The following is a 72,089-nucleotide window of genomic DNA, read 5'->3' as shown; positions in this document are numbered from 1 at the left end:
AGCTTTAAGATCCTAGAAGAAGAAGAAGGAAACAAAGAAACAAACCAGGAAATGGAGAACATTATCACTGAGAAGGAAAGGGATGACAGCATGGAAGATATCATAGATAACAGCCAACAAAAGGAGGATTTGCCAAGCAGTATGGAGATAAATAGGGACCATGAGATGACTCCAAGTGAGGTAGGAACGAAGGACCACGAACTGCAGGAGATTCTAGATAGGGAAAATCTAGATCTAGAGAAATTTCTGGAATAAGGGACGACCAAAGGAGTGAACTCCCTGCCAAAAGAGGAATATGATAGGGTTCAACAGCTCTTCTTATGGAGATCACAATCGAAGGGATCTGAAGTCAAAAGAAATCATGAAATCCAGGAGCATAGAGGGGTCAAGATGATGGAGGATACACAGGCACAATCTCCAAAGAACCCAGGCAGGAAAAGAGGAAGAAAAAGACAGAATGAATTACTGAACGAATGTGGGAAACTATTGATTAACTCAGGTAAGATGAAAGATCTCACCAATTATTCCTTTACAAACCATTCTTAACGAAGCTCACAACCTAGAATATTAGAGGCATAGGAAATAAGAGGAAACAAAGAAATCCCAGTAATAGAATAAAAGAAGAGAAACCAGATATGATTTTTATCCAGGAGACAAAATGTTCAATGGATAAGATTAGAGAAATTCATAATAAATGGCTAATCAAGTATGAGTATCTAGAGGTTAAAGCAAAAAACTCAACGGGGGGGATTCTCACTCTATGGGATCCTTAAAAATTTGGAATCCTAGATGTTGAGGCATCTAGGAACTATCTTTCTTTGGTATGTCAACTTTTAGGTGATAAGGAGATATACATGATCAAAAATGTCTATGGGCCTCAAAAGCAAGAAGACAAACTCAAGCTTCTCACCTCCCTTGAGGAACTGAGAGCAAGACACCCTAATAAGCCTTGGATAGTTGCAGGAGATTTCAATATGATAAGGTCTCTTACAGAGAAAAAAGGCATTATTAGATAGTTAAGCAGTGACTCCATGGCCTTCCAGAACTTCATAATGAGCATGGGGTTAGTGGACACTGAAACAATAAATGGAACCTTTACCGGGAACAATAAGAGGGGAGGGGCTTCACAAGTTACCTCTAAACTAGATAGATTTATTATTTCAGACGACCTATTTCTCTCAGGTCCTGCCTTGACAGCTTCTATTCTTCACTTTGGAGGTTCAGACCATTGGCCTATACAGCTGGAAGCCCTTTTATGGGTACACCAAGAAACAGACCTTTCAGGTTTGAAAATGCCTGGCTCTCTCACCCTGAATTCACCACTAATATTGACAAATGGTGGAGAGAGGATCTGAACATTAAAGGCACTAGAATGTTCTTGCTCCAACCGAAACTTAAACATATCAAATCTAGGCTTAAAGATTGGAACAAAATGGAATTTGGAAATATCTTCAAAGCCAAAAGAGAAGCTGAGAAAAAACTCCATGAGATCAATTAGATCAACATCAAAGAGGGCTTTACCGAGGAGCAGAAAAAGCTAGCTGATTCTTTGCAGGAAGAATGGGAAGATAGATGCTTGCAAGAGGAGATTTTCTAGAGACAGAAATCTAGGATATAGTGGATTAGAGAGGGAGAAAGAAACATGAAGTTCTTTCATAAATCCACCATGGATCACAGGGCACATAATAGAATCACAAAGCTCAGAGATTCTCAAGGGAGAGAACTCGTCTCTCACAAAGACATCGAAGATGTCCTGGTAAAACATTTCCTCAGTATAGTAGAGGAGCCTCTGGAGGATAGATCCAGGTTCATCAACCATTTCACTTAGTATATCCCTCAGTTGGTCACCAGAGAGGACAACCATAATCTTAATAGGCCAGTGTCAGAAGAGCAGGCCAGTGAGTAATTAATGAAATGAAAAATGGAAAATCTCCAGGCCTGGATGGTTTCAATGTAGATTTCTTCAAATCCTACTGGAAAACATTCAAACATGATATCCTTGAGGTGGTGGAAGACTCAAGAAGATCCAAAAAGGTTCTGAAGGCTTTTAATGCTTCCTTCATAGCTTTGATCCCAAAATAGGAAAAAGCCATGACTCCAGATGGTTTCAGACCCATAGCTTTATGCAATGTGGTGTATAAAATTATTTCCAAGGTGATCACCAATAGACTAAAGCCCCTCTTACCAGCTCTCATCTCAGAGGAGCAAACGGGCTATGTGGAAGGAAGACAAATCCTCAATAACATCATCCAAGCGCATGAGGTGGTACACTCTCTCAAAAGCAACAAGCAAGCTGGTATGATCATTCAGTTGGACCTAGCAAAAGCTTACGACAAGCTAAGTTGGTCTTATATAAGGGTAGTTCTAAGAGCCTATGGCTTCGACCACAAGTGGATAAGTTGGGTTATGGCACTAGTTACCACAACCAGTTTTTCCATCCTGCTTAATGGCGCTCCTTCAATACTCTTCACACCCTCCAAAGGTCTCAGACAAGGGGATCCTCTCTCACCCTTCCTCTTTGTTCTCATGATGGAAGGGTTGGGCAAAGCGATTAAAATGGAAAATCTTGAAGGAAAAATCCAGGGTATCAAACCCACCTTGGTTGGAGTGGCAAACACTCATCAACAATTTGTGGATGACACAATGTTGTACGGCATACCCACAGTCAGGGAAGCTAGAATGATCAAACATATTTTGAATGAATTTTTTATGGCAACTGGCACAGAGGTCAGTCTCAACGAATCAAAAGTTTTTTTCTTTAACACTGACATTGCTATTCAAAGAAACATTACCAAAATGCTTGGGTTTCAAAGGGACCAGCTACCTTCCAAGTATCTGGGCATACCTCTCATAGATAAACCTCTAAGCAAGGAAGTGTGGGAGCCAATAATAAATAAACTTTAGGACAAGATCATAAAATGGACATGCAGGTATTTAAATTTGGTGGGGTGCCTTGTGCTCACACAGGCTGTCATGCAAGCAATTCCCATGTTCATGCTCTCAACTCTTCCTGCTCCTAAAGGAATTAAGCAACAAATCAGGAGCATACAAAGGGATTTTCTATGGGGCAGAGGAGAAGAGAAAAAGAAGTGGGCTTTAGTAGCCTGGGACAAGATCTTCAAACCTAAGAGCCATGGTAGATTGGGGCTTCATGATCCTAAAACCCTCAGCAGAGTTTCAGGAGCCAAACTCTAGTGGAGGTGGATCAAGGAATCGGCAACTCCCTGGGCTAAGATTTGGAAACAAAAATATGCCAAGAATTGGCAGGAGAAAGATCACATTAGAATGTCAGGGCACATTAAGGGCTCCCACATTTGGAAACTTGCCTAGGAAAATAAAGGCATTGTTCAACAACATAGCTTCTGGGAGATTCAAGCTGGGAACCTAGCACGATTTTGGGAGGATAACTGGCAACAGGAACCCAACTTGTACAAGGAGGAATTAGCAGCTCTCAAAAATGACACAGACAACAAAGGTCTAGTCATGGTAAATGACTTTTGGGACCAGGTAAGGAACAATGGAAAATGGAGGATTTGGAAGGATCTAGGCCATAGTGAGGAGAGTCCTCTGAAGACCTAGGTAGACTCTCTTGCTCAGGATCTAGAGCATAGGAGGATTTTGGTATCCTTGTTGCCTGATCAACTAAGATGGGGAAAGAACACTGAAGGAAAGTTTAACCTCAAAGAACCTAAACAGGTAGTAACAGGATTTAACCACCTAAACCCTGATCAAGTTTGGAAGAATCTTTGGCAAAGCCCCCACTGGATGAAAATAAAGTTATTTATTTGGCTAGTTCATCAAAGGAAAATTTTAACTTGGGAGAACCTCCTGAAAAAAGGCTTCACTGGACCTTCCAAATGTTACCTTTGTGGCTCACAAGAGGAGACGATGGATCACCTTCTCAACCTCTGCCCTTTCACCTCTACCGTGTGGGATTGGGTGGCCTCAATCTTTAGGCACACTGATAGGGATAGGATCAGCATCTCCAACACTTTGAAGAATTGGAGGAAAAACTTCTAAGGGAATGAAATCTTTAATAAATTCTGTACTCTGGTTCTAGGATTTGTCATCTGGGATGTTTGGAAAGAACGCAATAATCAGATCTTCAAGAACAAAGCAAGCAAGCCCCAGCATATAATTGACCAAATTTTAAGGTAGATCAAAGACACAGTCAGTAGCTTGTTAAGGAAACTTTCTAAGGACCCTCCCCTACCCCAAGATGCATGTATTCTACTGCATTTGGGTCTCCAGTCTATAGGCCCACAGGGCATAATCAAAGGTGTGAGCCAAACAAATGCAGATATAAATATTTGGAAGCCTCCTCCACATGGCTTCTTAAAGGTCAACATAGATGGAGCTTCTAAGGGCAATCCAGGGTTAGCTGGTTTTGGGGGTGTTATAAGAGATGAACAGGGACAAATAAAGGAGATCTTTCATGGCCACTTGGGGAAGGCCACTAATAACATGGCAGAACTCATGGCCTTAGAGCAATTCTTGGAAATCTTGGTGGATTCAAATTCACACAATGTCATCATTGAAGCAGATTCAGAATTGATTATTAGAGCGGCCAAGAAAATATGCAATGGTACTTCATCGGATAAAGTGTTGAAACATTGGAGGCTATCGCAGGTCTTTCATCGTATCTACACTCACCTGCAAACCCTAAGAACTGTAAGCTTTGTCCATGTGAAAAGAAAAGCTAACATGTTAGCTGATCGTTTGGCAAATGAAGGAGTGATTAATAAGGAAAGGGACACTCAGCATGTTACCACCAAGCAAACTGTCAGAGGATTGTCTCTGTCAAGCTGCTAAAGATAGGGATCGATGGATCGATAGGATGGATCGAGGAGGCTCAGGAGATAGGCGGGAGGATAGGGAAGCCTAAACTGTTTGCCTGTTGTGTGGTAACAGTCCGCAGTTTGTATTGGCATGAGGATCGATTCTAGAAATTTTGCAGGTTTGATCGGCCATCGATCACTGTAAGGATTGATGGCAATCCTTTGTTTAACAAAATTTTGTTATATATGAGTGTCTGTGTGTTAAACGGAGTTGGGCAGAGAAAATAGGGTTTAAGAGTAAATCCATTGTCTAGTAGAAAATCAGCAGCGTAGGTAGAAAGAAACAAGAACCGTCCGATGGGATAGATCGACAGTCTTTGCATGACGGAAAAGCACGAAAGTTAATTCGTGAGGGAAGTGGTTTCTTGAACCACAAGTGGTATTTCAGGCGGGGTCTAAGTGGTAACTGGTTTTTCATGGAAGGCCTCTGATTCCACTCATCAAGCGACATGTAGCAGCGAGGAGGAGAGAGGAAACCTCTTTTTCAGGCAGTTAATCCTCGTGCTACTTGTCCACCCAAAATCATCGTGGACCATTGGATCCACGAAGTGTAGATCAATGGTGGAGGATACGTTGCACAAGTTGGTTAATCAGCAATCGGGGGAAGGAGAAGGAGTTGGTTTGTGATTCGCCAATTTGTGATTAGGAGATAAGTCGATAGCCATTGGATCGATGAAAGAGATGGATGGCAAGGATTAGGCCAATTGGAGATTGGTGTTCGAAGAGTGTAGGGGAAAGGCGTTGGACCGAAAGTGTGGACCTAACGTTATTTATGGTTGCGGATGTAAAATGTTTGAAGTGCGACCTTAAGTTCTGCAGGTCGGGTTTCTACGTATTTCCTGTGTATTCCATTTATTTCGATAGAGTGAATGTTTCTGTGTTTAAGGGTTAAAGCCATTTACAATTCAGATAGGTTTTGTGGTCCATTACCCATAGGCCTCTGGTTCGCGTTTTGGTAAATGCAAGGGTTTTGGCTTACCCTGTAACATATGTAATGTACTAGTTTGGTTACTAAAATGCTCCATTCTTACTTGGCCAAAAAAAAAAATTTAATTATGAGAAGTTAGTTTGTTTTGATTTCTAAACTAAATAGGAATAAAATGGCAAATCGGTTCTCCCTGCATTGAGATCAAGCCAAGTATATAGATCTTTTAATTAAAATAGGAGTTGGATTCTTAAAATAGTAGATTCCTTCATTATTGGGAGGAAGATTGTTAGTGTGGGATATATTATGTTTTCATTCATTTTGTAAAGAGAGTTCGAAAATATATTTCAAGAGAGAGCGAGAGCAGAGAGAGCCCATTGAATGTATTATTAATCTATTAAGGGTCGGAAGCAAGAAACCTCTATTTTCAACATTTTTTATTCATCTTATGTAGAACAATATTTATGTGTTCTATTTGAGTGTTCTATGTATTTCATTTAAATAGCCTCTATTCGCTTCTGCTCAAGCATTTTATATGTTTATATGCCTGTAGTTTTAGAAGAAATCGTGTGGAAAACCTCGGGACATTCGAATCCTTAAATAAATTCCTTAAGGAAATTGCAGGTCGGGTGGAACTTGGATTCGAAGGCGAAATAAGGATTTTTAAAGGAAAATAATGAATTACTTGAGCCATCTTAGGCGATGTAGAAATAGCACCCTTTTTGCTGTTTAATAGCTTTTGTTGTTCTATTGAGAAGTGTTGTTCAATCACACCCTTTTGCTGTTCAATAGCTTTTGGTGTTCAAACGTGTTTTTAGTTGTTCAATTATGATCAAAGAGATGGATGAACGGTGTTGGAAATTTCTAAACAACATTCCAAGTGATTTCGAATCAAGTTCTGCATCATTTTGGTATCAGAGCAAAGAAATTGAGTTTTGTTCTCAAGAATTGCAGAAAATATGCCACCTAGGAGAGGAGCTGGTATAGGTCAGGGAAGGCCAGTAGCCAATGCAGTTTTGTTGGATGAGATTCGACATCTTAGTACAAGGATGGAGACAATGGAAGCTGCTCAGAGGAGAGCACCTGATTAAGGGGATGTTAGCATTGCCGATGAATCTTCTAAGGAAGAAGAAGAGGAAGAAAGCGAAGTAGCTAAAGCTTTCAAGATAATGGGAAAAGTAAGCAGGAGACCGAAGGTAGAAGTACCTTTGTATAAAGGAAATCTTAATGTGGAAGAGCTTATGGATTGGATCAGTTCATTAGATAAATACTTCGACTATGAGGAGGTCGAAGATAAGAAGAAAGCGAAATTTGCAGCTACCATATTGAAGGGCCATGCAACCATCTGGTGGGATGAGTTACAATTATCCAGAGAAAGAAAGGGAAAATCAAAGATAAAGCAGTGAAATAAAATGTTGAGAAAATTAAAAAGTAAATTCATGCCAAAGGAGTATCAGTTAAACCTTTTTAGACAGTTGCAAAACTTGAGGCAAAAAGGAATGACTGTCAAGGAGTAGACTAAGGAGTTTTATAAGCTGAGCATAAGAGCTGGACATGCTGAAGATAATATGGAAAAGCTATCTAGATACATCAATGGCTTGAGATATGACATACAAGATGAAATCAGTTTGTTGATTCTAAAGACAATTGAAGATTCCTATCAAGCAGCTTTGAAGGCAGAGGAGAAGATGTTGAGGAAGCAAAATTAGAGGAATAGAGGTAAAAGTCCAGCAAGAGGTAGAGGAACTACCAAACCAAGATTTCAACATTCACAAAATGAAGTAGGAGGTTTAAGTACCAAACCACCACATAGAGGAGACTTCAATAGAGGACGAGGAAGAGAAATTTGATGTTATGTATGTGGAAAACTAGGACATGGATCATGGGATTGTCCTCACAACAAAGAAACAACCCAGAGGAATGTGAATATAGTAGAGACATAGGAAGAAAACCTGCAGGTTACAGGTAAAGAAGAGGCACTTGAGGCAGGATAATCTTTACTGTTGAAGAGAGTGTTGCTTAAGGCAGAGAAAGCAGTGAATGAACCAGCACAGAGGAAGAGTTTATTCAGCACTGCTGCGTGCAAGTGTAAAGGGAAATGCTGCAAGGTTGTGATTGACAGTGGGAGCACTGACAATCTTGTTTCCACAGAGATGGTTGAGAAATTGGGATTAACCAATACAACACATCCTACTCCTTACAAAGTTTCATGGCTACAAAAAGGACATCAACTCTTAGTGACAGAAGAGTGCAGAGTGGAGATACAGATTGGGACATATAAAGATGTTATATTGTGTGATGTGATGCCCATGGACGTGTGCCATGTATTGTTGGGAAGACTAAGGAAATTTGATAGAAAGGCCAGACATGATGGTAGGAGGAATACATATGCCTTGGAGAAGGACAAGAATAAGCACATATTGTTGCCTTTGAAGGACAAAGCAGACAAAGGAATAGTTGGAGATAGTGTTTTGTTAATTAGTGGAAAGGAGTTGTTGCAAGAAATTAAGAAGGAGAAAGAAATGTGTTTTTATGTTGTGGGAAAACCCAAGGTAATTCTGACTTCTACGAATTTGGACAATTTACTGTTAGAAATTAAATATCTGTTAGACAATTATGTTGATATTATTGTTGATGAGTTTCCAAGTTCATTGTCAGCAATCAGAAGTATCGACCACCATATTGATTTGATACCTGGTGCAATTTTTCCGAACAAAGAAGCATATAGAATGACTCTACGGGAGAATGAAGAAGTCAGGAGACAGTTATAGGAATTGTTGGATAAAGGGATGATTAGAGAAAGTTTAAGTCCGTGCACAGTACCAACAGTACTCAATCCGAAGAAAACTAGTGAATAGTGCATGTGTACAACCTCAAAAGTAATAAACAAGATCACTATCAGGTATAGATTTCCCTTACCACATATGGATGATTTAATGGATTTTCTGAGTGGGTCAAATTATTTTTCTAAGATAGATTTTAAAAGTGGATATCATCAAATAAGGATTAGAGAAGGCGATCAATGGAAGATTGTGCTCAAGACAAACAATGGATTGTATGAATGGTTAGTAATGCCATTTGGGCTTACTAATGCACTAAGTAAATTCATGAGATTGATGAATGAGGTCTTGAAGGAGTATGCTGGAAAATTTGTAATAGTTTATCTTGATGACATTCTGATTTTCAGCTAGACTAAAGAAGAACATTTGGAGCATCTCAAGTTGGTTTTAAATACTTTGCAGAAGGAGAAATAGCTGATAAATTTGAAGAAGTGCAGTTTTATGCAGAAGGAGCTTGTTTACCTGGGACTTGTAGTCTCAGAAGAAGGTTTGAAGATGGACCTAGAAAAGATCCAAGTGATTCTGAATTGGCCAACTCCCAGAAGTATATTTGAGGTAAGAAGTTTTCATGGTCTTGCAAGTTTTTACAGGAAATTTATAAGAAGCTTTAGTCAGATTTGTGCACTGATAGTTGAAACGCTAAAGGAGAGAAACCAACCGTTTAAATGGACAGAGGTAGCAGATCGGAACTTCAAGTTGTTGAAGAAAAATATTACAGAGAAACCTGTGCTAGCCTTGCTGAATTTTGATAAAACTTTCCAAGTGGAAACCAATGCAAGTGGGGTAGCAATTGGAGCTGTTTTAAGTCAGGAGCAGAGACTGATAGCATATTTCAGTGAAAAGTTAAATGAGGCCAAGCAGAAGTATTCATCATATGATAACAAATTTTACGCTATTGTGCAAGCTTTGAAGAAATGGAGGCATTATTTGTTACCCAAGGAGTTTTCTTTATATTCAGATAACCATGCACTACAGTTTATAAACAATCATCCAAAGTTGAGCCAAAAGCATGCCAAGTGGGTGGAGTTCCTGCAAAGTTTCACTTTTGTAATCAAGCACACAATTGGTAAGTCTAATAAAGTCATTGATGTGTTGAGTAGAGTAAATCTGATTGAACAGGAACTGAATATTGGTGTTTTGGGATTTGAAGAAATGATTGATATGTACAAAGAAGACATGGATTTTAGGAAGATATATGCAGTTTTTCAGAATCTAGTTATTCATAATAGAAGCCAATGGTTAGATTACCTTATTCAAGGAGGATGGTTGTTCAAGAATAACAAACTGTGTATCCCTAAATGTTCCATGAGGGAAAATCTTATTAAGGAAAAGCATAGTGGAGGATTGTCCGGGCACTTTAGGCAGGACAAGACATTTGCTCAAGTATGTGCTTTTTATTATTGGCCTAAAATGCAAAATGATATCAAGAATTTTGTTGATAAATGCAAGATTTGTCAGCATGGCAAGGGAAGGAGCTAGAATATTGGATTATATCATCCATTACCCATACCTAATAGACCTTGGGATGCGGTCAACATGGATTTTATTTTGGGTTTGCCAAAAACTCAAAGAGGGCATGATTCTATTTATGTTGTTGTAGATAGATTTTCCAAAATGGCTTATTTCATTACTTGTAATAAAACTAGCGATGCAACTCATATTGAAAATTTGTTTTCCTCATAAATTGTAAGATTCCATGGTTTGCCTGTAAGAATTGTTTCATATATAGACACTAAGTTCGTGGGACATTTCTGGCGAACCTTATGGAAGAACGTAGGGACAAACCTCAGTTTTAGCTCAGCCTACCATCCTTAGAGGGATAGGAAAATAGAAGTGGTGAACAAGAGCTTGGGAAACATCTTAAGAAGCTTGGTTTATAAAAATCCAAGACAGTGGGCTTTAGCACTTGCTCAAGCTGAATTTTCTTATAACGATACTCCTAACCAGAGTACTGGTATGAGTCAATTTCATATTGTTTTTGGAATGCATCCAAGAGGAGTATATGAGCTTAGATATTTGGGTCAGCAAGAGACAAGGAGTGAAAAGGATAAATCTTTTACAGAACAAATGCATAAATTGTAGGAAGATGTTAAGCAAAGATTACAAGAAAGCATTAAGAAATATAAGCAAAGGGATGATGAGAAGAGGACAAAAAATGAGTTTCAAGTAGGTGATTCGGTTATGGTCTACTTGAGGAAGGAAATATTTACTGTCAAGACATATAACAAGCTTAAAATGAAGAAGATAGAGCCATGTATAATTCTGAGGAAATTTTCCTCTAATGCTTATGAGATTGAGCTACCAAAGGGAATTGGAATATCTCCTATTTTTGACATTGTAGATTTGTACCCATACAAGGAAGGAGAGACAAAAACACAAGATGAACTGACAGAAGAGAGCTGAGACTCCAAACTGGGAGGAGTAGATGCCAAAGTCAACAAAGAAGGAAGTGGAAGCCATTCTAGATAGAATAGTAGTAAAGAAGACAAGGGGCCAAACATATTATCAGTATTTAGTCAAATGGAAGGGGCAGCCAGATGAAGATGCCAGTTGGATGACAACAGCAGAGTTACACAAATTTCAAGTCGATCGAGAAGACATCATGGAACAATATTTTTCTTCCTTGGGAGTCTAATGCAGGATCATCCATATTTAGCCATCAATGTGATTGTGCATTCACATGTTGTGGCTAAAAAGGGTGAAAAACAAATTGATTATTAATATTTTATTAAGCTTTAATTGTGAGAAGTTAGTTTGTTTTGATTTCTAAACTAAATACGAATAAAATGGCAAATTGGTTCTCCCTGCATGGAGATCAAGCCAAGTGGATAGATATTAAAATAGGAGTTGGATTCTTAAAATAGTAGATTCCTTCATTATTGGGAGGAAGATTGTTAGTGTGGGATATATTATTTTTCCATTCATTTTGCAAAGAGAGTTCAAAAAAACATTTCAAGAGAGAGCATGAGCAGAGAGCACAAGAGCAGAGAGAGCCCATTGACTGTATTATCAAGCCATTGAGGGTCGGAAGCAAGAAACCTCTGTTTTCATCTTTTTTTATTCATTTTATGCAGAACAATATTGTTGTGTGCTTTATTTGAGTGTTATTTGTATTTCATTTAAATAGCCTTGATTCACTTCCGCTAAAGAATTTTGTATGTTTATATGCCTATATTTTTAGAAGAAATCATGTGGAAAACCTCAGGACATTCGAATCCTTAAACAAATTCATTAAGGAAATTGCAGGTTGGGTAGAACTTGGATTCGAAGGCGAAATAAGGATTTTGAATGGAAAATAACGAATTACTTGAGCTGTCTTGGGCGATGTACAGATCGTGCCCTTTTTTCTATTCAATAGCTTTTGTTGTTCTGTTGAGAAGTGTTGTTCAATTGCACACTTTTGTTGTTCAATAGCTTTTGTTGTTCGAACATGTTTTTAGTTGTTCAATTGTGGTCAAAGAGATGGATTAACGCTGTTGGACATTTCAGAACAACATTCCAAGTGATTTTGAATCAGGTTCTACATCATAAATGATCAACCACATAACAAAGAAAAAAAATACCAAAAGTTAACAAGTATTCATCGAAACGACAGCAAAGCGACACTTACCTCGAAGTGCAACACTTAAGGTGTACCTTTACGACACTTAAGGTGTACCTTTTCTATCACTTTTTCGAAGGATACATAACATCTACTAGTGCCAAAGAGCATGCTAGAGATTCCTCTAGAAAGTGTGCGAAGGTGCTCTTAGGATGTTTGAAAACAAGTGAAAGTGACACATGAAAACACAAATAAAACACAAGTGATGCGTGTATGAATGAAAGAAGGAAAAGGTGATACTTGAGAGAGTAGTAATAATTGAAAATGAAACTTGTAAAAGCTAAATAAATCAAAAGAAACACATTCTAAAGAAAAATAAAACAAGAGGAACACCTGTAAAAGTGAAAGTGAGCAAAAATGAGAGTCACGGAACTAAAAACAACACATGAAAACAAAAGCGTGCAAAAGAGATAGTTGAGAAACCTCACCCAAGTGATATTATAGTTGGAACTGATTATGAGATAATGCTCCTTATGTTCTAAAGTGCACAAAGCTCAAAATAAAAATAAAAATTATGAGAAGTGCTCTGAATTAGACTCTTCATACAAGGAGAGAAAATAGGGGTAAGGTGGATGCCACTAAGAGGTGTGACAACACTGACATGCAGAATTACATTCTCAACGTCAACTATAAGTGCACACTGAATATCAGCAAAGGTTGAACAAGAACTGTCTTTATGAACTACATATTCACTACCATAAATGATTGTGCATTCACTAGCATAGAGAGTTGTATAGATACTACCACTAGGCACTACACAGTCACTATATATAGGGACTACAAAAAGATATCTTTAAATATTGCTAAGCACTAAATTAAAAGTTTATGGAAGGCTTGTTTTCAAGGAAAACATTAATTGTTAGGCTCGCTAGTAAGGGGTGCACTTATGAATGCATCAAAATCAAATAATGTGTAAGAAAGTGGTTTCAACCTTTAGAATCTTTAGAAGAAGACTCGAACACTTAGGGAAAGATTAGTTGATCATGAAGAGTCTATCAATAACTTGATATGATAGATCATAAGATCACAAGGAGGCTCCAAAATTCAAGTGAGGGAAAAATTTAAACGGTGTTTATCATAGCAACGAGATGAACCAAACATATCAACACAAAGCATCAATTGATTCGACATCATGTAGAGGCCAAGACTATTCATGTATGACATTACTAAAAAATGTGCGAATTGAAAAAAACTTCACCAAAGCACTTAGAAGCAAAAAATTTAAAAGATTTAGAATAATGCTTGGACTCACAAAAACCATTCTGATTAAGGGGGGAAATGTTAGAGACCTAATCCTCACGGATTAGGAAAAATATGTAAATATGGAAATAGAGTAATTTGAATACTGTTAGAAAAGACCTTGGAATTGGAATCCCAATGGTCACCATTGTGATGCATATAATGATGTTTGGATTAATGGAAATACACATTAGGAAGTCTAATTTGTGATTCCTTGGCCTGAAACTAAGAAACACCCACGTGAAGGGCACCCTTAACCATGACTCTCACTAAGAAACCAATAATAGAATGAACATAATGAAACTCGAATGGCATAAAAGAAAATGTACTATGTCATTGGGTGAAGGTTCGCAATGGGTTTAATAATTGTGGCTAAAATATCCCATCGAATCATGGAGGAATAATACTATAGTGAGGTCTTCAAAACATGTAGAACTAGCATTGCAAGAGGCAAGTTTCCTTCTATTGAGAAACCATTAGTAATAGGTCAGATATAAATGAAACCCATGACATTACTATTTTCATGTTGCGAAATAAAGAAGGAGCAACCTTTTTCCTCCTTGATCCACTAGAGGCAAGGGAGCAATTGGTTGGCATGACAAGGCGTGGATCACATCCCTACAACCCCATCCATGGTATTAATACAATATTTTTAATTAGAATATATATGCATGAGAGAAATATTTGATATGTATATTTAACAATATAACTATATAGAAAGATAAAAAGAGATATGTAGATTTACCTGTAAATAAAAATACTATATATGATATTTAAGTAAAAATGTTATTACAATAAAAGTTTAAAGATTTTATAATAATTAAAATCATATTTTTGAATATTTACACTTACATAATTTTTTAGTTGATAAGTTAAATGTGACTACAAGTTGTTAAATTCTTGTTGAATTCTTCTTAAATGATAACAAATTACATTTCTAAGAGATATAATTAAAAAAAAAAGCTATTTGAGAATTAGTAAATCAAATTAAAAACTTCTCTCAATTTAGCTACCATTTTCTTTTTTTTTCCACTTAGTGGTCATGATTGACCATAAAATACATGCTTTCCATTGCAAAGAGGTAAATTATATAGAAAGGGAAATTATATAACACAAATATCAAAGATTGTCATGGTTTTCTAAAATTATTCTCAAGAATAAATAGCATATCATATAGAATCGAGGAAATACAAAATCCTATGAGGTATTGAAGACCTTTAAAATGCATAGATTACCTGGCCGAGGGGATACAAAATCCTCCAAAGTATTCAAGAGATTGAGAAATGCATAGATTATGTGGTTGCAACTTAAAGTGGTAGAGCTACTCATGTAACGATTACAAACGTATACCTAATGTTCTAACAAGGTAGTCATAAATATCCCAAAACAATCATTATACAATTCCATGTCAATTAGACATAGTGAATGCATGTCCCACGCATTGGTATTAGTTTAGAACCTATGATCTAATTACATTCAATGTTTTGAACTAGACGTTTTTCTATCTGTACTAGGATCATAGAGAAGAGGAATATAATAAGGACTAGAAAACATAGAAAGATTGAGATTCTTGGTTAATGGGTTTATCACTAGAATCATAAGAGTATTTGAAGAATATGCGAAAGAAATAAAATTATGCCATTAAGAAGGGGCCAACTACTTGCGATCAAACAAGGGATAGTGCTTCTACTTTGTCAAGGAAACCTATGTGCTTAAGGAAAGACATTAGAATCTAGGAAAAAGAAATATATGCATTAAATTTAGAACCCTTACATGTTTTCAAACATAGCTATATTTGTATATATACTAGCAAAGAAAACAGACATTTCATGTAATAAATTCACAATGGGAAGCCTTGAAGGACTACAAGTATCTTAGCTATGCATGCAGAGGGAGAAATCAAGATTACACTTTTTTAACCTACTCGATAATGTTGTTTCTATGGGATAAGGAATCAAAATAATTCAATAAAAGAGAAAATAATTTTATAGCATTGCTAAAGGAGTAGATATCTAGACATAGTTGGCAATCCAATTCTAAACAAAACCTTAAAGTTATTCCAAGATTTTTTCCTATTAATGTTTTAGAAATATGAAAGTAGAATCTTTAAAAACCAAGTGCAGATGAAGGATACGCTTTGGATAGGCATCTATTGACATCCGAGAAAAGATACAAATCAAAACTGGATAGATAAATATAATAAAGATAGAAAATATAATAGCTTAATTAAGAGAATTATAAGTGGAAAAATATCAATGGGCTACAAGATAGACTAACTAAGGAATAGTAAAGACCATCCAAACATATTACAAACTCAAGTGCAATGTTTCCTCCAAGGGTAATCAAAAGTGTAGAATATTTTCAGAGTCTATCTTGGATCCAAAGATTCGGATAATAGCAATGTTGTTGAACACTTTTCTTTCAGATAACCCACTCAAGGGTGTACATAAAGCTATAGGTAGAATGGGGGATTTTAGATCATAATAAATTTACTCACAAATATTCAATTAGATTCAAGGTAGCAAAATTTACTTGAGAAATTGGCATGTTTTAGTAGCTATTGAAAATGTAGAAACTTATAAGCATCATTATTTCCCATGTCCAGTGCAAAGTGAATGGGTTGGATGATAGAATATCCAATGACCAATTTCAAAGGAATGAATATGATCCCATGGTTTAATAAGAGAATATGGAAATAAGATGATTAAAGAAAAATTTATCTTCATCCATAATAATGATGAAAACTCGTTAGATGGCGTACTACGGATACCCTATAAATAAAGCATGAAACATATAGATGGCCAAGACATGTGGAGGTAAGAAAAGGGAGAGGAAATACTCAAGTCATAATAGCTTGATCTTTCTCCCACTCTCTCATAATCAAGTTTAATATTGATTCGATGTGTGTTAAATGACCAAGACATAAATATGAATTCGACCAACACTCTTTCAAGTTATTGTTTCTATATATGTTCCATTTAGTTATTTTTTTTTACCCATGTTGATAAAATATATAAATCATTCTACCTTTTAACAAAGGGGAATGTGAAGGTGCAGGGGATAGGGTGAAGGGGGAATATGGATGGAATGTGGGAGTGTGGGGCCATGAGAGAGAGCGGAGCTAGGAAAATTTTGAGAATCATCCCCACTAAAACATTTTTTTCTATAATTTTTTTTCCTTTATTTATTTGATTTTTCTAGATTTTTATTTTCTTTTCCAATCTTGTTTTAATGTGTGTGTGTCTATGTTTAAACACACAAACTCTCTCTCATATAGATACATAATTTCTCTTAGTGTTCCCTCCATTCCCATGTTCATGGAGCTTAGTAACATGAAAGAAACAGGTAACACCATCCTCCCACATTTACCCAAGTTAATCGGTCCGTTGGGGTAAACATGTGATGAGAGACTACTATGATTTGATTCAACTCCCCATGTATAGTTAAGGAAGTGGAACTGACAAAAGAAAACCAATCTGACCTTCTATACATGTTATAAGAACCTTCAAGAGCCAACCAACCCTTCTAGGTGACCAACCCCGAAGGTAATTTGACATTTTACTGACCTAGAGACTTAGTCGCTCCCATGACATGGGCATGAATACAACTCAAACCCTCTAGTCACTCCCATATAAAGGGAATGTCAGTGACCTCAAATTTTGTGCCACTTTTTCAGAGCTAGGTCTCAAACCACTACCCAGAACTTCATGAAACTTCCAAAAATGAAAAATAACATCGAAAAAATGATACTAATGGAAATACTTGAATAAAGACTTGATCTAACCCCTACTAGCCATGACAAACATTTCGTCAAACATTTTATAAATATGCATTCTACCGGTCATAACAACAGATATGAGCATAAAGGTCTCAGACTTATCTAAAAATCATTAAGAAGCATTGATTCCTTATCACATTAGCTGCATTATCATCTATCAGGTCATATATTCATTGTTCATTCATGTATAAGTCAAAACATGATGAGAGACATACATCATCACTACCATAAAACATACTCATAACTAGCATATAAACAATAGAAATAACAATGACACAACAACCTTAAATGCCAATATGAACCTTTAGAGTTTCTCATAAAATACCAAGAAAAGAACTCTCATTAATGAATGCAAAAGCCAGTGAGGTTTGGGACTTCCGCATACAACCTGACCATAGATTATATGAACCAAATATTTCTTCCAACCAATAACCCCCATGCCATATTCCAACCATGAATGTGGGACTCATAACCAAAAATCAACAAAGGCTTCTCGAGGCTAAACCACCTCACCCTCATCAATAGATCCAGGCTTTACCGTAATCCCCACTTGATTTTTAGGCCTTAAACAAGCATGGATGCCACCATATTTCTCCACCTACACTATGAGGAATTTTCTTATCTTCTAGTCTCTAGGATTTACTGTACATCCTAACATACCATGGTCAAGGATCCTTAGGCCTAATCAAGACTCCACCCTCCAGACTTTACCGTATATCCTGGCATTCACTGTCCAAGGATTCCTAGGCCTAATCAAGGGCACCCAGATCTAGGCTTTACTTGATATCCCACCCTTCACTGGTGGAGGATTCCTAGGCCCACCGAGGTAACACAAAATTTGGCTTTACCATAACCCACAATACAGTTCAAGTGTTATTAGGTCAAGCCTTTACCGTAATCCATAGTCTGATTAAGGGATTACTAGGCCATGTGTCTTTTTTCAAAGACCACCTCACTCAGTTTCGATTCCATCCGGCAAACCAACTCAACCAAAACATGAGAACCCCATCACACCATGACTATCCGAAAATGGCAAGGCAATTCTAAAGAACATTGTCACACCTGGAAAAACCCATGACAATGACATCAAGAGAACCAAATACACACATGCATGTCTCATGCATGCCAAATCTAGCAAGGAAATCACACATTCAATTCGATACCTGCAAATAATCTCGTTGTAGATGCTTGATGTTGTTCTTTCTTGCTTGATCTTTGCTTCCTATTGCCTTCTTTGCTTTTCTTGATCCAATGTTGAAGTGCTCTAATAAAAATTTGTGTCCAAGAGTGTATGAGAGCGAGAATAAAGAGAGATATCCAAAACTGAACTGAAAAAAGGTTACAAACTGATCCTCATAATCATTTTTATTAATGAGGCCTCTACTTTCTTCATTTTCCATTATTTTCCTTCATTTTCCTCCTCACATGTAAGTTGTGACCTTTCATCTTCCTTTTCTCTTAATTTCGATTATTTTCATAAATAAAATTTTAATTAATGTGTCATTCCTTTCCAAATCCTTTTCCATCTCCTTTTCCAATTTCCTTAGCCATAATAAACCAAATGAACACCCACACCAAGATGTTTTGCCTAAAATTAAACTTGGAACAAGCTTCCATGGCCGTGGTTATTATTTTTCCTTTATTAACTTTATCTACATGGAATTTTCCCTAGGAATGTTACAAAACTCTCCCCCTTAGGGGAACGCCATCCTTGGTGATTAATGACACCTACAACCAACAAGACTTTTGAAAGAAAAACATACTGCCCATGGAGCTTTATAACTTAGCTCGATGCAGTATTTACAATGATCAACTTTTTGAGAAGAAAACCAACATGAAAACAATAAAAACATGAAAATCATGACGACATGACACCCATACTACTTATTGGATATTTATAACACAAATCATTGCAGTATTTACATCCATATACATATGTACATGTACCAACACATCACACCAAAACATATACCAAAAAATCCACTCAACCATCGAGTAGAGAAGGATATATAACCCAAATATGATCCATCGTCTCCCATGTAGCTTCATCAGGCCCAAATTACTTCCACTGCACTCCAACCTTCTTGATTGCTCGGTTCCAGAGCATGAGTATCTTTCTCTGCAATATACACTAAGGTTCCGGCTAGAATTCTCCATCTAGCTCCACCTGCAATATAGACCAGTCAATCACATGATCAACATATTTAACATACCTTTTAAGAAACAACACATGGAAAACATCATGGACTTTCACTATTTAAGGCAGTGCAAGTCAATAAGTTACTGTTTTAATCCTTTCAATAATCTTGAAGGATCAACAAAACCAAGGTGTCATCTTGGCACACAGACCAATCCTCAAGGAGCTCTTCTTTGGCTTGATGAAGAAGTACACTTATTCCCCAACCTCAAACTCATTAAATAACCTGTTCTAATTTGCATAACTTTTCTGCTTGTCCTATGTTTCCTTTATATTCTTCTTAATAACCTGCATTTCCTTTTCCATCTTAGCCAACATTTTCGGTCCAATCATGACCTTGTTCACTAGATCTCTCCAATTGATGCGAGCATTAGAACTCCGCACATACAATGACTCTAATAGACTCATCCTCAAAGATTTCGGGTACCCATTGTTGTAAGAAAACTAAACCAATGGAAGGTACTCCTTTCATCTCCTCTGTCGATGCGTTACATACATCATCAACATGTCCTTCAATATCTTGTTGACCCTCTTTGTCTATCCATCTGTTTGTGGATGATAAGTTGTGCTAAAGGCCAACTTCATCCCCAAACCTGCAAACAACTCCTTCCAAAACTTGGAAGTGAACTTAGCATCCCTATATGACACAATATTCCTTGGGACACCATGCATCCTGACTACATCTTTGATGATTACTTCTGCCAAGTTACTAGTTGAATACATGGATTTCATTGGAATGAAGTGTGCTACCTTAGTTAATTTGTCAACCACAACCGTCATGGAATCATGTTGCCTAGATGTCATCGACAAACCTATGATGAAATCCATGGAAATAACCTGCCACTTCCACTCTGGAATCAGAATCAACTGTAGTAGTCCATCTGGATGCTTACATTGTACTTTTACCTATTGATAGTTCAAACACCTACTCACAAACTTTGCCACATACTTCTTTAGATTTGGCCAACGATATTTAAATAATTCACTATTGTGAATGTCTTTTGGTATCCTGGGTAAGCTCAATATGGTTTTTCATGAAATTATCACAAGATATTCTCCTTATATCATTTTCATTCGACACATATATCCTATCCATAAACTTGACTAAACCATCTGTGGTAAGATGATAGTCCACATCCTAACCACCTGTACCCTATTGTAACCTATGCATAAGCTCCATGTACCTGCCATCCTACTGTACTTCCCATAAGATTCGATCCTATCAATCTATCCCATAAGAACTAATAGTTGATATTTGATTCACCTGTACTTTCTTGTTAAAAGTGCCTGCAACCCTATTCTCCTTACTTTGATGTACCCGATTTCAAAGTCGAAATTACTAATTGTGGGAAACCATCTAGATTTTCTAGAATTCAGATTCAGTTGGTCAAATAGGTACCTCAATCCACTGTGATCAGTCAATAATACAAACCTCCTTCCAATAAGATAGTTCCTTCACATATTCAACCCATGAATAATTGTTGCCAACTCAAGTTCATGTGTCCCGTAATTCTGCTTATGCTCATTCAATTTATGTGATTCATAGCATACTACGTGTCCCTCTTGCAGAAGGACTCCACCAAGTCCTCCCTTGCAAGCATCTATACATACCAGAAACTCTTTGTCCGGGTCTGCAATCTTTAACACTGGAGTATTTCTCAACAATTTCTTCAATTGTTCAAAACTTATTCCACATTCCTATGTCCATTCAAATTTCTTACCTTTCCTCTGTAGTGACATAATAGGATATGCAATGCGAGAGGAGTTCCTAATGATGCTCCTATAATAACCTGTTAGCCCCATAAATGATCTTACCTCGTCCACATTTCTAGGAGCTACCCACTCCATGATAGCCCTTATCTTCTCTAGATCCATGACTATCCCTTAATTCGAGACCACATGCCCTAAGTAATGTACCTTTGTCTGGAAAAAAATTGTATTATTGAGCTTAGCATACAGCTAATGCTCTCTTAGAAATCTCAATGTTGCTGCTAAATGTTCGACATGCTCTTCCTAATTCTTAGAATATGAAGATGTAATCAATGAATATAATAACAAACTTTTCCATATGAGGACTCAATGCACTATTCATCAAGCACATAAAAGTAGTTGTAGCATTATTCAAACCAAATGGAACTAGAACAAACTCATAATTCCCATACATGGTTTAGAAATAAATCGTGTAAATTTCCTCTTCTTGATGCGTACCTGATGATATCTAGATCTCAAATCGATGTTTAAGAACATTGCTGCTCCCTTCAACTAATCAAACAAGTCATCAATCCTAGACAATGGATACTTATTCTTAATGGTCACCTTTTTTAGGTACCTTTAATCAATGCATAACCTGAGAATATGATCCTTATTCTCCATAAACAACACTGGTGCACCCAAAGGTAACAGACATGGCCTAATGTATACCTTTTCAATAATCTCCTTAAACTGCAACTTCAACTCCACCAACTCTGGTGTGCTCATCATGTAAGTTTCCTTCAATGTTGATTTTTCCCTTGGTACCAACACAATGGAGAAGCCCACTTCCCTGTGAGGCGAGAACTCTTAAATATCTATTGGAAACGCATCCTGAAACTGTTGCAATATCGATACTTGCTTAGTACCTCCACATCTTCAACATTGTTACCTTTATTGCTAGAAATGTGCACTGCAAATAACACACACCCTTTTTCTGTGATCGTGCTTTGCCTACATAGTTGTAACCATTCTGACTGATGTTGCCTTCTTCTTACCTTGTAATATTATTTGTTCTCCATTGTCATCCAAGAACTTAATGGATTTTTCATAACAATCCAACTTGGTCCTATTTGTTTATAGCCAATCCATAATGAATAACATACTATATGATCCCAACATCAACAAATTCGAATTATTTTGAGGTAGGCATACCATTCAACTCGAATGCACAAGCTCTTACCTAGTGATACACTCTCTTCTTTGTACTTGTATCCAACTACACTAACAAATATTTTGCATGGACTTCTTTATTCAAACCACACTTATCCACCAAGTGAGTGTTAACAAAATTATAATTATATCTATGGTCAATCAAAATGGAAACAACTTGATCACAAAGGTTACCACCCTTCTCGATAATAGATGATTGGTGATCTTCTTGCCTGTTATCCAATGTGGCATAGATACAACGAATGCTCTTCCCAACATCCCCATCATTCGGCACCTCCTGTGCACTGTAGATATGAGGCCTACCACCTTGATTCTGTGGAAACTATCTCTTAATATGTTCCGTACCACATGTCCAACACTCCAACCATCTTGTACCATCACCTCTATTATATTGTTGTGACCCATGTCCCTCTCTAGCTACATTGAAATTCTTATATGGTTCAACATTGTCTTTCTCTTTTGTATTATGAGGCCTTGTTCTTTTCGGCTATCAATTACCTTTACCTTTATCTTTCCCTTACCATCCTTGTTGAGATTCATCTTACGCTTTGACCACTTGTAACAACGTTTCAATTTCCCAATAACTTCTTCAAGTGACCGAGGTTCAGCATACTCAATCCAATCTCTAAAAGCTAATTGAAATCCACTAAAAAATATCTAAATTTTGTCCTTTTCATCCTTAAGATATAGTACATAATTCAATAGCTCTAAGAACTTGGTCATATACTCCTCATTTATCACTGATGTGATTTTAAACTCATAAAATTCTTTGTCTTTTATATCATAGTACCTTTCTGAAAAGTATTTCTTTCTAAATAGTCCCTTGAATTCATGCCAACTCATGTATTTTGTCCTGATGTCTCTAAACCGTTTTACATCTTCCCACCATATGTATGATTTCTCTTTGAGGTTGAAGATATTTATTCTAGCATTCATATTCGTTGTGTACTCATGAAGTTCAAAGAACTTCTTCATCTCAACTAACCAAGCCTCTACATCCTCCAAATTCTTCAAATATCCATCCAGGGTAGGTGGGTTAGCTTTCTTAAACTCATCCATAAAATATCCCTTGTCACTCCTCCCATAAGGACAATAGCGATGATGATCATAGTGCTTGTCAGAACGAGAACAAGAATATAACCTGTGGCCATCATCTCTCCTATCCAAAGTTTCCAAGAACCTGCCATCTTTGATTGTGTCATCCCTATTTGACCTATGCCCACCATGAGATCTATTATCATATGCCATATTATTCTTATCCTCCTGTGCATGGTTGATCTGAAGTGGTCCCTGTCTCTGAAATTATGAAAAATTCTGAGGGATTACTGCATTGAATTATGCTTGTTTCTCTTGTGGTTGCATGATTATGTCATTGTCTGCTTTACAGCTTCTTATTTATGCCTTCAAAGTTCTCAATGTATCTACTAAGTCATAAGAGTTCCCAACACCACACTTCTCATCTGATCCATAAGGAGAATCTCATGAACGACAATTTACTATATTGCTATTCATCTTGATCTCTTTCCTACAAAGCATACCATGTCAACTAAACCAAAATGTAAACATAATCAACATACTTCAGTATATTTCAGGGGAGGATATCTTGTCTGCACGATCAACCAGATTAGCATGATACATTTATACACAAAATCATAACAATACATAAACATCATTTCAACCATTATCAATGCATGACCATATTGACCACATACCATGACCTCATTCATGACAACTATCACCATGTCAATGTATGCATAATCAACATATGTATGACATGTATGCATATAAAATACATAGAAACATTGACATGCATAAATAGTGCATAACCGATTTATACTCATGATAAACACATCCATCGTCAACACCATAAACTTTCACATGGCGACACCAATACAACCATGGCCACCACCATGCATACACAACACGTACATAGACCACAAGCATAGAGAAAACATATGCAACTGACATGAATGCATCACCAACACACCACCCATCTAGTCCAAGGGGTGAATCATGCTCTGATACCACTCTGTAACACCCTCCTACCACATTTACCCAAGTTAACCGGTCCGTTCGGGTAAACATGTGATGAGAGGCTACTATGATTTGGTTCAAATCCCCATGTATAGTTAAGGAAGTGGAATCGACAAAACACAACCAACCAAGCCTTCTACACATGTTACAAAACCTTCCATATCCAACTAACCCTTCTAGGTGACCAACCCCTAAGGAAAATTGACATTTTACTGACCTAGAGCCTCAGTCGCTCCCATGACATGGGCATGCATGTGACTAGGACCCTGTAGTTTTTACCACAACAAGGGAATGCCAATGAGTGCAGATTTTTTAGCTTGTTCTGAGCCAACAACCCCATATTTTGTGCCACTTTTTCAAATATAGGTCTCAAGCCACTTCCCACAACTTCATGAAACTTCCAGAAATGGAAAATAACATCGAAACAATGATACTAATGCAAATAATTGAACAAATAATTGATCTGACACCTATTATCCATGACCGTAATTTCGTTAAAATGTCACAAATATGCATTCTACATGTCATAACAACATATATGAGCTTAGGGGTATCATAGTTATCTGAGAATCACTGATAAGCATTGATGCCTTATCACATTAGCTACATTATCATCTATTAGGTCATATATTCATTGTTCATTCATTTACAAGTCAAAACATGATGTGAGCCATACATCATCATCGTCATAGAACATACTCATAACCAACATATAACCAACCGAAATAACAAGGATACAACAACCTTAAATGCCACATATGAAACAATAAATTTTCTCATAAAATACCAAGGAAAGGAACTCTCATTAATGAATGTAAAATTAAATCATGTTTGGGACTTCCATGTACCACCCGACCATAGATTGGTTCAACCAAATATTTCTTTCAGCCAATCACCCCCATTCCATATTCCAAGAGTGAGTGTGGAACTCATAACCAGAAATCAACCTGGGCTTCACAAGACTAAACCACATCACCGTCATCAATAGAACCAGACTTTACTGTAATCCCCACTAAATCAATAAGCCCTAAACAAGCACAGATGCCACTGGATTTCTCCACCTACACTATGAGGAATTTTCCTATCTCCTAGTCTCTAGGCTTTAGCATACATCCCACAATACCATGATCATGGATCCCTAGGCCTAATCAAGACTCCACCCTCCTGGATTTACCGTATATCCTTCCATTCATTGGCCAAGGATTTCTAGGACTGGTTGAGGGCACCTACCTCTAAGCTTTACCGTATATACCTTCATTCATCGGTCGAGGATTCCTAGTCCTAGCGAGGTAACATAAATATGGATTTACCGCAATCCACAGTCTGGTTCAAGGGTTACTAGGACAAAGCTTTATCGCAATCCACTATCTGATTCAAGGATCACCAGGCCATGTTTTCTTTCTTTCAAAGACGGCACCTCACTCAATTTTGAATCCAATTAGCAATCCAACTCAACGAAAACATGACGACCCCATCACACCATAGCTATCTGAAAATGGAAAGGAAAGGTTAAAGAACACAGTCACACATAGAAAAACCCTTGCCAGTGACAACAAGAGAACCAAATACACACATGCACGTACCATGCATGCCAAATCTAGCAAGGAAATCACACATGCATTTTGATGCCTGCAAATAATCTCATTGTAGCCACTTGATCCTACTCTTTTTTACTTGATATTTGCTTCCTCTTGCCTTCATTTTTTTCTTGATCCAATGCTGAAGTGCTCCAAGAAAAAACTATGTGCCCAAGAGTGAGAGAGAGAGCTCGAAAAATGAACTGACAAAAGGTTACAAAATGATCCACAAGCCATTTTATTAATGAGGCCTATATTTTCCTCATTTCCCTTTATTTTCCTTCATTTTCCTCCTCACATGCAACCTCTGACCTTTCACCTTCCTTTTCTAATAATTTCCATTATTTTCATAAATAAAATGCCAATTAATGCCTCATTCCTTCCCAAAGACTTTACCATTTCCTTTGCTAGTTTCCTTAGCCATAATAAAGAAAATGAACACCCACACTAGGATTGTTACAGAATATTTTGTCACACTTCCTGTTCACTTCTTGTTCCACATCTAGGAGTGCCAAAATGTTGAAAACTATGAAGTGTACTCATCATGAAACACATACTAAAACATCCCTGAAGAATGGAAGAAAAATTGCCCTAAATCAATTCTAGAGAAGGTTGATTGAAACCCTAATTTTCAGGACCAATTCTCTTCGCTCTGCTGCTTTCCTGTGTTGATGTCAGGCTGTAGTTCTTTGAACTAGCGCTGCCAGCATGGGTTTTGATATGAAATCCCACACTGAACATCTTCTCACAGGTTTTCTCAAAATGGAGGAGAAGCTTCGCATGCTAGAAACTTCGAGAATAGTGAGCTGGATGTTGTTGGGTAGAGATATGGTCAAGCTCTCCCATTTGGAACTCTTGATCCTACATTTAAGGGCCTTCCCCTTGATATGTGGACCTTCCTCCTTCTTTTGTGGATTCTTAACTCCCTCTCCCTTCCTATAAATCAAATCCCCTTCATCTCCAAATGGTTGATCATTGATTTCCTACATTCCTATGCTGAGATTATGTCAAAATTCTGCCCATCTAACTTGGAGAAGGAGTGCTTGAAGAGTCTTGGCTTGGACTTGGAAATCGACCAAAAAGAGGTCTCTAACATCAAGGCAATGGTTGTATGCCTTCCTTTTTGACTCATTAATATATACATCTCTTGTTCACTTTCCATAAATGTCTAAATATTTATGCATTTAGATTGATACTACTTGATTTGTCAAGTAGTTTATGTCTGATATATACTATGCATGCTCTTGTATATTGTATTTTCCTTTGATCTCTCTTGCAGGTACTCAGACATAAGAAACAAGCAAGGAGCGAGCCTGGAAGCTAAGAGATCAAAGTCATCATCAAAGGATTGAGAAATTAGCATAAGAGCGAGATAGGTTTCTCTCTCTCTCTGCATTTTTAAACATAAGTTAGGAAAGACTTCATTACTTAGTTCAGTTTGTTTCTAAACCCACTCATTGGGCTAGAGATATCGCCTATGTCCATAAAGGGAATCTATATTCACAAAAAAAAATCACGACTCCATTGGGGACACTATAGCCTCTTCAATCTTTTTTTTCGATCTTGTATTTTGATCAGTTTGACTGACCATTAAATTATCAGTTGGTTTGAGTTTGTATAGGTGTCCACATTGAATGATCACTACTTTAGAGTGTTAGGTCTGGACTGTTTGTTGAAATTCTTTTTATTTTTTCCCAGCTTTCTTGCCAAATGCATTTTTTCCCTGAACATTCACGCTTCCAACACTCTTTCCTTAAAATAGTCGCCCTGAAACCGTTTTTAGCACGTGTTTGTCTATGAAAGTCAATCTAATCTCAAAGATTTGAGAAAAAAATGGGTTTCTACCCTAGAATCGAGTGTTTCCTAGTCTCTGAAGGTATTTTCCTGTCCTCTATGTCTCAATTTGCTATTGTTTTTGTCTGGTTGCCTTGGTTAATTAGAAAATTAGTCTCTTTGGATTTGAAGTGATTAAGGTGAAAATTTGATTGAGTTCTATGGTTTTTAGGTCAATTAGTCATCACTTGCTCTTTATTTGTGTCATTGAGATACTGGTTTGTTGATTGATTGAGTCTTCTTTTCTGTGAAAATCATTCAAAACATCAGTTTTCATTTGTTTTAGCTTGTCTTCCACAAAGTTTCTTTTCAAGTTGCATTGGGTCATTTTCACTTGGAAATCATCTTTGTTTTTAATCAAGCATAGATTACATTATTTGATTTTCAAGCTTAAAAGTGTTGGGTTGTGTTATTCTTTCCACGAATGTTGGGCGGTCCTACCTATGGTTTTGTGCATGATTTTCGCACATGGTTTTGGACATGATACTTTTTGGTCCATAGTATTGGATGCTTTGGCATGTATAAATATGTATTGTAACATTGAAAGGAATATAATGAAAATTCAAGCTGGTAGTCCTAGTTTTGGGATCTAGGGGAAAATCTTTATGTATATGTGTTTTATGTGTTATGCTCTGGCATTGTTTATTTTCTATGTTTTAGAATTCGTATGGAGGTAATTTATGTACAAGGTTAAAACCTACATTTGGTATCAGAGTTGTTTTGGCTTCAAGGGGATGCCATTGTTGCTGAGGGGTTTCGCTCGGGCCTCTGGTAGACCCTATTTAGTGGGCGATCTATGGGATCAATTCTAGTTGTGAAAGAAGATGGCAAGCAGTGGAAAGATAGAGATCGAGAAATTTAATGGTCAGAGTTTTGAGTTGAGGAAACTCAATATGGAGGATCTGTTGGTGGATAAAGATCAGTGGATCGCGGTAGATCAGGGTACTAAACCAACGGGAGTGTCTGATGAAGAATGGAAGAAGTTGGATTGGAAGGCAAAGAGCACAATATGATTGTGTGTCTTAGATTCAGTATTGGTAAATGTATATGGGGAAGCTACGACGAAGGTTTTGTGGGACAAGCTAGGGACTTTGTACCAATCTAAGTCTCCGGTGAATAAACTGTTCCTATGGAAAAAGTTGTATAACCTGAGGATGAAAGATGGAGACTTGGTGACAGAGCATCTGAATGCGTTTAATACTGTGGTAAGTCAGTTATCGTCTGTTGATATCAAAATTTCAAATGAATATAACTGCATTAGTTTGTTGTGTTCTCTACCAGATTCGTGGGATAGTTTGGTTATTGCAATAGGTAGCAATGCAACTGCCTTGCAGTTTGATGAAATAGTCTCATCCTTGCTGAAGGAGGAGATGAGATGGAAAAATATGGAGAGCCAGAATGGTGATGCCTTGTCTGTATGAGGATGGTCCCAGAACAGAAACAAATTTGTCATTGAGTGGGAGATCTAAATCTAGAGGGAGATCTAAATCTCCAGGAAAACCTGTAAAGGTGGTGTGCTGGAAATGCAGAAAGGAAGTGCACTACAAAAGGGACTATAAATATAAAGCTCCTGACAAAGGAAAGGGATCTGATGATGCTCCTTCTACAGAGGTGAAAACCACCTCAGATGAAGGTGGGGATGTGTACTTGGCTTCTTCAAATAAACATGTAGATCATGAGGCATGGTTGATTGACTCAGGTGCATCCTTTCACTTCACTCCCCATAGAGAGTGGTTCTACAAGTATGAGAAATATGATGGTGGTGATGTCTTCTTAGGGATGATAGGAAGGCTAGAATCGTTAGTCTCGGAAAGGTAAAGTTGAAGTTGTAAGGTGGAAGGGTTAGAACACTTCCGGGTGTTCTACATATTCCTGCATTGGCCAAAAATCTGATTTTTGTAAGAAAGCTGGATGTTGCAAGTGTCAAAACAGTGTTTGAGAAGGATACCTGCAAGATCGTTCAGGGAGCACTGGTATTGATGCGGGGAGTTCGGATTGGAACTCTGTACAAGCTGCAAGGTAGCACTGTTTTTGATGGGTGCAACAGTTCTATGGTTTCTGAAAGTGAAGCAGAAAATCTAGTGGTCTCTAGAGAGAAGACCATGTTGTGGCATCAAAGGCTTGGACATATTGGAGAGAAGGGCCTTCGAATACTTCATGGTAAAGGTATGGTAGAAGGTATGAGTAATAGATCTCTGGATTTTGATTTCTGTGAAAATTGTGTATATCGGAAGCAGAATCAGGTGAGTTTCCCCTTTGGTGGTAAGAGGGCGAAACAGATATTAGAGCTTGTGCACAGTGATGTGTTTAGACCTGTGAAGGTTCCATCACTGGGTAAGTCTATGTACTATGTATCATTTATAGATGACTTCTCAAGGAATACATGGATATATTTCCTTAAGAAGAAATTGGAAGTCTTTGACAGGTTTAAAGAATTTAAGGCTCTGGTTGAAAACCAGATAGAGAAGAAGATAAAGGTACTAAGGACAGATAATGGTGGAGAGTTTTGCAGTAAGGAATTTGAAGAATTCTATAAGAAGTGTGGTGTAGCACGACAAAAGACTACTCCATATACACCTCAGCAAAATGGAGTTACAAAAAGAATGAACAAGACATTGATGGAAAGGGCAAGAAGCATGCTCAGTGGTGCCGGGTTAGGACAAGAATTCTGGGTAGAGGCAGTGGAGACAGCATGTTACCTGGTCAATAGATCACCTTCATCAGCGTTGGAGGATAAGACTCCACAAGAGGTATGGACTGGTAAGAAACCATCTCTTTCACATCTGAGGGTATTTAGATGTGATGCATATGTACATGTTCCAAAGGAGAAATGAACCAAGTTGGATAGTAAATCTAAAAAGTGCATCTTTATTGGGTATAAGGATGGTTTAAAGAGTTATAAGCTTTGGAACCCAGTAACAAGGAAGGCTATGTATAGCCAAGATGTGGTGTTCAAATAGGTGAAAGATATTATTAAACATGAAGTCCAACCAAAGGAACCTGAGAAGATAGAGTTTGACCTAAAGGAGGAAGAATCAGACTCTACAGCAGAGGAGGAATTAGAAGATGATGAGCCACAAACCCTGGGTGTGAGAAGATCAGTTCAAGAAAGAAGGCAACCAGAAAGGTATAATCCATCTGCTTTCTATTCAAATTTTTCTTTATCTATTACTAATGATGATCCCAGAACTGTGAAGGAAGTAGTAGATTTAGAGGATGGAAAACTCTAGAAAGAGGTCATGTTTTATGAAATGGCATATTTGCACAAAAATGGGGCTTGGGATCTAGTGGAGTTGGCGGCTGGAAGGAAACCCATTGGCAGCAAATGGGTATTCAAGAAGAAGACAAATGCAGATGGAAAGGTGGAGAAATATAAAGCTCGGTTGGTAGCAAAAGGTTATTCCCAGGTGCCGGGAATTGATTTTGGTGATATTTTTTCTCCTGTTGCCAAGGTAACTTCTATTAGATTACTTTTATCTATTGCTGCTGCTTTTGATTTTGAGGTAGAATAGATGTATGTGAAGACAACATTTCTTCACGGGGATCTAGAAGAGGAGATCTACATGAAGCAACCTGAAGGTTTTGTGGTGAAGGGTAAGAAATAAATGGTATGCATGTTAAAGAAGTCTTTGTATGGGTTAAAACATTCACCAAGGATGTGGTATCAAAAATTTGATACATTTACACGGGGACTTGGCTTCACCAGAAGCAAAGCAGATCACTGTGTGTATTTTAAATTAATTGGTGACTGTGTTATTTATCTGGTCTTGTATGTGGATGATATGTTGCTGGTTGGAAATGACAAAGAAATTATCCAGGATTTGAAGACCCAATTGTCCTCCAAATTAGACATGAAAGATCTTGGTGTTGCAAACTATATTTTTGGCATGGAAATTAAAAGAGGTCAGGCAAAGAGGAAGCTCTAATTAAACTAGAGGAAGTATGTTGAGACAATATTGCAGAGGTTTAATATGCAGGATAGTAAACCGGTGAAGGTTCCTATTCCTATAGGTGTAAAGTTATCTGCTGAACAGTGTCCCAAGACACAAGAAGAGGAAGAGGATATGTTCCATGTTCCATATGCAAGTGCAGTCAGTAGCCTAATGTATTCGATGGTCTGTACTAGACCAGACATTGCACATGCAGTGGGAATATTGAGCAGGTTTATGTCAAAACCAGGGAAGGAGCATTGGACAGCAGTGAAGTGGGTTTTCAGGTATTTGTGTGGCACTAGTGATTATGGTTTGTGCTACCAAGAAAGATGAGGATTGGACAAAGTTTTGGATATCCATGGCTTTTTTGATGTGGACTAGGCTAGAGATCTGGATCAGAGAAGATCTACAAGTGTGTATGTGTTTAACCTATTTGGAGGTGCAATCAGTTGGATGAGTAAGAAACAATCTGTAGTGGCACTATCAACTATAGCGGCAGAATACATGGCAGCCACTCAAGCAAGCAAGGAAGCAGTTTGGTTGCAGAGATTGTGTTCAAGTATGGGGTTACTACATGGAGCTATAAGGATAGACTGTGACAGCCAAAGTGCAATTTTCTTGGCAAAGAACCCTCCTTACCATTCAAAGATGAATCACATTGATGTTTAGTATCACTTTGTGAGGGATATAATAGAATCCAAAAAGGTGTTGCTGGTAAAGATGGACACTTTGAAGAATACTACACATGCATTGACAAAATTTGTGAGCTCTGAGAAGTTCTCTTGGTGTAGAGAAACAATGGACATTGCAGGGATGGATAAATGACTAAGCTCTCTTGTGGCCCCCTGTGGAAAGAAAACAACAAACGGGAGAATGTTGGGTTGTGTTATTCTTTCCATGAATGTTGGGTGGACCTACCTATGGTTTTGAGCATGATTTCGCACATGGTTTTGGACGCGATGGTTTTCGGTCCATGGTTTTGGACACGATGGATTTCGGTCCAAGGTATTGGATGCTTCGTCATGTATAAATATGTATTGTACCATTGAAAGGAATATAATGAAAAATCAAGCTGGTAATCTCGGTTTTGGGATCCAGGGGAAACTCTCTGTGTATATGTGTTTTATGTGTTATGCTATCGCATTGTTTATTTTCTGTGTTTTAGAATTCGTATGTAGGTAATTTATATACGAGGTTAAAACCTAAAAAAAGGTGTGTTTTTTATTTGGTCAAAAGACGAAAAGTGAAAGATATTTTCATTTAGGTGCTTTTGAATTGGATTTGGTGTTGATTCGGATGATGCATTAGTTGCATTAGAGAATTTGAATCAATTTTGCATTTTTCTTTAGTTGATGCTTTAGTTGTATTAGAGAATTCAAAAATCAAAGAAAAAACATCATTTATATAAGTGCATCTTAGTAAAAGTGAAAATCATTTTGCTTTCGAAAAGTTGCATTTAGGATAGTGAAAAGTGAAGATCATTTTTACCTTTTGAGCATTTCATTTGGAAAGTGAAAGCGAAAGTTAGTGGAAGACATGTTGTTTGATGCATTGTGGATTGAAACTTCTTCCCTTGATTAGTCTAGCTTTCATTGAAATAAAAATTTTCCTTTTCTCATATAGTTGCATCTTAAGCATTCAGGTGACATCATTTTGAGCCCAAAATTGAAACATAATTCAAGATAAACTTTAAAATTTACTCAATTAACCTAAGCATAATTTGGAAATTAACGTAAACATTTAGAGGTCTAGGTTAGAGATGTGTTGCAGCTTCTACAAACCTAGCAGTTTTCGTTATCTGCCAACATTGTATCCCGGGGGTGAAATCTCGTTCCATGTACAAAAGTATATAGGATCATTCTCCAGTACTCTCGGCTGTATCAAAGGTTCTCCATATATGGAAAGTATATGGGAGCACTCTCATTGAACAGTTATGCATTAGACAATGCTAACACGGACTTGTGCTCCCCATACTGTCATGTATATATTGGGAGACCCCACTAAGTTGTTATCCTTTAGCCACACGTAACTGAGTCAGATGCCTTGTAAACATGATACACCGAACTCAACATTCAGGGAGATTGGTCATCGTACATTAAGTCCTTGGTTTCAGCTAAGGTGTATATAGCGTTCATGGATATTTGGTCAACCCGCCTGCCTAGATTACCCTTTTTTTTTTTTTTTTTTTCTAAGTTCTAAAATTTACTGCCCTCGATAAAATGTCCTACCCTTACAGTTATCCTTACCCTCATTATGCCTTATTTATGGTCAATTTTAATTAAAGCTCAAATTAATCACCTCTCTCCTTTTAATTTTGAGAAAATTTCATTGTGGAAGAACCACCGAGTTCACCTCACATATCCCCTTCACAATCTGACACTGAAGGGTCACCACAAGGAGTCCACCCTAAGATTCCAGAGTCACTTGAAGGTCAAGGTTTTGAACTTGGAATTGTCTTGCATATTCAAACCCTTTCTTCTCGTCCTCCACCTTGAGAGTCGTTGTCATCATCTCAGGAACCTAACCCAAAAAATATTGAGGTTCCTCAACATTTCTTGTTGTTTCCCCTGAATCTGCTTTACAATACTTCTGTGGTATGTCCTCAATGCCCATATAGTCTGTTTGATAATCTCGGCATACCTTTGTAACTTTCTCCTCGTTCATCGTGGATTCCTCCTCACCAACTGTTTCCACCCATGGCATCAGAAGGTGAGATTCCAACCTCTCCTCGAGTTGGTCCTCCGGAAGTCTCAGCCACCCATACTCCTAGTATTAGTGTTGAATCTGAATATCACTTTCCACCTGAAGGATTTCCATATGTGTCCTCTCCTCATATGGGGAGTGGGCCAACCCCACCACCTGAAAGTAGTGAACCTCTATTCCTGCCAGGTTATACCTCTCTTAGTCATTTGGTTTTAGGTACTCCAAGCACATTTTCACTTTATCATCATCCGATATGGTCAGCCGGTGTTACGCCTACCACTGGCCTATTCATTTCGAACGTGGCTTCCCAATTTCCTCTTCAAACTGTGGTTTCTTTTGTTCCTATTGAACCTATAGTCACAGTTGGAACAGTTAATGTCCCTATAGGTTCTTTAGTTCCTCTTTCAACCTCTACAGTGATCAAACCTCCTCCATTGGGTGGGAAATATATACCACCTCCTATCCCACCACATGGCGGGCAACCACCTCCTCCATATGTACCTTCTGTCTCTTGTGGAACCTACGTGAGTGGATCCCAAACTCACGCTATGAGAGCAAGTCAAATTGTTGGTAGTATTCCTTCTGGATTTGGTCAAATTCCTTATCAGGAGCCTCTTTCAACTCAAATACCTTACCAATATCCTTACCCTCCTTATGGTTCACAACGACCACAAAGTCCACCTTTCAATCAACAAGTAGGATCCCAAATGCAGTCTAGTCCTAATCCCTCATTTGGTTCATCTGGTCAGTTTCAGACTGCTTCTGGAACTTATCCTTTAGTAGCTGGTAATCCTTTGTAGCAAGGCCTATTGCAGTAGAAAGGAACCTATGAATATCACCAAGGAACCTATCAAATTCCACAAGGACCTATCAACAACAAGGACCTTTCGTACAATAAGGACCTTATGTGGAGCAAGGGTATTATTAACAACCATTGCAGTAGCAAGTGCAATCATTACAGCAGCAAGGTCAATTGTTGTAGTAGCAATGTCAACCATTGTATCAATAGGGTCAACCATTGCAGCACCAAGGTCAACCATTGCAGCAGCAAAGTCAACTGTTGTATCAACAAGGTCAATCGTTACATCAGCAACCCTATACTCAATACTCCTCATAGGCTATCTATCCTCCTTATGGTTCTCAATGGCCTGTTTCAGGTCAATATCAAACTTTTCTTGGTCAAAACCCACCTCTGTGGGGACAAAATCAAACTTTTTATGGTCAAAATTCCTCCTAGTGGGGGCAGTATCAAAATCTCTATGGTCAAAATCTACCACTATGGGGGCAAAATCAGTACAAACAAGGTTGGAATCCTCAATCTGGACCTTATGTAAGGCCTTTCATGCCTTTTAATCCTCAATTTTTGTTTTTAGCTACATTGGAGTTACCAGATGTGTCGAGGTTCACAAACGACCCTATACTTCATTCACCATATTGGCCTTCGGTTCCTACCAAAATTCCTGATGATTGTCTAAAATTCGAAGGGAATTTTGGAGAAGACCCCCAAGCTCATGTCATGACCTACCATTTATGGTGTTCATCCAACTCTTGGGTCAATGATTCCATTCGATTGCATCTTTTCCAGTGAACCCTAATGGATGTTGCCACCAAATGGTACATTGAGTTACCTCAAGGTGCCTTTCAAGATTTCAACAATTTTGCTATGCCTTTTCTTAATAACTTCCAGTTACTAGTTCAATATGAAACTGGTACCCATCTCCTAACGTCTTTGAAACAAACAACTGCTACTCACATCTCCAATCACATTCATGAATGGAGGCGTCAACGTCGTCTTATTAAGTTTGAAATTCTTGATGCACTTTTAACAGAATGGTTTACTAAGTAATTCATTAATCAAATCACCAAAGACATAGCTATGGGTGGCTGTGTGACTGAAGAATAAGCCATCACCCATGCTTAGTATTTAGATTTGGTATATTCGCAATCTGGCACGCTTTATGATCTCTTACCTGATGCTTCGCGACTTTCAACTGATCTGACATCTTCTAAACCTGCAAAGATACCACCCGTTGATGGTATTATTGGGTCAATAGCTCAAACTTATAGGAATGCTTCTTCTACTTCTACGAAGCAGAAATATGTTCCAGCTACTACACCTTATCCTCCTTCGAATACTCCAAAAAATCTCGGTAAAACTTCTAAGGTGAATGTTGTCCAATCTACCACAACACACAAAGCCTCAAAATGGAAGAAGAATGGTAAAGTTAAGGCTAAATCTGATAGCCCTAAAAAAGATTATCCTAAACCATCTGTTGATGATACATCCAAACGGAAGCTGAAATACTCTTATCTTATATGTGACAAAGATCATTATACCAAGGATTTTCCCCATCGTGCTGAGGTTAGTCATCTATTAAAAGGAACCGACACCGCCCATGTTGAAAGAACACTTACTGTCATAGAAGACTTCACTGGTAGATCAAACTCAATCCTCTACGTCTTCAGGATCTCAATTTTTTATGAGTGGTATGACACCTGTCTCTGTTGCTACTCAATCAAAATATTATCAGACTCCTACCAATCCAGTTGTGGAAAATGATTCCACTAATACACCTTCTACTTCCACTCTACCCAATTATGGTCCTCTTCATATTGAATGACCTAGTAATGATTCCATTATCTGACCACCCCCCAAGGGTGTTCTTCGGAAGTCATTTTATCATTCAAATGCGTGAGTTTCTCAATAGTATAATATTATAGAATATTTAGCTCAAGCACCTTCGGCGATGTCATCTTTGGAATTCCTCACACTTGTCCATCGTAAAGAAAAGCATTACTATCTGCCATAGGATGGATTGATCTTAGAGATTTGAATCTAATTACTTTTGATCTTGAAAACCATGTTCTTCATCTCTCACATCCACTTTCCCTTTTTATCCAATTTATTATCAAAGGGAAGACTATTCATAGGATTGTTATTAATGAGGGTGCTTCTAGTTGCATTGTGCCCCTTTCATGTTGGAAATATATTGGCTCTCCACCTCTCAACCATTCCTCTAATACATTGGAAGCTTTCGATGGTACAGGTTCTCGTCCATATGGTATTCTCAATGACTTTCCAATTCAATTAGAAGGAAAAATTGTTAACCTGGAAGTAGAATTTGTCGATGCTAGTATGAATTACAATATTCTACTTGGTTTTAGCTGGACCCATGCAATGCTTTTTGTGGTTTCTACTCTATTTCGTGTGCTCCATTTTCCTCATCAAGGGAAAATAGTCACTATCGATCAGCTCACCTTTTTGTCTTCCAACTCCTAAAATGGAAATGTGTCATATGTTGGGAATACCAATATCACTTACAAGAGTGTTGGGGTGGGTATTTTCAAAGACTCTTACCTTATGGGAACTTTTTCCCTTCCACCTCTGAATGTCGCTTCAATTAACATGGCCTAGACTTGCCACAATCCTTGGGTCGTTCCATGTCTTGATCAGATTGATAGTTTTTGCAATGTTATGTCGCTTAGCCCCGTAGAGTGATCATATTAGGCTGTCATTTCGGCTCATGCAGGATCTTCTTAAATTCATGATCATTTCAGTATGAGTCTAGACGCATATTCACAATCTCCCTGGGTCGGTTCTTGGGATTCTCCAAATCCTTTGAATGATACATTTCCAATTGATGAGAGTTTCACAAAAGTTATGTCTCTTGAGGAAACTCCATTGAATGATGCCCATCATTGTTCCTCTTTTCTCCCAAGCCTTGGTGAGATTTCTTCTTGTCTACAAAACTTTGTTTTCGATGTACTAACTCATCCACTTCACGAAGTGTTGTCCGAAGAAAACATGGGGAACATTTTGGCTACCTTTCCCAGTGACATCTCAGCCCAGCCTGAGGTTGTCAAAATCATTCACTTGAGGGCATCATTTTCTTGCAATGAGCTTAAGTTTATTGCATCCCCCGTCATGAGACCTTCTCACCGAATTTTGACCATTCGCCCATTGTCACAATGGGGCATTGATCCTTTGACTCATAACCCTCACTCACCTAGGGGGCATGGTGGCATTGTTTATATGCCAAGTAGATGCTTACATGTCATGCCAACAGTGAAACTACAGTTTTACTCTCTCTTGATTGATCACATGAGTCCCAAAATGGGCTCCATCTGAAGTATATGTGTGATTTCATGTAAATACTTTGTACATTCGTGTGTTTTTCATTAATGTGCAGTCAATTTTGTTGTGTTTGTTTTCCTTTGCAAGCATGTTTTCGTCTGCTTACCACGTGTTCTACCTAGTTTGCAGATGTCAATGAACCTATATGTTGGTTTCACTGATGGTGCTTTTCATAGTACATAGAATCTATCTTCCCCCACATGAGAAATATATGACCCTAATGGTGAGTTAGGGAATTTAGAAGCCATATGTTTAGGTCATACCACTACTAACATTGCAGAATATAGTTTATCAAGCTTTTGTCAGAAGCCATTGCTCTTGGCATTAGAGAGTTAGTCGTTAATCTTGATTCACAACTTATTGTACTACAACTTAATAGATAATATTCAGTCAGAAACCCTCATATTTTGAATGTATTTTTGAGTTCGTCTCTTGGAATGAGACTTCGATTATATTACTTATCAACATATTCCAAGACATTTGAAAACATTAACAGATACATTGGCTAATTATGTATTAGATAGACATTTGTGACTTATGTAAAACAAAAACCATCACATAGTGAACATAACATGAAAACATGTATATATATATCTATATCTATATCTATATATATATATATATATATATATATATATATATATAGAGAGAGAGAGAGAGAGAGAGAGAGAGAGAGAGAGACTTTGAAAAATTTGTATTACATCAAAATGTCAAAAACTGTGTTTTGAGAAACATGGCTTCTCAAGCCTACATAAGTGTGGAAAATAAAGACTAGATATGGTTATCTGACCACATGGTGCTCATGGTAACATGACGCATCTCTAATGACTTGGTTCAGAAACCGACGCAGTTTGGTGAGCACCCCTACAATATGCCTCTAATATCGTAGTGGCACCTCATCCATCAATGTGTATTCTGGAATTCCCCTTGACAGGACTTCCAGTTTGCATTCCACCTCAATGATCGGGTCAACTCCCTCCTCATAGGGAGCATCCTCTATTTGGTGTGCCACTCGCCTGGCTATCAGAGAAACCCATGGAGGTCTCTCTGGTCAAACATCTGTAAGAATCACAAGTGTCAAATCTCATTACACATACACACACACACACACACACACAGAGATATCTATATCTATATATCTATATATATATATATATATATATATATATATATATATAACTTCAAAAACTTTAAAACTAACTTTTACCTGCATCGGTCGACTATGTACCAGGTGGAAGTGGAAGGCCAAGATGTCCCTATAAATTCATGCCTGAGGATGCCCAATCATCTATCCTAGTTGTTGTCGCAGCCATCCAAAAAATGCTAGGGGAAATGAAATTCGCTGACCATCTGCCTGTCGAGGCATTAGCTCACCCCACCTCAGCAACCGTGGATATCTGGGTGCTGGTGCATCCACTTCTATCCACTGATATCAAAAAAATGGTACACATTCCAAGAAGAATTTCATGAGGATAGATCCATAGCCGAGCTGTTTCAACTTTCCTGACTTGCATTTCATGAGTTGGCTCTTCATGTTGGCCAAGAATCCCTCACACTAGTTAAAAATTGTGGGACTTAGACAATCAATGGCATACTGAAGATGAGACTTTCTTACTTAATGTGAAACCTGAGCTCCATCTATTTGGGCCATAGTATGCAGACTTGTTCTTAGCGAGAGATTAGTGATGGTCATTATGTCTATCTTACAACTCTGAGTTTTTTGAGTGCTTGGGAAATGCCTCACAATCAACATATTTGTACTTTCCCCTCTAGTACGAGAACCAGATAGATGAATCTGTTACCCCCTTCTGGCCAAACCCATAATGAAATAGATGTCTATGACATCTATCTCAAGTTCTTGGTCCCCAATAATAAATAGTTGGTGATCCACATCCCACCAACCAATCAAATGTTTCAGTAACTCAACCTGGCTCATAATCCCAAGAATCTAGAAGAATTTCAGTAACACACATTCTCGAAGGGAAACAATGCAATTTGGGTCTTGGGCGGCTTGATGGTCTTCGGCTTCGTGTCCTCTTTCTTTCCATTCGATCACCATTTTTGGTTGATTAACCTGTGAAACGTCCATAAAACAATACTCCATGAGATTCTATGGAAAAAAATATGGAAACAAATCATGGAGGATTTTCCAAAAATTTCGAAACTCAACACCAACGCATATGTTTGTATATTTTTCTACGCTTCTAGTGCGCTGACAGATATGGCCACAGGATGAGCAACGTGAGTCCAATAGGTAAAGCTCGCGCTGATCTCCCTCGACATAAAGTTTTGTTAAGCCATCCTTACAACCTAATCTATGGATGAAAAAGCATGAAATTATAACCAATTTGAAGGGAAGGGACAAATATCTTACCTACAAGAAATGACTTGACGAATGGTGTCTAGGATTGATCGTACTCCTCACCTGAAGATCGAGGTAAAATAGGGTAAAAACGCTCTCTTATTTGCAAAATAGTAAAATCGAAAAAAAAAATTACTTTTTTGAGCTTTTATAAGTTTTTAAACAACATTTTTACCAAATTTAGACATATTTTACTCATATTTTAATACTTTATTTTCTCAAAAATTGGTAATGTGCATTCACTTGTGCAGCGATAGGTTATGGTACATGGTGATGATGATTAATTATGACTAATTCAATGAGTTTTATTTTATCACTTTCTTGAACTCACAAAAAACAAATGAAAAAGCGACCCCCTAGAGTCATCTTTAACCTCTTTTCTGACTCTTGAAATATGAAAATATCCCCTAGCACTTGTCGTTTCGAACTTGTTAAAGTAAATGAAATGAAGTCTACTCAGTATATGTTTAACCCTTTTCCGAACTGAGATAGACTATTATACGAAAAGGAATACCTTAGTCGAACACAGCTAATAGGTTCCCTTTGATATTGTTTTCTACATTTTCGGGTTCAAGAGGCAATTCATGAAAAGGGACCTTTGGAGTTTTCTTTTTTGCCTCTTTTTAAAACTCTCTAAACAAGAAAGAGATGTCGAGTTTCACCTTCGTCAAACTCGTAAAACTTAAATGGGGCAAGACTTGCCACCATGACAAGACTGAGTTTCTCCTTCCTAGGATGCGTTTAGCTTACTAGGACGGATTCATCCAAAGGATGAACTTATACAACAAGCATATGTTATACCCTTCAAGCTTGCGATAAAAAATAAAGGGGTACTCACTCTAAATAGTGTGGGGGGGGGGAATGAAAGCGAACATCTCTTATATTTTGTGTAAAGGAAGCATGTCACTCTTGAACATGACACTTATTTGTTTCTCGTGTCGGATTTGGGTTATCCTTACTTCATCACTTTCCTTTTAAGGTTTGGGCAATCCATTTTTCCTCTCATCTGATCATACTGCTTTGTCATCATGACCACTGATCCTATGTTGAGTCAAATGCTTCCAAATTCTAAAGTTGTGTCGTTGATATGTTCAAGAGGAGTCCTATCTGCAATTTTTACTACTTATACACTGTTTGACTTTCTGTCAAAGTCCTGAATCAAACTTTCCTATATCCTTTGTTTCATGTCGATGATGTGGGATACATTATGGCCTTCCTTTGACGAATCATTTTCTGTCGACCTCTGCTTATTATCTAGGAAGATGATCTAGAAACTCCCTTCCAGTACCTTGGAGCTTGCATGCCTCAATGGAAAGTTCTTCACATTCAACGATAGGTTTACATCATTGGCCTTCAATCGAATGATTCTACAGGTGTTCGACTTCAACTTCATTACTCACACTCGTGGACTTTGTTGATTCTAACTTGAGAGCCATTTTCACTATTGGCGGTTCTCTCGTGCATGTTAACACATTACATAATTGACTAGTAATTAGGTGGTTTTCTATCATGTTCGACTTCGATACATCTATTCACATGTTAGAATTTGTACATTGATCAAATCAAGACAGAGTTGAAGACCCTGGATTCTATCTGATAAAATTCAGGTTGCATGGAGTTGTGAGTTATTCATGATTGTACACATGATTATATGGATGGTTGCTTACTACCGTGGGTCCATATCTATGATCATTTCTATTCGGATGGCTACATCCATACCATGGATCCATGCACATGATCCCTTCTATTTGGATGGTTGTTCCCATGTCGTTGATTCATGTATTGTTAGATTCATATTCATGTATCATCAAGCATGTTTTTTTTTTTTTTTGCATGTGGTTCACAAGCACCCTGGTCAGTGAGTGATCGCTACATCCACAGAAAAATCTAGGCGATAGATGGGCTAAATCGCCTCTCAGCCTACTACAAGACCTGACCCCAAGGGCTTCAGGTGGATTCGACCCTGTGACCTCCCAATGGCGAGACACGGTTTTTAACCAACTGATCTAACCCTTGGGGCTAGTATCATTAGGCATGTTTATATTAGAGATGTCAGATATATATATGCTTGATTTTTATATCTCCTGACTGGTTTCCTTGTCCTTACCTTAACTTGTAAATAATTTCACACATCACTCCTTGTTCTTCCTTCATGCTTTAGGGGGCATCTTTTACAAAATATTTTGTCACACTTCATGTTCACTTCCTATTCAACATCCCTAAGTGCCAAAATTTTGACAACTATGAAGTGTACTCATCATGAAACACATACTAAAACATCCCTGAAGAATGGAAGAAAAATTGCCCTTAGTCAATTCTAGAGAAGGTTGACTAAAACCCTAAATTTCAAGACCAATGCTCTTTGCTCCACTGCTTGCTTGTGCTGATGGAATGCTGCAATTATTTGACCTAGCACTGCCAACGTGAGTTTTGATATGAAATCCTGCATTGAGCCTCTTCTACCAAGTTTTCTCAAAATGGAGGAGAAGCTTCGCCTGCTTGAAACTTCGAGAACAATGAGCTAGATGTTGTAGGGTAGAGATATGGTAAAACTCTCCCATTTGGTTGTCTTGATCCTACCTTTAAGGGCCTTCCCCTCGAGACGTGGACCTTCCTCCCCCTTTTGTGGATCATTAAATCTCTCTCCCTTCCTATAAATCAAATCCCCTCCATCTCCAAATGGTTATTCATTGATTGTCTGCATTCCTATGCTGAGATTATGCCCAAATGTTACCCATCTAACTTGGAGGAGTCCTTGAAGAGTCTTTTCTTGGACATGGAGATCCACCAAAAGGAGGTCTCCAACATTAAGGAAATGGTTGTATGCTTCCCTTTTTTATTCATTAATATATACATCTGATGTTCACTTTCCATAAATGTCTAGATATTTATGCATTTAGCTTGATACTCCTTGATCTGTCAAGTAGTTTATGTTTTATATATACTATGTATGCTCTTGTATCTTCTATTATCCTTTGATCTCTCTTGCAGTTACTCTGACATAAGGAACAAGCAAGGAGAAAGCCTAGAAGATAAGGGATCTAAGTCATCATGAAAGGATTGAGAAACTAGCATCAGAGTGAGGTAGGTTTCTCTCTCTCTTTGCATTTTTAAACATAATTTAGGAAACTCTGCATTAGTTTGTTAAGTTTGTTGCTAGACCCACTCATTGGGCTAGACAGATCTCCTCTATCTGTAGAGGAGATTTATCTTCACAACAAGGATGTTTTACCCAACATTCAACTTGGAATAAGTGTCCCATGACTGTGGTTATTACTTTTCCTTTATTAGCTTTCTTTACATGGAATTTTCACTAGTACTGCTATGAAACATCCTTGATTGACTTGGAATAATTTAGAGAACTAGGAAGCCATTTTGGAGCTTCAATTTCCTGGAAATGTGACATTGAGACTAAATTTTTAGGACCGAGAGATTTAAATTCAAATTATGTTTTTGGTATTAACGGATACTATTTTTTAATAATAATAAACAAAAATGTAAATAATTTTATTCAATGAGTACAAGCACCTACTTCATTACAAACATTTTTCACTTTAGTCTAATTCTTTTAGTTTTTGAACAATTTTTCATTATATTCTTCAATCAATTTCGTTGAACTTTGGGTAGAAATGTTTTGGAGTCACAAGTTAGAGTTATCATGTTAGTACAATTGGAGTGACCCACGGGTTTCTAGGGTGCTAAATCCACTTTTCCATTCAAAAATACATTTTAAATGACCAAGAATAACAATATTTCAAAAAAAAATGTATAGCCATATTCCAACACAAAAAAAATTAAAACTTAAAAATTAAACACAAGTAAATCTTGTTCCAAAAATTATTTAAATAAAAAAAATTAATAATGATCATTTTATACCTGTGGATATGAATAAATTTTAATGTATATACATTTATCTCTATGTCTAGACTAAATATGAAAACTTCTAATATACCACCACAAAAATCTAATAAATCAATGTTTTAATGTTTTGTTGTTATCAAAATTTCATTGATTTTTATTATATTTTCATATATTATTTCTCTTGTTTTTCTTTTGCAAATCTATCCCAAAGTAATAATATAAATGTTACACATATATATATATATATATATAATATAATATGTTCATTTTTTAATAATTATATTTTTACAAAGGCATCGATGTTTTATATATGTATCTCGTTTCTTATTTTGTAAATGAATATTTATGGATATTAAAGTTTTAGTATTTTGTTAAATATGTTCATATAATAATTGGAAAATATTAATATTAATACATATTAATATTAAAAAGAGTACTTAGTATATTACCATGGTTAATTATAGTATACCAATATGAATATTATATAACAATTTGAGTATTAGCAAAGTTGTCGTGGATGTTGAAATGTGAGTTTTTAGACAATCACAAAGTCCAAGACTACATTGATAGAGTTATAAACCTTATATTTGATTAGGAGCTGTCATTATATGTTCATGAGTTGTCAATGAGATCTATATTTAGAATTGGTAAAGTGGTGTACTATAAATTCATATCATGAGATCAATATAACATGCTAAGAATGACTAAAGTCCTTTCCACAATTTTCTTCTTGTGTCTCTATTGTGCTTAATTATTAACGTTGTATCAGAGAGCATTGAGGTTTAGTAAGAGAGAAATTATATACTGAGATCAATACAACATGTTAAGAATAACTAAAGTCATTTCCACAATTTTCTTCTTGTGCCTATATTGGCGTTAATTATTAATGTTGTATGCTTTATTATTAATGTGGAATTAGATATAGCTGAAGTGTAGTGAGAGAGAGAACATGTTGAGTGATTGGTTTGCTTCAATCTACTATAGAAATCAGAGTTGAGGTGAGGTGGATCATTGCTTAATTTACACCTTGCATAAATAAGGGTGATGATTATGTGTTATTTATCTTCTTAGATCAAAAGTTATTTTACATTCATGAGAAGTTCACTTTTGGAAGGGGAAATTTTCATTCTATTCCACTAGAATCAATGTCAATGTTGTTGATGTTATCATGGGTTACTTTTCATTATTTTTAAATGTGTACCATGCACTGTAAATTACAATTAATCTTTCATTCATTGTTAATGCCCAGGCTTCGAGTGGTCATGACTCAACAAACTCACCCTGCATTCTGCTTTTTTTTAAAACCCAAAGAAACCTTGAATCATTGAATGAAAGAAGAATCCAAAGCTCCAAGCTAGATCCTCTTGACTATGAACTATCGAAAAATAGAAGAATCCAAATCCCATGCTTGGACCTATTTAACAAAATTCTCACATTGCACTTGACTAGTGGGAATATCATATATTAAGCTTCAAGTTTCAAATTCTTATCAATCAATAAAAAAATCAATAAATATTCGGTAATTCCATCATTGCAACTAATATCCTCAAAATAAATGGTAATTAGAAAGAATGGGAGTGCTAAAAAATGGTAGTTGTTCACTTCTAGAAATTGGTGGTTTTCTAGGAATATCTTTATTAGTTTAAATATTTTATTTAAAGAAGACAAAAATTATTGGTACAACTATTTAGACTTGTGATTAAGGGGGTGAATGTTGGAGAGTGACTCCCTAGACAATCAAAAAATCTAAAACCACATTGATATGATTTGTAAGCCTTATATTTGATGAGTTGTTGTCATGATCGACTTATGAGATGTCAATGAGATCTAGATCTAGAACTATCAAATTGATGTACAATAAATTTATATCATGAGATCAATATAATGCGACGACAACAAGTGAAGTCTTTTCCACCATTTTGTTGTTGTGATTCACTTATGCCTAATTGTTAACACTATATTGAGATCCACCTACTTTAAAATAATGTTTTAAAATGCATCATGAAATATTTTTTAATATATAATATTGTTGCTCCCAATTTAACATCTATTGTAAATTTGAATCAAACTTTTACCCCTTAGTAAATAAAAAAATTATATTTTAAATAACAACATTTTTTATTTAAAATTTGATTTTTTAGATTTTTGTTTAAAAACAATAATTGTTAATTTATAATCTATTTCAAAATTATAATTATAATTTATATATATATATATATAACCCCTTAGTAAATAAAAAAAATTATATTACTAATAACAACATTTTTTTATTTAAAAAATGTTTTTTTAGATTTTTGTTTAAAACAATAATTGTTAATTTATAATCTATTTCAAAATTTTTGATATATATATATATATATATATATATATATATAAAATACAATTTTAAGGTCACAATCAAGTCAGACACCAAATTGGTGTATGAGGCTACCTTGTTTGTGGGACAAGGAACCCACTTCCCGTAGTGATTTGACTACTAAGTCTATGAAGGCATACATACTCTACCCCCTCTGGTTTTGAACTTGTGACCTATTAAGAAGAAACACATTCTCTTAACCATTAGGCCCACTCAAACTGTATATATATATATATATATATATATATATATATATATATATATATATATATATATATAACTCATTTAAAACATCATGTTTCTTTTGTTTGTAATATTATTTACCTCTCGAATGTAACAATTTACGATGAATATTTTAGACCTAATAATCTAATTAAATATCAATTTAAGAATATATCATTTATAATTATGTGATATCTTATTATTCATTGTATAATTTACTTTTTAAATATAATTATTTAATTATTTTTATTTCTGGAAATTTCAATTTTCATAAAATAAAATAATAATAAAAAAAACAATGCATTTTATTTTCAAAAATAATTCTAACTAATTAAAAAAATTAACCTTCATATTCATCTCATACATAGTACAATTATATCACTCTTGTACGTACAAGTCTGTGTAAAACATGCCAAAATTAAACCATACAGGGCATATAAGTGTTTTATTATTGTTGAATTTAAGCTTCTATGATCCATATCAAGTTTTTTGAGAAGAATTTTCAGCATAAATCATATTCGAATGCATTTGTCAACACGTTTCGAACCAATGAGTGTGGTTCATCATTAGGACAAGTTGAATAATCAGATCTAGCCAGCATGTTAAATAGACATAGTAGAACATCCAACGGCTATATTTGACCACGCAACAGCTATATTGAACTGGTCAGCTAGACTAGCTAACGGATATATTTGGTTGGGAAATGGCTAATCGCACTGGACCAAGGGATAGGGATAGGAGAACATAACTATATTTAAAAAATTAATCAATTAGAATTAATTAGTTACTTAAATGACCTATATTTAGGTAATATAAATAAATATTTAGATAGTTAAATGAAAGATAGTTTAATACCACATATAAACTAGGTAATGTATGAACCAAAAGTATTTATATTAAATATATAAATAAGTTATATAATTGAAGTTGCATAATTAAATAATTAGTAAACTAATAGTAAGTTAGTTTTTACTATTATTAAATTAAAAGGGGTTAATATTAAATTTACATACAATTAAATAGTTAATGGAAAGTTAGTTTAATACGTATATAAATAAGGTAACAGATTCAATTAATATGCATCAAAAGGGTTTACATTAAATTTACATAAGAGTTATATAATTAAATATTTAATATTATATTAAAATTATATAATTAAATATTTAGTTAATTAATTGTAAGTTAGTTTTTAATTTATATTTAATCAAAGAGGTTAATAAAAATAAAAAAATCTAATTGTAAGTTAGTATTATTATATTTATTACCATAACCACTAATTGTTGTTAAACCTATTAATCGATCTTATTAATAAAGCTATTAAAATAAATATAAACTTAAGCCTTATCCAAATATACTAAGAATAATTCCTTAAAGGATAACTTATTAAGGTAGATGAATAAGGGACCAAGAATAAAAAATTTAACTAAACCAATGGGGAGAAAGAGTTTGTTTTAAAGTAGGTTAGTTCATCATAAAAATCCTTCATCAATAATTAGGAAAAGAATGTTTTTATAAAAGGATTTTTATTTCTTAAGCAAACAATAAAGTTTTCAATATTAATCGAGAGGAAGGGAAAGAGAACAGGCGAACCAAAATAAATATCAAAGGGACGATAAAAAAGGAAATACCGACAATCCAGAAAACGAGGGGGAAGAACAACAAAAGGAGCGGGGGCAGGGGGAAACGGCTAGGAAGAGAGGGCAGGGATCCAACAACTGCTAATTTTCCATCCGTCATCCCTATTGAGATTGTTTGGCCTTTTTTCAATCTCAATGGCTTTCGTAAATTTCCGGTGATGAAACTGAGCAACCCTAGCAATAACACGAGCCTCCTCAATACATACATGATGCTTCGTCTTTTTAGCATGCTCTGCTAAGGCGGAAGACCGGGTCCTCCCATGTTTTAAGTCGTCTGAGTGCTCATTAATCCTTGATTGATAGAACCACCAATATAGGGGGTCCCATAGGAATAGGGAATAACATAGACACCTTTCATGTCCTTGGGGTCGACTGGGTCTTTTACCGATCGAAGGGAGCTATGGATTGTGTTAAGGGGTCTAAAGGTAGAGGGAACATTATGCTTCCTAAGAATCCTAGCAATCTTATTGGTAGAATCTTGGATGAAAGGGACATGAACCCCTGAGACTCGATCTTTAGGGTTTTCCTTAACCAATGAATTCTTGCTGGCTTTAAGGAAAGATTTCAGACCGAGGTGCCTACTGTAACCATTCTTAACAAATATATTAAGGAGGTGAGCCTTCTCTTTATCGAGGCTCTTTTCATCAGAGATTCTCAGTGCACGAGTGGCAAGTGTGTTGAGAACGCCAAACTTTTGAGCTGGGAAATTATGGGAACTAGCATGAAGATACTACTCAGTGTGTGTTTTCTTCCGAAATACTTGGTGGGAGAAGGAACCATAATTATTCTTTGAAACAAGAACATCGAGGAAAGGAAGGCATCCATCAAATTCCTGTTCCATCATGAACTTAATGGTGGGGGATTGATTGTTGAGATGCTTGAAGAAAAGATCCAATTCTTCTTGGCCATGAGACAAGATGACATCAGTATCATCCACAAATCTCTTCCAAAGCTTAGGCAAGAGACAATCTGAGGCCAAAGCCTTGGATTCAAAATCTTCCATAAAAAGATTAGCAACAACAAGAGATACGGGGGAGCCCATGGCAACACCACATGTCTGCTCATAGAACTTGCCTTCAAAGCTGAAAAAAGTGGAAGTGAGACAAATCTCCACTAACCTAGTGATATCAGGGTCCGGAAGCTGGTTAATAACATTAATGGCCTCATTTATAGGAATGCACGTGTAAAAGGAAACCACATCAAAACTCACAAGAATTTCCCCTAGGTCAAGCTTTATGCCCTTAAGCTCTTGAACAAAGGATGCAGATTCTTTGACGAAAGACCCTGTGAGGCCAACTAAGGGCCTCAGCTTCAAGGCAAGGTATTTAGCAAGAAGGTAAGTAGGACCACCAATGGTTTTGACGATGGGCCTAAGGGGAGCCCCATCCTTATGAATCTTTGGAAGCCCATAGATCCTAGGAGTAATGGAGCTACTCTCATTGAGTTTATGGCAAAGAGAACCCACAAAGTTACTGGACTTGATAGCACTAGCCACAGTTCTTGAGACCTTTTTCAAGGGATTCTTGGACAACTTTTTATAGCTTCCACTATTACAAAGATGATCCAACATCTTCTGGTGATAGTCCTCTTTGTCAAGATGATGGCAGCCCCTCCTTTGTCGGCTTCTAGAACCACGATATGAAGCCCCCTCCTTATGAATCTTTGGAAGCCCATAGATCCTAGGAGTAATGGGGCTACTCTCAATGAGTTTATGCCAAAGAGAACCCACGGAGTTACTAGACTTGATAGCACTAGCCACAGTTCTTGAGACCTTTTTCAAGGGATTCTTGGACAACGTTTTATAGCTTCCACTATTACAAAGATGATCCAACATCTTCTAGCGATAGTCCTCTTTGTCAAGGACGATGGTAGCCCCTCCTTTGTCGGCTTTTAGAACCACGATATCTTTATTCTGGTTTAAGGATTTGAGGGCATCAAATTCATCCTTGTTGATGTTACTACAGGGGGGCTTTGCCTTCCTAAGGACAACGACGCAATCTTACCTAATAGTGTCCTTAATATTATCGGGTAAGTCCTTAATCCCAAACTCTATGTCACAAATAATGTCTTCTACAGGGATCTTCTTAGGGGCTAGGGCAAAATTTAAACCTTTACCCAAAAGATTAAAAACGGAAAGGGAAAGGAAAAACTAGAAAGATTGACAACCTTATTATTACGAGAAGGAGGAGAAAGATTGTTATTATTATTATTATCATTATATTTCTTATAAGTAATACCATTATTATTAGTTGCATCACATTCATAGTTAATTTTATTATTATTCTCATTTTTGTTAGTCTTATCATTATATCCATTAATATGTTTCAAATTATTCGTATTATTATTATTATTATTACAACAAAAATTTATTTTAATCTTATTATTATTATTACATAAATTTATATTAGTGTTATCGGTTATCTCTACACTTGTGTTTTCCACCTATGAATTATCCCATTGACTCTTATTAAAGTTACACTCACCTCCTAAACATGAGCCTAACTTACCTGCGGAAACATCCTCACACAAATTATTTAACAACAAATATTTAGCAATGTTATCATTTAACCCTAAAGTTATGTTTTCCATATATGAATTATGGAGTTGTCTATAATGCGACTTTTTGGAGATTCCGGCGACGGAATCCGTCGGAAGAAATTGAGGTTAAATCTTGATTTTTTGCAGTTAAAATGGTTTTTTAACTGCATATTTGGATTCAGCACCCTGGAAAACCCCTGGGACGCTTTCATTGTGCAGAAACTAGCTATCAAACTTGCGATTCCAATAAATTCCTGCCGGATTTCGACCGGAAAAACCCGTCGGAAAAGCTTTCAAAAAGTCGCGTTATAGACAATTGCATGAATTATTACATTCATTTATATTAAAGTTATAATCACCCTATGAACCAGAGCCCAATGTAGTTGCACAAACATTCTCACATGAACCACGCATTGGAAAGTATGAGACCAAATCAGTATTATGCGAGGCCGACCTATCATTATGACTGACCAACGAGGAGATGACCTAGCTATTGACATCGTTGAAGAGGGCAGGCAGACTAGACAGAAGGGGGTCATTCCGAGGGGCCGACTCCAGGATATTTGAAGGGATCCACGGGACATGGCTCCCATATTTATTCGAGCAAGAACAACAAGGCTCATACGAAGAGGGTCAGTCCGAATGGAGGAGGGCGGACTGTGATGCTATCCCCGCCGAGCTAAACATTGACTGTGCAAGGCCATCGGCTGAGGGATGTGTAGGAATGTTGGAAGGGTGGTCGGAACACGAAAATATAGGAATTGGAGGGGAGCAGGCCTCTTCAACAATCTTTGAAGGATATACAAGAGTGCTGGAAGGGTGGCCGGATCACGAAATGATGGGAATTTGAGAGGAGCATGCATCTGCAACAGATAATGAAGTCAAAATCGGATCCATTAGTGGGTGGGCAACGCCAGAAATATTGAAAACCCAGGTTTGAAGGGTAGACATCTGATTGGCCGAAAGCTGGCTATGAGAGATTGCATCATCTGATGGGACAGGGTCGTCATAAGTAGAAGGTTTATGAATCAATTTTTGAAACTTTGAAGCATGTTCCTACCTCTATAGATCTTCCATACGCAGGCATTTAAGAGTTGAACACACATCAATTCTGGTCCAGAGGGAGGCGGAAATCAAGCACGAAAGTTCCAAATGTAAAGCCAGAAGATTACGAGAGAGCAGATCTAGGGTTTTCCTAACTCTGCTAATCTCAAATCTCAGCAAAGCTAAACTGGGCTTCAGAAATATTCGACGGTTTTGATGAGTATGGAGGCGATGATTAATTTGGGCAAAGACTGGGATGGTTGAGGAATCTCTGCATCTTTTAAGAAACGCCAAATTTGTCTTCAACTTGAAAACCTGCAAGCATGTTCGTTCAAAACGATGAACCTTAGTTGAAGTGGCTCTTCTGTGCAGGGATTCAATTGTTGAATTTAAGCTTTTGTGATCCATATCAAGTTTTTTGAGAAGAATTTTTAGCGTAAATCACATTTGAATGCATTTGTCGACGCGTTTCGAACCCACGTGTGTGGTTCATCGTCAGGACAAGTTGAAGAATCAGATCTAGACTACATGTTAAATAGACAGAGCAGAATATGCAATGGCTATATTTGACCAGGTAATGACTATATTGACCAAGCAACGACTATTATTGTCAACTACATACATATTTGGGGTATTGGAGAATCAATAATTTAGGTAACTGCATGAACTATGATCAGAAGTAACATAGATATATAGTTGAAGAAATAGGCATTTTTTTTGAGAAAATAATATATATGATTTGGTACTTTATTTACCAGTGAAATGATTAAATAATAAAATTTTAAAGTATTATAATAAAGTTTTTTTTATGCTACGAGATTTAATTTAAATAAAGATAACAATTATCCATTTTGATTATATGAAATAAATCGAATTTGTTGCAAAATACATATCGTTATATTTTATATTAAGGACGTAAATATTTCGCTACATAGAAAAAGAAAAAAGAAAAAAAAAGACACATTATAATAGTGTTTAGAGGCGCTCTACAACCCAATACATAAGAGATGTTATCACTCATGTTGTTACCTGAGGTTACATTAAGAAAAATAAATATATGTGTCTGTAAAGTTATGTTAAAAAAAAATTATACTTAAGGTTAAAAATAAAAATTTAAAATTAAATTGTTTTCCTTAGCGAATCTTACCAACACCTTATTCCTCATTCCAATTAAATTAGGTTTTGTTCGTAACATAGAAAATCATTCTAAATAAATTAGGTATATCCGATTTTTTGTCAAAACATGAAACTAAGAAATCATAAGTCAACTCTTATTAAATATAAAATGTTAAGTGAAATTGGAATAGTTACACATCTAAAATGCCAACTCCTATTATGTCTAAAATGTTGTCTGAGATTGGAATACTTATAGAACTAAAATATTGTAAAAATGTTACATGAAATTGGAATTGGAATAGTTACAACAATAAAATGGTGTGTGAAAAAATTAAGTTGGTGTGAGGTAAAATAAAAAATAATTAGTATATCATAGTTAAAAACTAGTTTTTGTGAGTTAAATTTTCTCAATGTAAAAAACAATAGGTACTTTTGGAATGCAAAACTTGTCCTCAGAATTGATCCCTCTAGGCCCTTGATAGATTCAAAGTTAAGATGGATCTATGTTGGTTTTAATATATCCTATTTAAAAATTAATAAGGATAAGTCCATCTCAAATATGTTTTTGGAATGCAAAACTTGAAAAAAAAATTGCACCTTCAAAAATTTGATCTTCTATGCCTTTGATAAATCAAGAATTAAAAATAAAAATTAATAAAAACATCAGACTTAAACTCAATCAACTATATAAATACATATTTCTAAATGTTATTTTTAACACAAACATATTTAGTACATAAATAAATAAATAAATATAATTTAAACTATTATTATATTTTAGTTATTTTCACAACCGCACTCACCGTCCAAACTACGTTTTACACACTGTATACATTTATTTTTCTTATCTCACCATCATAAATACCTTTATATATACTTTTTACGCCATAAGGCGTTCCCCTCTGAAATCAACTCCCCCAGCTGCCTCCCTGTCCTAATCCTAACCGTCAGATCTATTGTTAGACGATTAAACAATGTTCTGCTGTTCAATTTTTAAAAACCTTTTAATGTAAGATTATTTAATGAAAATTAATTAATCAGTCGCCTGTTACCCTAACCAACTCATCCGCACGGGATATCAAGCGTTCGCTACAGAGGAGGGTATTATTTGCTGTAGGAGGGAATTCTCGTCCGCGCGGGATATGAAGCGTTCGCTGCAGAGGAGGGTATTATTTGCTGTAGGAGGGAATTCTTTGCTTCAGACCAGAAACTGTACAGTTTGGGGTTACCCTACTTCTTTTTTGTTGTTTTATTCATTTTTTATTGTTTACGTATTGACCTCTCATCGAACCTGGTTTGGCCAGACTACTGGGTGCAGAGTAGAAGGCTTCTGCTTTTTGGAGATTGCTCAAAGGTAAATGGAATCTGTCCATCTTTTATTTTGAACCGAATTTAATTGGATTTTCATTGTTTTTTCTGTAGATTGACTTCATACCGGGTATATATTTGTATGTACAGTTTCTGAGAATAAAATCTTGGGATTTTGCCTCATCATACTATGTAGCAAGTTGCAAGATTAGCTCTGAATATGGAGAAGTTGACAAGCGCCAGAAATGGCCTGTTTTCAGTCTTATGCTTTATGCTCTGCTTCCGGCATTTAGAGGAAATGTGATCTACTTAGCTCTGTTTATTACTGTAGAAATTTGAACGGATGATTGATGTGCTCTACTATGGCAAGGATTTTGATTTTGTTTTGGTCTATGAGTGAGTTAAAAAAAAGTGGACTAGCAGAGTAACAGAAAAGTGCATAGCCGTCCCAATCTAGTAGTTTGCTACACCGCTGAGAGTGAGTAATAACAATAAATATCAGACAAATACATAGTCAAGATTGTCCATGAATGTCAGCTAAACAAACACTGACAGCTAAAACAAGAGCTGTAAACAAAGCCAAAAGAGATAAAATACATATATGTCGGTCGATGTGTAAACAGTCGCAATTTGCATTTGGTGCAGGGATTGCATCTTGAAAGGACTGAAACTATTCATATGATTGGTGGTTAATCTGTTCAATTATAGCTCAAAGATTACAGGGGCTATATATACAGGCCGCGTGGCTCATTGATTTGTAAGGAAGGGTATTGAAAGTGGTGGAAGAGATACAGAGAGTCTGATCTTCACAGAAAGAGATATTTGCACAGGTCCGCACTGCAAATTAAATACGAGTAAGTGCTTCAAACCTTGAAAGTTTTATGTATGTTAGGGTTCTTGTGGGCTTCTAAGCTTTTAGTGGTTCTTAAAGATTTAATTTCCCAATGGTTGGGTGCCCAAATGCTTTGTATTGAAGAATTATGAAGATATCCAGAGTTTGAATTAGTTTGGGTTGTGGAGAGGGCTGTTGGGCTTATCAGCGTTTGGGCAATTCGAGGGCCGGCAGAGTTGTCTGTTATAAAGTGTATGTGAGAATATCTGGGCAGTTTCCACTGGTTCTGCATATGCCTATTGTGGGTATTTTTGATATCTTAGTTTCTTTAGAGGGTATTTTTTGGTTTGGGGATTTGTATATTCCTGCATATTTTAGGGGTAACTTCATTGAGAGCCATAATGAAGTGGGTAATTTGAATATAAAGGCCTTGTGGATGTATCTTTAGTTGGGTTGTCTAGAAATCTGAAGCCAAAGATCTTTCAAGGTTTCGGGTTATTCTGGCAGGGAAATGTAAAGTATTGGGTGGTCTATTGATAGGATTAACATTTCTAGGCCTCGAAAGTGGTTCGATTTCTTGGTCCCCTCAATTTTACTTGAAGATCTTTGAAGTTTTTTATTGTTGTCTCTTTTGGTGGAGCAATAACAGAGATTGCCAGGTCCATCTATTTTAGTGTTTTTCTGAGACAATTTTTACATAAAATTTAGAGATTTGATGTTTCAGTTCTTAACTTCGTCAATTTATGCCATTGGGTATAGAGGGATGCCATTTTTTTCTGTTCATCCCCTTTGCCGACTTTAGATTGTTTTTTCGTTTACTTTTTTAGATTAAGGGGTTTTGTTTGGAGAAAAGAGTAGAGTTTTAGCTGGAATAAGGGTAGTTTACTTTGCTTTGTTAGGGGGCTATTATGCAGAACCATGGGAACTGCCATCTTACCTGCCCAGGATTATTTGGCCTCTTATAAAGCAAACAAGAATAGGCATTCAACTGGGAAGGCTTACCATCGTGTCAATTCTCTACGATCAGAGAACAACACTGTACACAGCCATAGAATTTCGGGGAGCAGCCCTGATATTGATAGAATGAAAACATATCCCAAGTGGTTGCAAAATTATGTGGCTTCCAATGCGGTTAATTCTGGAAAGTGTTGCAGGTTATGGCCTTCTCCGAGTTACCGAGCCGGTGTAGACTCGGAGAATATTTCTTTTCTGAAATCAACTCCCCCAGCTGCCTCCCTGTCCTAATCCTAACCGTCAGATCTATTGTTAGATGATTAAACAATGTTCTGCCGTTCAATTTTTAAAAACCTTTTAATCTAAGATTATTTAATGAAAATTAATTAATCAGCCGCCTATTACCCTAACCAACTCGTCCGCACGGGATATCAAGCCTTCGTTGCAGAGAAGGGTATTATTTGCTGTAGGAGGGAATTCTCATTCGCGCGAGATATGAAGCGTTCGCTGCAGAGGAGGGAGGGTATTATTTGCTGTAGGAGGGAATTCTTTGCTTCAGACCGGAAACTGTACAGTTTGGGGTTACCCTACTTCTTTTTTGTTGTTTTATTCATTTTTTATTGTTTACGTATTGACCTCTCATCGAACCTGGTTTGGCCAGACTACTTGGTGCAGAGTAGAAGGCTTCTGCTTTTTGGAGATTGCTCAAAGGTAAATGGAATCTGTCCATCTTTTATTTTGAACCGAATTTAATTGGATTTTCTTTGTTTTTTTTGTAGATTGACTTCATACCGGGTATATATTTGTATGTACAGTTTCTGAGAATAAAATCTTGGGATTTTGCCTCATCATACTATGTAGCAAGTTGCAAGATTAGCTCTGAATATGGAGAAGTTGACAAGCGCCAGAAATGGCCTGTTTTCAGTCTTATGCTTTATGCTCTGCTTCCGGCATTTAGAGGAAATGTGATCTACTTAGCTCTGTTTATTACTGTAGAAATTTGAACGAATGATTGATGTGCTCTACTATGGCAAGGATTTTGATTTTGTTTTGGTATATGAGTGAGTTAAAAAAAAAGTGGACTAGCAGAGTAACAGAAAAGTGCATAGCCGTCCCAATCCAGTAGTTTGCTACACCGCTGAGAGCGAGTAATAACAATAAATATCAGACAAATACATAGTCAAGATTGTCCATGAATGTCAGCTAAACAAACACTGACAGCTAAAACAAGAGCTGTAAACAAAGCCAAAAGAGATAAAATACATATATGTCGATCGATGTGTAAACAGTCGCAATTTGCATTTGGTGCAGGGATTGCATCCTGAAAGGACTGAAACTATTCATATGATTGGTGGTTAATCTGTTCAATTATAGCTCAAAGATTACAGGGGCTATATATACAGGCCGCGTGGCTCATTGATTTGTAAGGAAGGGTATTGAAAGTGGTGGAAGAGATACAGAGAGTCTGATCTTCACAGAAAGAGATATTTGCACAGGTCCGCACTGCAAATTAAATACGAGTAAGTGCTTCAAACCTTGAAAGTTTTATGTATGTTAGGGTTCTTGTGGGCTTCTAAGCTTTTAGTGGATCTTAAAGATTTAATTTCCCAATGGTTGGGTGCCCAAATGCTTTGTATTGAAGAATTATGAAGATATCCAGAGTTTGAATTAGTTTGGGCTGTGGAGAGGGCTGTTGGGCTTATCGGCGTTTGGGCAATTCGAGGGCCGGCAGAGTTGTCTGTTATAAAGTGTATGTGAGAATATCTGGGCAGTTTCCACTGGTTCTGCATATGCCTGTTGTGGGTATTTTTGATATCTTAGTTTCTGTAGAGGGTATTTTTTGGTTTGGGGATTTGTATATTCCTGCATATTTTAGGGGTAACTTCATTGAGAGCCGTAATGAAGTGGGTAATTTGAATATAAAGACCTTGTGGATGTATCTTTAGTTGGGTTGTCTAGAAATCTGAAGCCAAAGATCTTTCAAGGCTTCGGGTTATTCTGGTAGGGAAATGTAAAGTATTGGGTGGTATATTGATAGGATTAACATTTCTAGGCCTCGAAAGTGGTTCGATTTCTTGGTCCGCTCGATTTTACTTGAAGATCTTTGAAGTTTTTTATTGTTGTTTGTTTTGGTGGAGCAATAACAGAGATTGCCAGGTCCATCTATTTCAGTGTTTTTCTGAGACAATTTTTACATAAAATTTAGATATTTGATGTTTCGGTTCTTAACTTCGTCAATTTATGCCATTGGGTATAGAGGGATGCCATTTTTTTCTGTTCATCCCCTTTGCCGACTTTAGATTGTTTTGTCGTTTATTTTTTTAGATTAAGGGGTTTTGTTTGGAGAAAAGAGTAGAGTTTTAGCTGGAATAAGGGTAGTTTACTTTGCTTTGTTAGGGGGCTATTGTGCAGAACCATGGGAACTGCCATCTTACCTGCCCAGGATTATTTGGCCTCTTATAAAGCAAACAAGAATAGGCATTCAACTGGGAAGGCTTACCATCGTGTCAATTCTCTACGATCAGAGAACAACACTGTACACAGCCATAGAATTTCGGGGAGCAGCCCTGATATTGATAGAATGAAAACAGATCCCAAGTGGTTGCAAAATTATGTGGCTTCCAATGCGGTTAATTCTGGAAAGTGTTGCAGGTTATGGCCTTCTCCGAGTTACCGAGCCGGTGTAGACTCGGAGAATATTTCTTTTCTGAAGCGGCCGCATAGCACAACTCCAAAGTTCGATGTAGATGGAGCTTTGCTTGGAGATTCTTTTTCTATTTTCTATGGTCAACGCCCATTTTATTCTTATTCTTCTACAAATTCATCAGGCCAGAGGTTTGGCTATTCTCTGCAACAGTCGGTTTCGACAAGGCAGTATTTTCATGATCCAAAGCTTACAATGGGAAATATTGTTCATACTGAAGCAAAAGGGAGGAGAGGTGGCCAACAGAACAAGAACCTTGTCACGGAGAAGATCACAATATTGAAACGTGGGGAAACAATAAAGAATGTTGTGGGGAAGGATCCCGACAAAAAGAGCCAGGCCAGACAAAAAACTGGTCATTCAAGCGACAGGGTTATTGTAAATAATGTAGAATACAGGTTGTCTAGCCTGAAGCGAAACAAATCCGGCTGGGCATCTAAAACAGTTGCAAAGGTCTGTGGCGATGAGAGCAAAACAAATCAAGCCGCCAGGCGAACAGGTTGTGAGGATGTCAACCTCACTGAATTGATAGATGATTTAATAATATCAACAGATCCTCTAGGGCCAGACCCAAGTGTTCTTCCAAAGGAAGGATCCGGAATCTTGCAGTCTGTCTCTTCAGGGGTGAAAGCATCCGAGGCGATAGGGAATGAGTCGCCAAAGATGTTGAAAGAGTTCCAATATGTATCTTCTTTTGATGGTGTGGATGACACAAAAGTTGGAAATCCCTCTAGCAGTGACTTTGCTTCTCCTGTTTTTGAGTCGGAGAAATGGGCTGGTCCTGCATATTCCAACAGTCCACCTCCAAGTAGCTTACCATTTCCCAAGTTCTATATGCAGCAGATGAGATCTATCGCAATGGATCTTATTGATGCCAATCATTGTTCCAAGAGCGTTGAATACATGGAATCTTCTCCAGTGTCACCTTCTGAAGAGAAGGTACATTTAGCTTTACCCGTTGCTCCAGAGAAATCCCAGTCTACCTTTGGTGTTGTCCAATCTTGTTCTAATTCTCTTCAGTTTGGAGTTGATACCTCTGCAACAAAAGATCTGAGACGCTTGTTGGGTCTGGACTAACTAACTACTCTGATAATATGGTATACTAGGTGTATGTTCATACAGAAGCATTTTGATGGTATTTATTTATTTTCATGTTGGAGGCTATAGTAGGATATTGATGCTGCGGGAAAGTTGCACAACGACTTAAACCTTCCATTTTTTTGACGGGAGAGTTTGGCCCAATCAGGATCAAATTGGGATATAAGGACTTGTGTATCCTGCTACTGTAATATAAGATGTAGTGTAGTTTGTAGTTTGTATATAGTTAAGCTAAATAAGTCTGGTCGACCGACCATGGTACAGTAGTGTATGGAAGGATTTAGATGTTTTCGGAGAATTTCTTTACAGTATAGTTGTTTGCTTGATGATGGGTATGTAATAGACAGAGCATGAAGAATGGGATTTTACTTGAAGCATTCTTCCCAGACAGGTAGAGCATGGGGAATGCCTTGGATGGCTTTTAAAAAAAGTTGTGCAGATTGGCTGGTCTATTTTGTTACATGGATGCAGATGTCACTGCTTTCCAGAGTATGTGGCTGAAGGCGGATTATGCTGGACATGATATGCTCTGTGGATGCTGTAACTGGGTTGATAAAATTACTCAACAATGAGTTGCAAAGAGTCGCAAAGTTGCAATGAGTCTCTGGCAGTCTTATGTTCTTTTGATGTTGTAACTGGGTTTAATAAAATTACTCAACAATAAGTTGCAAAGTTGTAATGAGTCGCAAAGTTGCAATGAACAATAGTTGGGGCATTATGCTTTATGAAATCTGCTTAATTGACTAGTAAAAGTGAACAAAATGACGAGGGAAACTCAAAAGATTGAAGGAAGATTGTCTATAGGTCTTTCTGGAATATTTTCAAAAAATGCAGCGGGAATATTGCTTCTGGTAGATTTGCAACCTAGACCCAGAGAACATAAGAAATGAAACATCCATAATGTATTCTACCTTGCTTGTTCGCGATCAAGTTTTGTGGATGAATCATGGAGATTTGCACAACTCAACAGCACTGAACGGCTTTACTGGCTTTTCTGTATGAATGTAGTTTTAAGCTAGTGAATAGCCTATATTTTGTGGTTTGACAAGTAAACCGAAGTTGTTGAGCATTGTGATCCTTTTTTTAGTGGTAAAATAATTTTGCTGGATTAAATTTGCCAGTTCATGAATTTATTGTCAGGCACTTCCACCGCTTATCGTAGTTGCACTGTTTGGTGTGATAAACTGGTTTGTTGCCAGATTTTATGTTACTAACAGTGGATTTTATGTTACTACTGTGTATTTTGCAAATGAACTTAGCTTTGTTATACAACATAAAAATGTATCATTCAAGCTGAAATTAGAAGCAGTGAAGGGGCGAATATTACTTGTGTACCAGCTGTCTTTAATTTCTGCCTGAGAATATTTGGATTTGTTATTTGGCATGCAATGATTCTGGATGTTTCTGGATTTCAATATGAGATGTTGAAATGATTAGGTTGGATGTCAATATGAGATGTTGAAATGATTAGGTTTGGTTTGAGTTCGAAGTTTTTATGAGGCTGACCCGATTCAGGTTTGTCTATATACATAGAATTATGAGATGTTGAAATGATGAGGTTCGGTTTGAGTTCGAAGTTTTCAGGTTTGTCTATATACATACAATTATGAGATGTTGAAATGATGAGGTTCGGTTTGAGTTCTAAGTTTTTGATGATTTTGATGAGGCTTGTCTATATACATAGAATTATGAGATGTTGAAATGATTAGGTTCGGTTTGAGTTCGAAGTTTTTGATGAGGCTGACCCGATTCTGGTTGGTCCTAATTCTGGTTGGTCTATATACATACATTAACTGTAAAATGAAATAATGAAATTCAGGTTTGTCTATATACATTGAATTATAAGATGTTGAAATGATTAGGTTCAGTGTGCCATTGGGTATTAAGCATGGTAGTGCAGAAGATAAGTTGATGGTTTACAGAAGTCGAGTATTTCTATTATGTGTCTTCTTTGGACATAATTTTAATGGGCTTCCTTCCTCGGATTTCTAGCAGTTATGGCACCCAAATCCCATTGGTGGGAAATGGGATTTCTTACTACACACTGCTTGCAGTTTTCATCGAATGAAGTAGCTACCTTCTGGGTGGGTCGATGCTAGCCTCATATGCTGAAAATTGTTAAGATGTTGAAATGATTAGGTTTGGTTTGAGTTCGAAGTCTTCGATGATTTTGATGAGGCTGACCCGATTCTGGTTGGTCTATTTACATACAGTAACTGTAAATGAAATATTGAAATATAGCATATAAAATTAAGAAATCAACATCATAAATATAAAAAATGTTATTAAGGAATTCTTTTATGGTTTGTTGAATTTCAAATGTAAAGGTTGAAGTTCAGCGAAGCTTCTTACATAGTTGATAGGTTGATGTCTCTCTACATATACATTTCTGCATTCTCTTGTTTATGATATATTAATGTTGACATGTTCATATGATAATTTTCGGTGCAAGGGCATGGGATATGACTGTTTCTCAGCTTCGGGTTCATAAGGCAATAAAATAATGTTTGTTCATTGTTATCGTGGTGAAGATATTTGTAAATTCTCATTTGTGCCTCGGCCAAAAAACAAAAAAAAAGAGTCTATACGTAGAAATGGAATGTGAGAAATCAGCAACAGTGAAATGGATAAAACAATTCAGAGCCCTTTGATGGGTTATTTTTTCTGGGAAAAACATGGGTTCCCTCCCTAAAAAATCAGGGGTTCAGAAAATATCAGGGGTTCAATTTAAAGGCGAAAAAAACTTTCATATTAATTTGGTGGCTAACTTAGCTGAGGCCTCATAACTATTAGATTATTAGATTATTGTTATTTGTTTTAATACTTTCTTCCAAATTCCACTCTGCCCTAGATTTCAAACCTATGACGGGGTGATCTACTAGCCAAAATTTCATGGCCTCGTGTTTTCTGCTAACCATATTTGAAATTGGATTAGATGGTTTCCTTGTAGAATGAACAAGCAGGACAAAACGCGAACTTTCGCAATTCTACAGGACTTTATTCTTTGCGACACTTTACATTCAAATATTTAGACAATATAGTCAGGTCCTTGTTCTGGAGATAGTAAAGTGGCTATGCCTGGTTTTATAACTGCATCTTTAAGTTCGAGGCTGTTATGATGAGCCAAATCGTCATCTGCATTTGGCTAGAATTTTAATTTTCTTTGTGGGTTCTTTGGTAAAGACAATATAGTCAGGTCCTTGTTCTGGAGATAGTTAAGTGGGTATGCATGGGTTAATAACTGCATCTTTTAGTTCATGGATGTTATGAGCCTCATATATATGGAGATTACTCATGCTAATAATTTTAGGTAGGTGAGCCTAGGTGAGGCACCCTGACTAGGGCTGATAAGTCAGCATGATGACTTGTCTTATCTATGGCATGGGAACTAATAATTCTATGGACTGTTTTGGCTATTGAACAGACTACTTATGTATATATACATGTGTGTTATGATGAGATATTGTTTGTAATCTTGTCTGTCGAACTAATTAGAATGCATGGAATGAATGATGTTGATATGGTTGCTTATGTGATTATCAATGAAATGTGGTCTCAATAGTTGGATACTATGGTTGGGACATATGATAATAAATGACTGTTGATGCTCTTGAGAATGTGTGAACTGTGTAAGATTGGCCAGACTTGCAGGAATCACCACTGCCCACCTAAATTGTCCACGTCATCATTAATGTGGAAAATTGGATTATTATGTATTATTTCAAGAAGAAAAACAAACAACAGATTCCATGTATTTTAACCAATTAATGATGCAAACTATAAGAGCTAACCAAAACTACAGACATCATAAGAACAACCAAGTATAGGTGGTTCATTGATTATGAATTTGATAGCCTCCAATTTCTGAGAGAATGTCTTCAGTTTTTCTAACATAATATGTTTACTGTAAGAATACTACCTAAAAGTAACGGGCATGAGAATTCCCATATTAAGGATCACTGAATCTCTAGTAGCAGAAAAAAAATTATTGTCCTTGGCCTAGTCCTAGTTTAATCTCTGGCCCTAGTTATTTTGATATCAACAAAATAGGAATTTGAGGAATTAAAGCAATGGCAGGTAGGAGAGGCTTACACTGGCCGGTGTTGATTCATTATTTGAGACAGGACTTGTGAAATTGTGCATAGACAATTGACTTGTTTGTCCTGATTTTGGTGATAAATTTTGCAGGGTACCGGTGCCTTGTGAAAACATACCTGAAAAGAAACCAGGGAAGCAAACATACGCTTCTCCCACTAATCCAATTCATCAAGCTGACATAACATAAGTAAAAATAGGTCTTGCAAAATTTCAATCCTTATAGCAAAATTTACCTAAAGATTTCGGTAGGATTGCCAAATCCTATTTCAAGCTATGACACAATTGACTAGAGAATAAGATTTGGTGAACATGCTCTTCTTGGAGGCCTTGGAGGTTTTTTCCAACTGGATTTCAGGTTACTGTTTACATTCCCATCATTTTCCTTCTCCGAACATCCAGAAAGGGTATCCATGCCTCTTGCAAGACCCATATCTTCAGACTGGTTTGTAACCGCAGTAACAGTGGACTCCTTCACTGTATTGTGATGAGATGAAAAAAACAACTTAGCATTTGTCTCCTGGACAACCCCACATTGAAGTATATTCTTCCTTGCCTTGTCATCTTCTGATGCATTAACTACTAATGTTAAGTTAAACCTATACCTTATTTTTCCAAAAAATGTTTTGATCAATGCTATGAATGGTGGAGCCTCTGCTTCAGTGACTGTAATATCACTTTCTAAATCATACTAATTTGCCCTTCCTGATTTTAAGACAAGCCCATCTATATCTAAATATGCAATGAGTATATTAGCATTCTTTTGAACAGTAGCACTCAAACTCAAGGGCATAATGCACGCTTGTTTTAATTGCATGCAGCTCTCCAGCCCATCCATTTGCATCACAGTAGTGAGCCTAAAGGGTACCCAAAACTTCTTAAACTAAAGCAAAACTGCCATTCCTATCAATTGACAACAACATAATCTCCAAATTCAGCAAAGGGGCATGAAACTTCCCACTAGATGACAATCTTGAATGAAACCCAATGCCCAAAAGAACATGCAAAACTCATGTGGGGACCTAAATTCCCTACTGCAGGTTGGTACCCAAATGTCAAATGGTTCTTGAGAATTAACCTGAGATAGCCATTCTCATTACACTTTCTTTAATTAATAGGCTTTGCTGAAACCATTCCTATACCTACTCAGCAATTTTGAGCTTGATTAGCACAATAACTTCAACAAGATTTGAATGCTGAAAACCAACATCTGATAACTATACACAATTCAAGGGTTCCCTAAGCTTGGCTAGTGGAATGGAACAAATTTCTGCAACGTGGATAGTGTTCTGGCTTTCCTAATATATAAAAATCGCTAAGCATAATCATCTGACGTTTTGCAGTGTTTAAGCATGCTTTTTTGACTTATTTCCAGGAATTTTTCTATGACAAATCTGTCCCATCACTAACTCTGGCCTCTAGACTCTAGAGTTTTGGTGTTTGGAATTGATTTATAGTATTCATGCCCATGTTTGTGTTTGTCTGTTCCATAACTCGCTCAGCTTGGCAGGCCCACATGTTTTGTATGCCAAAAAAAAATATGTTTGGCATTAATGTTGTGAGATCGATGGCTCATCCGGTGTCAATTATATTAATTAAAAGAGTAGTCCAACGAGGTAGAAATTTCAATGCTTTCTTTCAGGTGGTTTGGAAGCACATGAGGATATGTTCATGGTGTCAGGGTATATCAGTTGTTGCCACTATCCACATTTTTTACAAATCCTTGTACTATTTTGTATATAAATATCCCTACATTGACTGCTAAGCAGAGCACTGCTCATTGAAGTTTTTTTTCAAGCTTTTGTCTGGATTATTCAAAGTGTCAAAATTAACTTCACAAGCTGATTGATTTTTACTACAAAGGAAATCTGAGTTTCATCATTTCTTCATATTTATTTTTGCAGCTAATGTGGAGGAAAATTATTGACTTTCTGGCAAATGTTGGACACAGACATCACTTCTAATGGAATCTACAATGCCAGAAAGTTCATGGCCATTTCCACATGTTCTCACACTAATAGGCAGTCCAGAAAATCTCCAGCCACCATTGTTGTCACCTTGATCTCATCCTCTACAAATTAAGAATCTAGTGTATGGTATAGATTCGTAATTTGTCATTTCCAAATTAAGCCCCATTTGGTCGGTACTTATAGTTTGTTAAGTAGTCATAGTTTTATAATTATAATGGCGTTCAAAGTGGTGAAGTCTCTTGCAAGTTTTCTGTTGCTGTTGAATTTCTACATGTTTCTTGTTGTGGGTGCTATTGCTAGATGGGCTCACAATGACACCCTTTACCACACATACTGGTACTTACTAATTTCTTAGTAAATATACATATTGTTTTTCTGGTACTGCTTTGATAGCTGCGATTGTAAGGGTTGCTTCATGCCTTTCATGACTCCATCATTTCCGGATTTTGCGTGCCCTTGGCTTCCAGTGCTAAACGATGGATCCAAATGCACTTGGTATGGATTAAGATGTGTTAGAATCAAAATAAAATTTTTGTGGTACCCTTTACGAGATGGGTTGAGATTTCGATCCTGGGACAGTTTCATCATCTACCCAAGATTTTTAATAGGTACATCGCGCATTTTATAGAAAAATGACACTTACAGAACTCATTGTGTATGTGTGTATGCACTTCATATATATATAAAGAGAGAGACTGAACGCCCAATTAAATTAATTTATAAAAAAACTAGGTAGGTGCTCTAAAATTGAAATCTTTGCCAGTTGTTTAGTTTGCTTCTTTTTTATTCACTATGTTAGTTGATTTCTCTTGATTCCCTCGATGCGACAAGTATTTTGATGCTTTTGAATTCCGTTAGCCCAACAAACACTACCAAGTGTATTGTTCTGGACATGATGAACCTAACCTAGATCGATTGATCCAAAAGGACAAGAGTTTCACCAGCAGAGTGAAAGAGCTTCGGCGGAAATCACATGAGGAAAGACCTTTGTCGACACGTTTCGAACCAACCACTGTGGTTCATCGTCAAGACGATGAACCACAGTGGTTGGTTCGAAACGCGTCGACAAAGGTCTTTCCTCATGTGATTTCCACCGAAGTTCTGCTTTCAACAACTATTATGGATCACAGAAGCCTCAATTCAATAAGATTGAAAGAGATCATACACCAGGTAGTTGTTCAAGTTCCCACTTAGGAGTAGCTATAGATATAGACAAATCATGTAGTCTACATTTTCTGAATTCACGAAGAGCTGAACAACCCTTCTATTGTTGTTGGTTTTCTAGCATTTAGTTTCAAGGGTAAATTTTTGTTTCTGTGTCGGGTGTTATTGCTATCTTTCTTGCACTGTATTTTTGGTTTGACACACAGTAGCATTGAGATATTAAAGCACGTATCAATTTTCTTGAATTCACAGTTTACTTAGTTCTGCATTTTAATGGTGTGCTAATCAATTTCATTTCTTGTGATCCTTCATTTTTGCAAATCAGTAAATATTTTGGGAAATCTTGATAGTAATTCATTGGTATTAATTCGCTTCCTTTGCAAATTTGATGCCATAGGTCATAAGGGCATGCTATTGTTTTACCCTCAACTTACTCCTTGTAAAGTTGCATTTCATCCTTCTTCAATTAAAATTGTGCAAGGTTGTTACAAAAGTCTACAGGGGCACACATTGCCGCTCTTATTTTTTTAACTGGGAAGAGTATTTGTATTATATAATTCGGTGTCTGGCTCACTTCAATTACATTAGGCAATTTCATAGATGTCTCTTCAAAATTTTCAGTGTCCCTCTCCTCATAAAAAATATTTCATACCTTACCTGAAGAGGGTGATTATGGCTTACAAAAACAATGAATTTGTTTGTAAAGACTTTACAGAAATGCCCCGACAATTTATTATATTTTGTTTACTATTTTTTATATTCAATGATCTTCTATATCTCACTATTCTTTTCGAATTTATACCTTACGGCGTTTTCTTTGCAACATTTGGTGCAAATGCTAGTTAATAACTTGGCACAGCCAAACACGCATACTAACCTCTTGATGGTACATAGCGTCTTAAATCACAGAACGCTTTATATTTTCTTATTTGGGGTTAACGGACCGTTTTATCTCCTCGCCTCATTTTTCTTTCTCTTGAATTAGAGTGTATGCTCCTGTGGTCGGCCCTACAATGTGCACCCAGATTGTCTTGTAGCTTCAGGAGGTGCAGGGCGAAGAGTTCACGTTGGATTCAATCACATAAATAAAAAGCACACACGGGTAAATAGTTGATATATATCATTACTACGCTGCAATAAAGTTATGAAGGATCACGGTAGAGCCCAACACTATCCCGGCCAATTCACCCACCTACGTCACAATTTAAGAAAAAAAAGTATTAAGAATAATTTGCTTTACTCACCACCATAATTTGGTTGATCTGCCAACGCCACTTTTCTTCTCTTCTTTACTTATGCTCTCACCGAATTGCTAGGGCCCATACTCGAATTTTTTTTGTAGCAAGGAAAAAGTAGGATAATATACTATCGCATAAACTATATGACAATTACATACAAACAACATTTAACAGAGTGTATATGATCTTCCAATCACAATATTAGGAGGATGAGGTGTGATCTAAATCACCACCAAAAACCCAGGAAAGATGATCATTTCAGCTGAGAGACATTATATTCAAAATTTCTGAAACACCTGTAAGAAACCATATTATCAAAACATACAGTGTTGTCTATATGCCTCATTCCCTCAATGGGCAGCAGAAAAACTAGATAATAGACATATACACAAAATTTACAAAAAGAGTGAGAACAAAAAAACTAGAGATTTAACCAGGAAATGGGAAATCGCCCATATCAAAGATGTATTGTTCCCAAGTGATCTCCAAGTACCATTTTCCAATCGACCCCAGTAAGCCTTTCTTGGATAGTTTGTCAGCTTCTTTGTTCAGATTCCTTCCAATATGCTGGATTGTGGAGCTGCCATGGAGCCGCCATAGAATTTCAATCCTTTCCAGCCATCCTTGTAGCATGGGATTATTGATGGAGGCCTTCCCCATGACCTGATCAATGATAATCTTCGAATCACCATAAATATGCAAAAAGGGGTTTCCAAGGAATTTGTTGAACCATAGGAGTCCCCAGAGAGCTAATGCTTTTGCTTTGGTGTTGGTACCGCAACCTCCATTCCAGTAGACCCTGTATGACAAATCAGCAGTCATAGCTATCCAAAAGCCACATGCACAGGAATTCCTTTGAGCTGCCCCATCAAAAAACCCCATCGGGTACATGAACTGTATATTGATTTGCTTTTGTGGACTGATATTAGTGCATGGGGATTGAGTAGAATATATTGAAAGATTAGTGGTGATTCTTTCAACAACCAAAAAGAAATCTTCTAGAGAGTTCTGGAAAATATACCTGTTTCTCCAGTTCCAGATGGCCCAGAAAAGGAAAAGTGGGATGGCTCTCCAGGAAGATTTTTGTGCACTCCACCATTTTAGTGAGTCCCTGATGCAGTTATGGTGGATGTACGGGAAGCCAATAAGGGAAGCTATCTTTTTCCATACCTGAACAGTGTATTGGCAGTGAAGAAAGATGTGGTTGTTGTTCTCGGCATCACTTTTGCAAATAGTGCATATCCCAGGACCATGCCATTTCCTTTTCTGCAAATTCTCCCATACAAGATTTCTGTTATGATAGACTAACCATGTGAAGAGTATAACTTTAATTGGAACTTTTGTTTTCCAAAAAGCATATAAAATTTGGTGCTCCCCCTGTCTAGCGACCAAGTTAGAAAGAGTAGAGTATGTGTCAGCAACAATGATGTTATCAAATGCCATCTTTCCCGACCATATAATTTTGTCCTGTGATCCTGTGTGGCAAATGCCGAGGTGCTTCATTGCAGATATTGTTTGATTCCACTCCAGTTCCATTTGTCCAAAGAACCCCAATTCCTGGGCTTTTTTCCATATAGGGAGCGGTCCTTGCCAACCATTTATGACTTGTCCCCAGAAGTATATGCCGTGTCCATTAAGATGGTGGGTAATCCTCTCAGAGATGGTGAATTCCATTCCAGCACCCAAGATTGGGTCAATGCCAATGAGAATACGGTTGCCCGATTGAAACTTCCATGCAAGATGGTGGATAAATATTTTTTCAATTTTCAGGAAGCTAAGCTAGATAGCCGATCCCTGTTTGATGCCAATGGTGCCATTCCTATACCAAAAACTGAAATCTTTATCCTTAAGATACTTGTGTTGAATGATCTTGCTCCATGTGCCAGATCCAAATAAGCCCCTCCAAAGGGATTTTATCAGCAGTGATCTGCCAAAACGACGGAGGTCCATGATTCCCCATCCCCCCATACCCTTAGGGAAAGTGATGTTGGACAATTTGGTCAAGTGGTATTTTTTCCCATTGTGGCTTCCCCCCAGATGAAGTTAGCCATTAAACGGTTAAGAACGTTTATGATGGATGCAGGAATATGGAATAGATGAGCCCAATAGACCCCCATCTGTGACAAAACAGCTTGGGTGAGAATAACCCGCCCCCCCAAAGACAGGCATCTAAACTCCCACCCAGAGATCTTTTTGAAGAAACGATCAGCAAGTCAGCAATTCTGTAGCAGGAGGGTTTGATACGATAGCCAAGATATTTCAAACCATTTTGTATTGGCATTGCCTCAATACCAAATAAACCTTTGATATATGAAACAATATCCAAGTCAGATTGTCCATGATATAAGACAGATTTATTAACATTCATGTGTAAACCAAAAGTATTAGCAAATCTACTGAAAATGTGAAAGAGACATAACCAAGAAAAACAACAAAGCATACCCATGATGAGAATGTCGTCAACAAAGAGGTTATGAGAAATGCTGATGTTATTTCCCATCTTCAGTGGCTGAAATTGGTCCTCCAGGACCGTTTTTTTAATATGCAAGCTTAGACTATCCATAACTAGGATGAATAGAAGAGGGGATAGTGAACATCCCTGTCGGAGACCCCTGCCAGCCTGGAAAAACTTTGATGGATACCCATTAATGATAACAACGTAGTTGACATTATCCACACAAGCCATAATCCAATTAACACATTTGGGTTGCAATCCAATCTTGATAAGGACAAGTCGGAGAAAGCCCCAATCCAGGCAGTCATATGCCTTCTGAAGATCAATCTGTAGAATGGCAGCATCAAGATGCCTGGTGTGAATCGAGTGCATTCCTTCCTGTGCATTTGCCACAACATCATGGATGAGTCTATCCGGGAAGAAACCATGCTGTTCACGGGTGATATAGCAAGAGAGTGTTCTGCACATGCGGCCAGGAATGGTCTTTGATATAATTTTGTAGATGACGTTGCACAAAAAAATAGCCCTGTGGTCAGAGAAGCCCTTAGTAGTGTTGTTTTTAGGAATGAGGGCGATATATG

This window comes from Pinus tabuliformis, chromosome 5_1 (assembly GCF_031772625.1).
Source record: "Pinus tabuliformis cultivar Carrire ecotype Pingquan chromosome 5_1, CPIR1, whole genome shotgun sequence".
Taxonomy (NCBI): domain Eukaryota; kingdom Viridiplantae; phylum Streptophyta; class Pinopsida; order Pinales; family Pinaceae; genus Pinus; species Pinus tabuliformis.
The sequence above is the reverse complement of the archived record's forward strand: the minus strand, read 5'-3'. Positions refer to the sequence as shown.